At 45.0% G+C, this 72,089-nt stretch overlaps 2 protein-coding genes and 2 pseudogenes across 2 annotated transcripts; 2 read left to right on the forward strand and 2 right to left on the reverse strand.

Moving 5' to 3' along the window:
- The first annotated feature begins 40,322 nt into the window (after nt 1-40,322).
- On the forward strand, nt 40,323-45,853 carry LOC136527551 (uncharacterized). Its single transcript, XM_066520326.1, has 3 exons — nt 40,323-40,783; nt 40,958-41,044; nt 44,470-45,853. The coding sequence occupies exons 1-3, from the start codon at nt 40,388-40,390 to the stop codon at nt 44,611-44,613; spliced, it is 627 nt and encodes a 208-aa protein (XP_066376423.1). The 5' UTR covers nt 40,323-40,387; the 3' UTR covers nt 44,614-45,853.
- Nucleotides 45,854-45,977: 124 nt separating this feature from the next.
- LOC136527558 (uncharacterized) lies at nt 45,978-47,342 on the forward strand (annotated as a pseudogene).
- A 146-nt stretch (nt 47,343-47,488) lies between these two features.
- LOC136527544 (uncharacterized protein At2g38710-like) lies at nt 47,489-49,730 on the reverse strand. The gene is made up of 5 exons (XM_066520315.1): nt 49,464-49,730; nt 48,692-48,811; nt 48,414-48,528; nt 48,209-48,302; nt 47,489-47,961 (listed from the first exon to the last, which is right to left on the reverse strand). The coding sequence occupies exons 1-5, from the start codon at nt 49,565-49,567 to the stop codon at nt 47,753-47,755; spliced, it is 642 nt and encodes a 213-aa protein (XP_066376412.1). The 5' UTR covers nt 49,568-49,730; the 3' UTR covers nt 47,489-47,752.
- Nucleotides 49,731-50,755: 1,025 nt separating this feature from the next.
- On the reverse strand, nt 50,756-54,420 carry LOC136539300 (uncharacterized; annotated as a pseudogene).
- Between the last annotated feature and the right edge of the window lie 17,669 nt (nt 54,421-72,089).

Here is a 72,089-nt window from a genome sequence, read left to right on the forward strand (position 1 = left end):
TCATCATCTTCTTCTTCATCTCCACTTGAGGAGCTAGCTTGAGCTTGTCTCAACTTGCTTGTCCTTCATCTTATTTTTCTCACTACATGTGAGAGATTTGCCTTTGCTTGATGAAGAGGCTTCTTCTTGACCCATCTTGCGTGACATTTCAAATGCCACTATCTCGCCAATGACTATGGCCGAGGTCATGGTGCTCAAGTCCTCCATGTTGTGAAGGATGGTGATGATGCTTACATATTTCTTTTGTGGTAGCATGAAGATGATCTTCCTCATGATGTCTGCATCATCTAGCTTGGTTAATCCTATTGAATGGAGCTCATTGATAATTAGATTCAAACGAGAATACATATCATGAACAAGCTCATCATCATTCATTTTAAAGGAATCATAATTTTGTTTAGCTAGATAATGTTTTCACTCACAGACATTAGTTGTGCCATCATGGAGCTCTTGGAGTTTAACCAAATTTCATGTGTCATATTTAAAGTGAACACTTGGTTAAACACATCCATGCTAAAAGATTCAAACAAGCAATTTTTAGCTCTAGCATTGAAATGAATTTCTTTTTCTTCACTCTTTGTGGGTTTATCAGGATTCTTAATGGGTTTCATCCCATCATAAGTAACTTCTCCAAACACCTAAATCTACCGCCTCAAGGCTGACAAGCCATTCTAGCTTTATAGTAGGGGAAGTTAGTGCCATCAAAGTGTGGAGGCCTAGAGATATCTATCCCAACCTACTCTAAATAGCGTCGGCTCAACGGCGGTGAAGCCAAAGGTCCAAATTGAGCCTAACCGGCTCTGATACCACTTGTAGGGGACCGTGACACCTAAGAGGGGGGTGAATTAGGCAACTTAAAACTCTAACTCTATACTATGGCCTCTTCGTCTATTCTTAGCAAAACCTATGCAAGAGATAAACTATCTAAATGTGCAACTACGATTTTGCTAGTGTGTTGCTATCTCTACCACAAAAGGAGTTATGCAAACAATGTAAATACGAAAACTAAAGAGTAAGGTAGAGATATGTAAACTCCCATCGATGACTCTAATATTTTTACCGAGGTATCGAGAAGCACGCAAGCTTCCCCCTAGTCCTCGTTGGAGCCCCTCGCAAGGAATCCCTCGCAAGGGCCAAGCTCCCAGTCGGGTAACTCCATGGATAGCCCCGGGCCCTCCCCACGTGCAAGTAGGTCTCTGGTGTGCCTTCTGGCAAGCCTCTCTCAGATCGCTCCCCGCCATCTTCACTATCAAGCTTCCGGCCAAACTATCGCGGGCCTTGTTCCCTTCGGTACATGGTGGTGGCCACACCACAAACGTGGTTGGTGTGATCTCACAAGACTACAAGCCCCTTTGATGTACAACAATGGTGCGTGCAAGCACCGAGTGATAAGAGGTATGCGAACCTCACTAAACACTAGGCCTAAACCTAGAGCAAGCGCATAAGCGGTGGTCTAATCAACCTAAACACTTCGTAAAAGCATCTATGCTAATCACCTAATGAATCACTAAGCACTATGCAAGTGGAGATCACTAAAATGGTGTATCAACACCCTTGGTATGTTTCCTCACTTCTCCACTGCTCAAATGGCCGGTTGGGGGTCTATTTATAAGCTCCACCGAGAAAGTAGCCGTTGGGGGCGAAACCTAGCTTTCTGCTCCTAACCGAACGCTGCTGTCGTCTAGACTGGGCATGTTCGGTCGTCCCGACCATTAGAGCACGCGCGTTGATCGCACTCTAGACCGAGTCCGGTCTCACTTGATCGAACACGTCCGATCGTGCTGGTGCCGCTCTAGAACCTCTTTGGACTTGATTGGACACTGCACTTTGTGCGTCCGGACATCTAGTGCTGCTGCATCCGGTCACGCTGAAAACATTGCCATGACGAAGAATAGTGCCATTAGTGCATCCAATCACTGCTTCGCTCAATGTTCGGTCACAACTGCTGACGCCTGCTGTTGCCGAGCAACTGATTGGACGCGTCTGGTCCCTATAAGGGCCGCGTCCGGTTACCTCTGCCAAGCGTGTTTTTTCATGATCTTGCTTCCGGCTTGGTTCTCATCTTCGTGCTTGGACTATGCTTGATATCTTGGGTCTTCTCTTATGCTTCTAGGGTCTTACTTATGGTGTTGATCATGGGATCATCATGTCACCTTCATCCAAGTCATGTCTTGCACCCTATTGAACTACAAAACAATTACTTGCAAATTCGTTAGTCCATATTGGTTGTGTTGGTCATCAAACACCAAAATCCAAAGTAAATGGGTCTAGGGTCCATTTTCCTTACTAGTTGAATTGGAAATAGATGCATATGTTGCTTGCTACTGAGCTGATTGAATAGATAAATATCTTGTGAAAGTATTCAAACAAGTTAGTTTTCAAGTTTGATTCATATTTGATGAAGTATAGCTCAAGTGATTGAAATCTTGTGAAATCTTAGCCATGATTGAGTGATTAGGATTGGTAAGAAAATTGATGTACATGCTCTAGACTTATGGTATAAGATGCTGTGCAAATCTCATGATAATTGGATAAGAGATGTTTTAGTTTTAAAGTGGATCTTGTTAGCTATAGTGTTGTAGTTTTCAGCATGTAGCAGTGGTGGAAGAATTAAAATTTGATAGCAATCTAAAAGTCAAATGAAGCCTAAATTATTATATCTACTAGATGACTTAGTAAAGCACATCTCCACCAAATTTCAGTGGTAATTGGATCTGTACATTGGGAGTTATGGATATTTCTTTGAAGGGTACAGAATCTGCCAAAAAAGTGATAATTATTGGATTGATCAAGAGTCACTTTGATTGAAAGGTCCTCAAGTTAGAAACATGTTTATAAGTGGTTGAGGTACCTAAGTTTAGTTTTGAGATGATCTAGAAGCATGACAAGCAAAGAGTACAAGGCCATTTGATTAGTGGAGTGTACTTGGCACACAATTGGTACTCAAATAAAGATCAAGACCAAGCTCAAGATGAAGACGAAGTTTAAGTTCTAGTGCTTGTTGAAGATCATTTGGCATAAAGAAAAGGACTTAAATAAGTGGAAAGAAAAGTACATAAAGAAGGATTCAAGGTTGATCATCAAGTTAAGTCCATCACTTGGATCAATCAATCAAGATATTTCAAGAGTGTCAAGAATGGTTATTTGAAGAGATGTCACTTCTCCCTAGTGTAGGGGCTTGTCGCCTTGTAGGTAAACCAAGTGTGGTACTTGGAATGTTAACATGGAAGTGGTGATCCAAGGAACATTTGAGATGCTTAGTGGAAGCAATCAAAAGGGTCGATAAAAAAATAAGCAACACCCAAAAGAGAGCCTAGCCATGATATTTCAAGTGGTATTCTCACATTGATGCTCTCATAGCAAGTAAAGATGAAATGAAGAAGCAAGCAAATCACAACAAGAAAGTGCACTTGATCATTAGTGGTTCTTAAATCATATGGGTGAAGAATGGACTCTATCTATGATGATTGGTCTTCACCAAGCTGTATATTGGACTTCACATTGCTATTGCAGGAGGATCATTAGGAATCAAATGACTATCATCTACTCCAAGATAGCAAAGGTATCATTATAATGTGCATGGTCATTTCATCCCTTACTAGTATGCAGTTAGTGCATATATATAGTACATGCTTAATAGGATCATGCATGACAAATGAAAGTTTTAAATTTATAAGCTTACCATTATCACTTGAATGATTAATTGATCTAGTGGTTAGTATATGAGTTTGTTCATGAGCTAGTAAACGCAAGTACTTGATTTAATTTAGATTGCTAACAAGTGACAAGTACAACCTCTATAAGATAACCTCAAATAGAGTGTGAAGAAGCTTAGAGAGGGTTCAAACTGGACTTGGAAGCTTAAGCAAACCAACTTGGTTCAAGTCAACATTAGAAGCTCATGATAGTAACAAGAGTACAAGAACAAGACAACAATGCAAATGGATATCTAGTTTGGTTGTTTCAAGTGGTATCTAGACTCAATTGATTTATCAAGTGGTATTCACAAGTGGTGTCTAGATCAACATACAAGTGATATCTTACAAGTGGTACTCATGAAGATAGCAAATTCAAGAATTGGTCAAAATTGACAAATCCAACAAGTGGTTCCATGGTAGCAAATTCTTTCAAGTGGTATCACATTTCTACATGTGGTATCAATCATACAAGATGGTGGTTCCACAAGTGATCCTCAACTTTAAGTGATCATCAAATGAAGAATGCACCCCTCACTACAAGAGCTCAAGTTTATCAAATGGATGACCCATGCAATGACTTAGGGGGAGGTGTCCCACCAACTAGGTATCAAGGTCAAAGATCCTATATGTGATATCTCAAGAGCTATACAAGTGGTAGCCATTCCAACATATGTAGTGGTGTCCATTAAAAATACAAGATTCAAGTGTAACACCCTAAAATTTGCTTCTCTTGAAATAGAGCTAAAATAATTTAATTTTGTATTTTTATGCTCATTAAAACATGGGGAAATAATAAATTTTCATTAGATTAAAATTTATCTTAAGGTAGAAACATGTTTGTTGCATTCATGTCGGTCGCACCTTGTGTTTCTATGTGCAAAATGTGTTTTTTTAAAATACATTTAGGAGACGAATATCTATCTCTAGAAATTTTCTAGCTTCTTTCTGGAATTTAATTCCTACCTCCTTCACCTTAATCTTTATGTTCCAAGTTCCCAACAATCTTTTCATGATCTCCTAATACTTTATTTGGGTTCATCATGTTCCAAAGTGTCTCTGGGAATTTTGCCCAAATTTTCAGAGGTCTCGGAGTATTTTTCATGGCTTAAATATCAATCCTAGACTTTTCTAGAATTATTTTATTCACAAAATTAATTAATTCCAAAAATAAATAATATATCTCATTTTCTAACCAAATCTCAAAGCCCATGTACAATAATCCTAATAAATCTCAAAGGCCCGTGCATTTATTTATTAATGGGCTTTAATGATTATTTAGGTCCATTAGTAAATGTGGAGGGTGCAACATCAATTAGTACTATATTGCTAGTTGATGTAGATGTGTGGAGTTTTTCTCCCTATAAATATGTATCAACCCCTTGTGAAAAGCACACCAAAATGACCATAAGGGGAGCCCCTAGTTTGGGAAATCCCTCGTGTAGTAAATTAGATTTTTCTCCTTCACTCGCCGTCGCCACCGCGCTGCCCGACGCCATAGACCCGCCATTGACTACAAGAAGGCCCTAGGTGAGTTCATCATCTTCTCTTATTCCCTGTGCTCTCAGCTCATCAAACCGTGGCCTCTAGGGCCCAAACCAAGCGCTCCAGGGAGCTTCTCGCCATCGGTAATGGAGCTCCGCCGCGCCGGTTTTCTTCTCTAGCCGGTGACTCTCTCTCCCCCTCCTTTCTAATCTAGGCCATTCAGATTCAATCCAACGGTCCAAGATCACCCGTACCCCTTTATTGGGTTTATTTGCAAAAGAGCCCTTGTAGTTTCACGTAATATAACCCGTAGTCCACGGTCCAAGATCCAAGGAACATTTGAGAATACGTTTTCCTATTCCAAAAGCGTAGTTTCTTTCTAGTCGATTCAGAATACGTTTTCTCTTTCAGAAAGCGTAAAATCCCTCTGTTAGATTCAAAATACATTTTCTTCTTTTGAAAACGTAGTTTCTTCGGTTAGATCTAAAACATGCTTTCATCTATTTATAGTTTTGCCACTAGTCTTATTTAGGCCATAAAATCTTCATTTTAACTTCATTTTGATCCATTCAAGTTGCGTTAGATTCATAATTAAGTAATCTACATGGTCATCCTACTATTAAATATATTTTCAACTTTTGAAATTCGAGGTTAGATTTAATCTATTATTTTATTAAAGGAAATCTTGTTTAATTCATAACTTTTTCGTTATAGCTCCAATTAGAGTGCTTTTTGTGTCTGTGTGTTCATAGCGAGACATAGATTCATTTTACAAACTTTTTATCTTGATTTTATGTTTGGTGTATTGTTCTAATTTAGATCTATTATTTGCTTGGTGTATGATTGCATGGATGCTTGTGTGGTGCTCTATGATCATGTCCAGTCGGTGAGCTATATGTGGTGAATCAAGAAGCAGATCTTTGAAGGTTTGGACTAGAAGAAGGATCTAAGTTTAAGGCAAGTATAGCATGGGATCTTCCTTGTTGTCCTATTCACCTTAATATTATTTTAATCATATGCATGTGTCTACCTTGGCAACCATAGTAATTTTCCTAGCTATTTAATATCCTAGATTCCTTGTTACCTATGAGGTATTACATTGGGTAGTATGATGCTAGTGCTCAATTAAAGACCATGATCTTGTAACTTGACTAATGGTATATGCAATAAACATTAAAAGATGCTTTTTAGCAACATGGAACAAGGGGCTAGAGCATTGGACTATTTTTATGGTGCTTTAGATTCCTCTCCCTAAGGACTTATCTGTAAGCGAACATCTAAGACTTATAGTACAGCTGTGAGGGCTAGATGGCTCTGGCTTTAGCTCAGTATGAGGACCTTTTCTAACTTGTTAGTGGTTACCTTTATGGCACAAGAGGACTCCAATAGGTATGATCTCGGCCTACCAAGAGGGTGCACTTTGGTTTCTTGGTATTTTGTTAGTCACTCCTTGGAGGGGGGTTCATGCTTATTGATGGAGAAACCTTAGTGGCCCTAACTTGTTAGACAAACCTTTGAAAGGCTTCATAGTGAACCCTGCCGACCTTCCTTGGTAGTGGGTCAAGAGGTTGGTCGCCTTAGGCAAAAGGGTAAATCATGATTCATAGTGAAAGTGTACAACCTCTGTAGAGTGTAAAACTGGTATATCAGCCATGCTCATGGTCACAAGCGGCCTTGGACCCTTACAGAATAGATGATGAACACTGATGATACTGATGATAAAGATGCTCACTAATGATTACTGTTTATGCTATTCATTATTCATGTTTACCTGATCATGTATTTATATGGGCTTGTGAATAAACTTGTTGCCACCTAATTGCTAAAAGATGACTCATTAAAAGCTAATTACAGTTAAACCAGTGTTAGCCTTTTGAGCCTCATGAACCCCATGATATATTTGTTGAGTATGACATGTACTTACGCTTGCTTTATTTTTCAATTATTTGGATAAAAATCCCAGATGGGTACCAGATTGCTAGAGTTTGGAGAAGTTAGGCTTGTGATCAACTAGTCAGTTGTCCCTGTGGAATTGGAGTCTTCACCCAAAAATTAGAGTTGTCTTTCCACTGTTTGTTGTCTAAGGTTATATCTTTTATACTAAGTATGTTATATATTAAGCATTATCTATTGATATTACCTTTATTTGTAGCTATAAGTGAGATTTGACCTCCTAGGCTCACATATGGTGTGTGTGTCGGTGCAGAAAGTGACCAACACATAAATATTTGTAGTTTTGTTGTATATTATGACCGGATGTGGCCTAGCACTTAATGACACAAGGTTTATACTGGTTTAGGCAATGTGCCCTACGTCTAGTTTGAGTCCATTGGTGACTTTATTCCTAAGCCCAGGTGCTCGAAGTTTGCTATGGGGTTACAAACAAGAGGGAGAAAGATGGGGGTGCAAGAGGTCTGATCAGACTCTAGACCGAAGGGCCGAGAGTGACAAGAGCTCCTATGTGCGCTAAGTATTTGAGCATGTGCTTTGTGTAGCTTTAGAGTGTCTAAAGCTGGCAGAGGGTGAATTGATTGTTTGTTGTTTAGATCGTTGGAGAGTCGTTGGAGTTGTCATTGATCGGTCATCATTGGGAGAGCACATCCCCTTTTATAGATGAAGGGGACGGCCTTACAAGTGAGAGAGAGAGTGTGTACGTATGCTACTAAGTCTTGTTGCCCACACCATCGGGTACAAGATGATTGTAGGCACCCATAATACTGTTGATGCCCAGACGCATGTGGTAGGCTCCATCGTGTTTGCCATGTATGGCAAATGACGGTGCCCACAACACTATTGATGCCTAGAGGCATGTGGGGGGGGGTTATCATGTTCACCTGGTATGGGAGTTGAGGGCGCCCACAACACTATAAGGCAAATATCGGCGCCCACAACACTGCTTGGGATCTATCATGCCTAGAAGGTGGCAGGGCACCCTTCTGACATGCCCTGTCGGTACTGTGTTGCAGGTGTATAGGGTACGGTCCTTGGTATTGTGGCTTCGACTTGAGCGCCCTACCTTACCTGCCTGTTTCCTGGGTCCTCACTGAGTTGGCGTCCCCGATCGGTTGGTCCCAGTCAGCTCTGACTATGTCAGTCAAAGAAGAGCTATAAGCAGAAGTTTAGTGCATCGCTAGTCGAAGACATAGGTTAGAGTCAGAAGCGGTGCTAGCCAGGCCTTCTGGTCGGAGATGTGGGTTAGAGTCAGAAGCGGTGTTGACTAGGCCTTTCAGTCGAAGACGCGGGTCAAAGTTAGAAGTGGTGCTGGCCAGGCCTTCCGGTCGGAGAGGTGGGTGAGAGTCAGAAGCGAGGGTCATTCCTCCTTGGCCAGGCCTTCCAATCGGAGAGGCGGGCCAGAGTCAGAAGCAAGCATCGTCCTTTCCTTGGCCAGGCCTTCCAGTCGGAGAATGGATCGCCCTTCTGGGCTAGCCTAGGAGTTACGCGTCGTTCGCAACATCATCTGCTAGGCTAAGCTTTCACTAGGAAGCAGGTCCATGAGGGACTCTGGGTTTATGAACCTAACAGGTGCCCCTGAGCCCCTGGGTGATTCGGGTAGAATCGTCTGGGGGATTTTCTTGGTTTTGATGGTGGGGGAATTTTTTGTTTCGATAGCGGGTGCTCATGAGGGCACCCGCGGGTGTAGCCCCTGAGTCCCTAGGTGATTCAGGTAGAATCGCCCAAGGGGTTTTGTCAGCGGGCATGTGTGTGTGCACCTTGGTGGGCGTAGCCTCCTCTTTCCAGTTTCTGACCCATCATTTCTAGGAGCGTGGTCCTAGGTGTTTGGTCATGGTCGAGGGACTAGGTGAGATGGAGTCGTAGACCCAGGCATCGGGCGTAGCCGAGGGATCGAGCAAGATGGACTCGTGGACCTAGGCATTGGGCGTAGCCAGGGGATCGGGTGAGACGGAGTTGCAGACCCAGGCATTGGGCGCAGCCAAGGGACAGCCAAGGGATCGAGCAAGATAGACTCGCGGACCTAGGCTTCTTTGGGCGTAGCCAAGGGATCAGGTGAGATGGAGTCGCGGACATAGGCATCGAGCGCAGCCAAGGGATAGCCGAGGGATCAAGTGAGATGGACTCGTGGACCCAGGCATCGGGCATAGCTGAGGGATCGAGTGAGTCAGAGTCATGTATCCAAGCATCAGGCGTGCTGAGGGATCAACCGAGTTGGAGTCGTGGATCTAGACATCGGGCATGCCGAGGGATTGGGCGAGTCAGAGTTGTGGATCCAGGCACCGGGCATGTTGAGGGATCGAGCGAGTCGGAGTCACGGATATAGGCGCCAAGCGCGTCGAGGTCATGCTAAGGTGTTGGGTGTCCCAAGACCTTGAGCCCATTGGGCTCAGAAGGGGTTGGTTGACTTTCATGTGTTACCCCATCCATGACTTTTGCTATCAGAGGGGCTGAGCTAACGTCGCTTGCCTCGATGGCTCGAGTGACGCACTTGCTGAGCTCGCTAACAGGCATGTTTGAGTGAAATCTGGGTCCATCATTTGTGATGGGGTCAACATAGCCCTCATGTGGCATTCCACTGCTCCTTAACCCACATCACTATAGATGCCTGGGTCATTCAGGAGATCGACCTAGGTGGCCCGCTAGCCTCCCCTCAATGGAGATTCTATGGGCATGGCTCAAGGTTAGGATCGAATAAGAAGGTTGAGATGACCCTATTTGCTTTGGAGCATACTAGGTGAGGGCCACTAGGGCTCATCTATGTTTTCTCCCCTGGCTCTGTTTGACACGAGGCGACCTCGAGCCCTTCGTGGGCCGACCTTTGAACCCCGGTGGGTCATTGCTCATGTTGAATGAGGGAACTGCTGCTTTGTGATGCAACATGGAGCGTTGTGATGCATTTAACTGCATATGCGATGCTTCGGATGTATGGGATGAATGAATGACTTGTATGAATGAATGTGTGAATGCGTGTATGAATGTATGAATGACATTAGATGAATGAATGATCATATAAAGAAATAGTGGGGGTTCGTAATGTTACCTTTATGACTCGAGTGACAGGGTTTGAGGAGCTCCTATCGGATATGTTCGACAGGGATCCACACTCGTTGTTCATGATGAAGTTGGCATGGCCCACATGGGGCATCTGTCTGCTCCTTTCCTGTCTCTCGGCATTCACCTGAGCCATCCAATAGACTCAGGAAGCCTATTGGTCTCTCTAGGGCAGAGATCCCATCGTTGGGCCCTTCCAAGTCTTGCCTAGGAAGGCAGTGGGCCACCTGTAGGTGGTTGCGCCTTATTTCTCACACCCAGCATGTGGTAGTGGTGGGCCATGCTTAGGCCACGTCCTGCCTAACCAGGCGCTGTCTCATCAGGCAGGGCGCATCCCATCAGTCAGGACGCATCCCACTGCATTCCATCCATATTGAATGGTGGAAGGGAGAGGGTTTTTCACTACAATCCTTCGCCTTTCTCCAACTATTGCGTCTCCTCCTTAAATAGGGGAAGGGAGAGGGCTTTCGTCCCATTCCTTTGCCTATTCTCTAACTGTTGCCTCTCCTCCTTCCTTCTCACCAAGAGTGCTTGTGTGCCGTGGTGGTTCCTAAGTGACAGATAGGGTAAGTGAGGGGGAGAACTCATAGATCCGTTCGTGTATCTAGAGCGCAATGTCGAGCTAGAGGCCATCCAAAGTGGATAAGGCGGTGTTGGCCACCTTCACCGAGAATGGGCTGCTTTTGCCGAAGGAAGTGGCGCACTGGATCCTATGTGGCCTCATTAATTAGTGGGGCCTAGAGCTGTAGCACCTCAATTCAACTAGAGTGTTGCACATCACTGGCTTCATCACCATCTGTGAGGCCTTCCTCGGGATGGAGCCGCATGTGGATTTTTTTTGATAGAGCTTTGTCGGAGGGGAAGTCGCTCAGGACCACGCCAGTGGGGGGTTTTGCCCCTACAGCTGCTTAGGTCGGCCAATTCATAAAGTTTGATGAGATGTCAGAGACATCCTCCAGCCATGGCGGCCACACTTTAGTAGGCAGCATCCATGTCTAGGAGCTACCCCGTCTATATGGGAAAGTCCGGAGCTCGATGTTCTTCTGCTGAGCTTGCTGCATTGGCATTTGCCCGTGGCATGTGCCGTGGCCTTACTTTTGGTGGATGGTAGGGTCTGAACCCTAGTAGTAGTTATGTCTGGTGGTAGTAAATGCTCTTGAATGATGCCCATGAACTTATGAACTTGTTGCGGCACTTGGTGCCTACCTCTGGAAGACACCTGGACCGGGACTTTGCCACCATCTACAGAGGGTATGCCGATGATTGGAGCACGGACGCCATCCATGCGCTTGGGGAAAGCTTGCTGCCACATGCACAATGTGGTGGCCAAGCAAGTCTTTACGTAGTGGGTGGTGGAGGCTCGCCATGTGAGCGTGGCTGAAGGCATGCGTCAAGAAGACGTCACCTAGCCTGCGAATGGAGTTGAGGCTGGGTTGGAAGCTCCGTCCGAGTCGAGTGTCGCCCCGTCGAAGGGTGAGCAACCTTTATCTTCTCTGATCATGTCATCAGTCAATGCCACCAGGCGGCCACAGTAGAAGTAGCTAGCAGATGTAATAGTTTAAATTCATGGGGAAGCCCCCGTGTGAATAGTTGTATTGAAGAATACATCAATTTTCATTTTGTGATGAATTACTTCGTTCGGGGAAGCCTGCCCCATCCGTTCCTTATTTTTACCCTAGCATAACTTTGTTTTTATTCTTTCCTTTTTTGCACCTACCCATTTGTCCCATAGGATGCAACCTTAAGAGCCTGAGCATGGCCCACGAGGCTCAGCTGCTCGTAACCATAGGTAGAGGCGGGGTGCGATCGATCGGAATGTTGAAGCAAAGTTACGTAAGATAATTAAAGGAACGGACTACCCTTTCATTCGGGTAAAAAATGTATCTACCATGAGAAAGTAAAAAAGAGAGGTGGTATTGCACCCCTGTGGAGCCCCCGAGCGACCCGGGCCAAAAGTGTTCGGGCCGGGGTGCTTTGTAGGAGCAAACATTGAATGAAAGAAAATGGTAAGACCGAATTTTTAAGGGAAGAAACGACGTAACTGTTCGATGTTCCAAGTGTTGGTGAGAATGTCGTCGTTGTCGTCCTTCAGTCGGTAGGTGCCCGGTCGGATCACTTTGGTCACCGTATAGGGTCCTTCCCATGGCGGAGAGAGTTTGTGCTTCTCCTTGGTCGATTGAGTCCTTCGAAGCACAAAGTCTCCAGCCTTGAGGATCCTTCCTCTGATTTTCCTCTCGTGGTACCGGCGGAGAGTCTGTTGGTAGCAAGCAGAGCAGATGATAGTCATCTTGTGGGCCTCCTCGAGCAGGTCGACTATGTCTTGTTAAGCCTTAGTGGCTTGGTTGTGGTCGAAGGCCTTCACTCTTGGGGCACCGTGGTCGATGTCGGAGGGCAGCACTGCTTCAGCTCTGTAGGCCAAGAAGAAGGGTGTGAACCCTATGGATCGGTTTGGGGTCATTCTTAGGCTCCAGAGGATCGCTGGGACCTCTGCAACACATCACCCAACGTACTTGTTTAGTCGATCGAAGATGCATGGCTTAAGTCCTTGGAGGACCATGCTATTGGCACGCTCGACCTGACCATTAGTACGTGGATGTTCGACTAAGGTCCAGTCAATCCTAATGCCGTATCCATCACTGAAGTCTAGGAACTTCTTCCTAGTGAAGTTAGTTTCATGGTCAGTGATGATATAGTTAGGAATGCCGAACAGGTAGATGATGTCGAGGAAGAATTTGACCACCTCTTCTGAGCGGATGTTGGTGATGGGCTTCGCCTCTATCCACTTGGTGAATTTGTCAATTGCTACGAGAAGGTGAGTGAAGCCACCTAGGCCCTTTTTTAGGGGTCCTATCATATCGAGGCCCTAGACCATGAATGGTCAGGTGATGGGGATGGTTTGGAGCTCCTGTGCCAGCAAATGAGTTTGCCGAGCGTAGAACTGGCATCCCTCACACCTGCAGATGACCTCCTCTGCATCTCGTAGTGCGGTGGGCCAGTAAAAAACCTTGGTGAAAGGCTTTTTTGACCAGCAACCTCGAGGCCACGTGATGTCTGCAGATTCTAGCATGGACCTTGAGGAGGAGTTGTTTCCCTTGGTTGGTAGGGATGCACTTCATGAGTACCCCTGATGGACTTCGCTTGTAGAGTTCATCACCTATGGTGACGAATGTCTTGGCACATCGAGCGATCCATCGAGCTTTAGTCCTTTCGGGTGGGAGAACCTCCTCGAGGAGGTAGGTGAGTAGCGGTGCTGGCCAGTCGGTTTGATCGAGTGCCAACACGACGATGTCGGCGGGTGATGTCGTCATGGAGGCACTAGGGTCGGAGCCCCCGAGCACTGGTTTGACGTCGGGGTTAGAGCCCCCGAGCATCAGGTTGGCATCGAGGTGTGTTTGGATTGGATCTTCTAGGATGTGGGCGGATGGCTCATGGAGGTCGTTCATGAAGACCCCGCTCGGAGATGGATCCTATCTGGCGGCTAATTTTGCGAGAAAATCGGTGGCTTTGTTGTCCTTTTGGGGGACATGATGCAGCTCGATCCCTTGGAATTTGTCCTTGAGCTTGCGCACCTCTTGGTAGTATGCCGCCATGAGGGGGCTTTTGCAGGAGGACTCCTTCATGACTTGGTTGACAACCAGCTCTGAGTCACCGTGTACATAGAGTCGAGTAGCGCCAAGCTTGATGGTGATGCATAGTCCATTGATGAGGGCCTCGAATTCCACAGCATTGTTTGAGGCTGAAAAGTGGAGGCAAATGGTGTAGCGGAGCCTACTCCCATCTAGGGAGATCAGAACTACTCCAACCCCCAAGCCAGGTGTCATTACGGACCTATCAAAGTACATTGTCCAATACTCATACGCGATGTCTGGGGTCGAGAGCTAGACCTCCGTCCATTCAGCGACAAAATCCATGAGGGCCTAAGATTTGATAGTGGTACGGGGGATATACCTGATGTCATGGCCCATGAGTTCAAGTGCCCACTTGGAGATCCATCCCATGGCGTCACGATTACGGACGATGTCTTCAAGCGGGTACGAAGTGATGACCGAGACTTCATGGTCGGTGAAGTAGTGCGGGAGCTTCCAGGTCGCCATCAGCATGACATATAGGAGTTTTTGCACCTAGGGGTTCTAGACCTTGGGGTCAGTGAGTACCTTCTCGATGAAGTATACGGGTCATTGGACCTTAAGGTAGTGTCCTAGATCCTCCCTCACGATGACTAGGGCGGCACTCACTACGTGGTTGCTTGCCGTAACATAGAGGTGGAGGGGTTCTCCGTATTTGGGAGCGACGAGGATTGGGGCCAATGTTAGTGATGATTTGAGGCTCTCCAAAGCCTGATGTGCTTCCTCAGTCTAGATGAACATGTCTGTCCTTTTGAGTAGCTTGTAGAGAGGCATCCCTCACTCGCCGAGCCGGGAGATGAACCGGCTCAGGGTGGCCAGACAGCCGGTGAGCCTCTGTATGCCCTTAATGTTGTGTATAGGGCCCATGTTGGAGATGGTAGTGATTTTTTTGGGGTTGGCCTCGATACCATGTTCAGACATGATGTATCCAAGCATCTTCCCCTTTGGAACCCCAAAAACATATTTTTCAGGATTCAATTTGATGTTGAACCTTCGGAGGTTCATGAATGTCGTGGCCAAGTTTGCGATCAGTTCGCAAGCTTGAGCCATTTTGACCACTATGTCATCAACATAGATGGCTATTGTTGGTTTTGACCGCTCGGCTTGATCAGGCTGATTGAGTGGGTCGATTTGATCGGTGAAGCATCGTTGCATGCACCTTTGGTAGGTGGCGCTAGCATTCTTCTAACCAAAAGGCATGGCTACATAACAGTACGAACCATATGGGGTGATGAATGAGGTTGCGAGTTGATCAGACTCTTTCATCGCAATCTAGTGATAGCCTGAGTAGGCATCTAGAAAGGAGAGGATCTCGCATCTTGAGGTGGAGTCAACTATCTAGTCTATGCACGGCAAAGGAAAGTGATCCTTTGGACATGTTTTGTTGAGGCCAGTATAATCAACATATATTCTCCATTTCCCGGTCTTCTTTTTAACAAGAACAGGATTGGCAAGCCAGTCGGAGTGGAATACCTCTTTGATGAATCCAACTGCCAGGAGTTTGGTGACCTCCTCGCCTATGGCCCTACGCCTCTCGTTGTCAAAGCAATGTAGGCGTTGCTTGGCGGGCTTTGAGCCTGGGACCTCCTATAGTATGCCCTGCATGTCGGAAGGTTTCCATGCAAAGACATCGCGATTGGCGCGCAGAAAGTTGATGAGCTCGCATTCCTATTTGGTCGAGAGCTGGGTCCCAATCCGCACCATCATGGTAGGGTCAGTGGGGTTGATCCCCATCACCTTAGATTCCTCGAGTGGCAAAAGGTAGTCAAGGAGGTTGGCTTGTTGCAGTCCAGGACTGCTAGGGTCGATGACTCCCCGAGCCGCGGGAGCTCGGACGAGTTGATGACGATAGTGGTGAGCACAAAATGCTCGTGGTCGCACGTGAAAGCGTGTGAGAAGGTGCTACCCATAGTGATGACACCGTTCGGTCCTGGCATCTTTAGCTTCAGGTAGGTGTAGTTGGGGACCGCCATGAACTTGGCGTAGCATGGCTGCCCCAAGATGGCATGGTAAGACCCTAGGAAGTTCACCACCTCAAAGGTGTGCACCTCCAAGCGAAAGTTGGCTTGGTCACCAAACATGATAGGCAGGTTGATCTGCCCGAGCAGGTATGCCTACGCTTCTAGGATCACACCGTGGAAGGGAGAGCTCGCTGGGCAAAGCATCGATCGGGGGATGCGCATGACGTCAAGGGTGTCGATGTAGAGGATGTTGAGGCTGCTACCTTCGTCCAACAGCACCTTGGTGAGGCACTTCTTGTGGATTATGGGGTCAACGATGAGTGGGTAGCACCCCAGTCTAGTGACATGGGACGGATGGTCCCTCCAATCAAAAGTGATCAGAGAATCTGACCAGCGAAGGAAGGTGGGGATGGCCGTTTCGGTGATGCATGCCTCTCTGTAGCACAATTTGTGCTAGCACTTGGAGTAGACAACATCGTATCCCCTGAAGATTATGATGCATAACTCGAGGTCAGGGAAGTCATCCCCATCCTTGCCCACCATGCCTCCTTTCTTGGCTGCTGCCTCCTTGCCTTTTCTTTCTTTTGGCCCACCGGCCTATCACAGGAAACGCTTGAGGAGCTCGCAATCCTTGTAGAGGTGCTTGATAGGGTAGGCATGGTTGGTGCATGGGCTATCCATGAGCTTATCGAAGTGGTTAGGTAGGCCTTGTTGGGGCTGCTTACCCGCATGATCAGCCACGGTGACCAACATGGAGTTGGCCGGTCGGCGCCTGTAACACCCAAAGTTCTACTACCAATTAGCAATTAAATTCTTGTCCCTTTTATACATTTCCTAGGTATTTCTAACTTAGGCCAAATAATAAATATTGTATAAATAAAATAAACTATAAGATTAGAAACTTGTTTGTTGCATTCATGCCGGAGCATATGGTTTTGATTGAGTGTACGGTTAGATGAATTGAAGTTGAACTCAAATCACATTTGAATTTGACTTAAAACTGAAAATAAAGGAAATAGATTTGATTTTGAAAAAAATCCATTTTCTTTCTTCTTCCATTTCGGCCCAGCAACCTGCACCGGCCCACCCAACCTTCAGTGTCGAAGCGTCGTCTGCTCTCTCTCACTGTGCCCTATCCCCACCTATCAGCGTCTTCTCTCTTCTTTCCTTTCTTCTTCTTCCCCGAGCTTCCTTTCTCTTCCCCGGCTCTTTTCTTTCTTCGACCGTCGATGGCGCGGCCATGCGTGGAAAGCCACCACCAATGCCTATTTTCTGCAGGCAATCAACCCACCTATTCCCCTTCCCTATTTCCCCCACCGGCTGGCCTATATAACCCCAAGCAGAGCCCCGCCTCAATCTCCATCCCCTGCTCGCAGCCGTGAGCCACCGCCACCGTGGTACCCCTCACCTGCACCTCAATCGCTGACGCCGACGCGACCTAGAGCTTCGTTGTACTTCCTCGCAGCCAAAGGTACCTCCATCTCATCGATTTGATGACCCCATGTTCGGATTTGACCTCAACCGCTGGCTTTCTCTCTCTCTAGAGCTCCGCCGCCATCGACCAAGCTTCTAGACCTGCCCCGAACGCCGAGATCATCTCCAATGGACTCCTGGTGAGCTCCTGACCGTGCCCGTACCCTCCGTTCACGATTTCCCACCCTGGAAAGCCGTACTGGTAACTCCAGTTCACGCCGGCCATGGCGCCGTCGGCACACCCTTCTTCCCTAGTGACCCACTGCCCTGCTCTCACCCGGCGCTGTTGGATTCGCGTGGACAGTCCAGATTAGCTGGTACCCGTTCGGTCCACAGCGAACCGTGGACTCAGTCCACCGTGGCTTACGTCAGTGCACCCACGCCTGCGTGGTGCACCGCGCCTATCAGCAGCCGCCACGTGGCCGCCCAGTCAACAACCGCAGTCAAGCCGAGCACTTTTGCATTTTAGCCCCTCTGTTTTCTCAGAATCAACCCGCGGTACTCATCAGTTCAAATTAATTTCTATTCAGTCCTATTTTTATCCAATTTAGACCCTATACTTTTCAGATTTAATGCCCGCAGTCCTGTAACCATGGTAATTTATATTTTTAATTGTTTTAATTCAAAAATAGGTTCAGTTTATTTATAGAATTGCCATTACAACTTATTTCATGCATAACTTTCACGTTTTAAGTCCGATTTGAGTGATTCTTTCGCTCACGTGTTCATAGCAATGCGTAGAATAGATTTGTAAGCTTTACAACTTATGTTTTCACTGTTTGGTGTACTGTTCTAATGGAAGTCTATCTTGTGTGCATGTAATGATTGGTATGATGCTTGATTGATGATTGGATCACGATTAGAGGGTGAGCCATTTGAGGTGACTGAGGACCCCTAGCAGGATCAGCAGTACTCCTAGGATGACTTTGAGGAAGGCAAGTGTATCAAAGGCCCCTTGTTACCTATGAACTACTATCACCTATATTCATGCATGTGTTTAATTTGAATTGCCTTTAAGGACTTTACCTAGATGATTCCTTGTAGCACATATCCTTGATACCTAGGATTATTGGGTAGGCATTTTGGATAGATGCTGCAGCGCTTAACATGAAGTAATTAAACATGATTAAAGGCTATATGCAATGTGATAAAATAGAACTTTTTAGCAATAGATAGGGGACTGGAGTACGGGGTTGAGTACTCTAGTGCCTCTCCATAAGGACTTAATCCTGAAGCAGCAACCCAGGAGGGATCGTACAACCTTGAGTGTCACATGGCTCTGACTTTAACCTATTAACTAGATTGTACTAGCTCATCTGTAGCTCCAGTAAGGGGTAAGAGGGTATCTTTCCTTTTTCTATTAGGGTGTGCACCGTGCTGCGATGCCCACGCGTGCCATTCCTTTGTAGCTACGATCTGTTAGTGCAACTAGCTAAGGGTTTCATAGTGAAATTCTGCCACACTTCCTGGGAAGAGGTGTAGTGGGTCTCGCGAACCCTGGCATTGGGAACATGGCTCGGTGGGTAAAGATGTACAATTTCTGTAGAAATAATTAACCTGTTATAACAGCCGTGCTCACGGATATGAGCGGTCTGGATCCTTTGAGATTAGTGGTTACTATGGATGATGGATGGTTGGGAATTGAGATTAAAACTTGATGATACTTTAATACCACTTGGGATTATTGGGTCTGTCATTAAAGTAGTGATTCAGGATGCTAAAATTTGATTAACTAAAATTGCAAACCATAGTCAAACAGTGTCAAGCCTTTTTGAGCCTCATAGATCCTTTTGATATACTTGCTAAGCATGGTGAGCTTACACTTGCTTTACATCCAATGAAAATCCCGGATGGGTAACAGATAATGGATATGAAGAGTTTCTGGAGGATGTCCAGGACTACTAGGGAGACGTTCACTAGTTGGAGTCCCTATGGCAGTTGGGCTAGTTATTCCGCTGTGATTGTAATAATATTGCCTTTGAGCAGACTTTGTATTAACCTTATGATGAGATATGCGATGTAATAAGTACTTTACTTTGATACTATTGCAATTTGTGATATATGTGTGTGTTTGGACATCCTGGGCGCACATATATGAGTACTTGGTTTTGCTTTGCAAAATTGGGTGCGACAAATTAGTATCAGAGCTATAACTGACTGTAGGACGAACAACCTAGTTAGAAATTGACGTTTCTAGGATTTCATTACCTTTATTTTACTACTTTTAATTTGCTATAAAATTTATGCTTATATTTTGTTCTTTATCTGTTGCCAAAAATTATTTTGTTCTAATACTCAACCTTTTCATTCTTGTAGATGGCCCGTACCAAGCAGACCCCATGCAAGAGGACCATCCTGATGCCCACTAGGAGGACCAGGTTCACTTTGGGCAAGTGTGTCCCGACACATCTGGTGGAAGCTCTAAGGAACCAGGAGGAGGAACCACCTGTGGAGGTGCCCATGGGGGAACCTCTAGAGGACTTGCTGGAGGATCCAATGGATGAAGAAACAAAAGAGGGACCCATGTTTGAGGAACCCATTGAGATAGAGGAGTCTGAGGAGGATCCCGAGGAGGAGCAGGAACAAGGTGGCTAGGAGGGAGTAGGTGACCCCAACGATGGATATGAAGAGTTTCCGAAGGATGTCCAGGACTACTAGGGAGATGTTCACCAGTTGGAGTCCCTGTGGCAGTTGGGCTAGTTATTCCGCTGTGATTGTAATAATATTGCCTTTGAGCAGACTTTGTATTAACCTTATGATGAGATATGCGATGTAATAAGTACTTTACTTTGATACTATTGCAATTTGTGATATATGTGTGTGTTTGGACATCCTGGGCGCACATATATGAGTACTTGGTTTTGCTTTGCAAAATTGGGTGCGGCAGCACCGATCCTTCTTGTTCTTCTTGCCCCTCTACATGGAGGGGCCCTTGTCTTGGTCCTCATGCTTGGCCTTGCCCTTGTCCCAGCCTCCATTGAAGACTGCTCTGACCGCCTCCTCACCAGAGGCATGGTTTGTGGCGACGTTGAGCAAGTCGCGGGTGGTATGGGGCCTCAGGCAGCCAAGCTTGTGGATCAGGGACTCGTAGGTTGTCCCAGAGAGGAATGTGCTGATGACGTCTGTGTCGATGACATTAAGAAGGGAGTTGCACTGCTTTGAGAACCTATGGATGTAGTCCCATAGAGACTCATTAGGCTCCTACTGGTAGCTCTTGAGGTCCTAGGAGTTTCTAGGGCGGACATACATCCCCTAGAAATTCCTGACGAAGACCCTCTTGAGGTTTGCCCAGTTACGGATGCTATCGTGCGAGAGGAATTTGAGCCACACTCGAACATGTTCCCCCACTCATATGGGGAGGTACTAGATGATGAAGTGGTCATCATCCACTCCTTTGGCTCAGCAGACGAGTCAGAAGTCTTCGAGCCATATATCGGGGTTTGTCTCCTTAGTATACTTGGTGATGTTGGTGGATGACCGAAAGCACAGTGGGAACGGCGCTCTCTAGATGTGCCGACCAAAGGCCCATGGTCCTAGGCCATCTAGGCTAGGACTCTGGTCGTTGGGTCGGTGACCACGCCTAGGGTGTGTTTCACCGGTCCCCTTGATGGTCTGGTCGGAGCCCATGTCATCTGCTCTCATCGCCGCCTGATGGACGTCATCATCATGCTAGGCCCAATGCCAGTTGCTGATGATGCTGCGAGTGTCTCGGTTTGGTCCAAGGTGTCCACGCATAGGCGGTCGATGTTGAGCGGGTGCTAGGTCTGGCCATGGTGTAGCTATGGCCTCCTGTTCCACACCTAGTGACTACAGCAACGAGCGGATGGAGCAATTCATCTAGTGCGTCCCCACTCCCCTAGTGGGGAGAGAGGCCACGAGTTCATGGCGCAACGTGGAGCTCTCTACCTATTGAACGGTGATGGTTTCCAAGAGTGCTTGGAAGTTCTGATGGATTGCCTATTCCTAGGGGATGTCTGGCTTGGGAAGGCCACATAGGAGCATCACCGCCGCGACGATGTTCTGGCCAACCCAAGTGAAATATGGGGGAATGTTCCCCCATCGATGATGTTGCACTAGACCTAGCGGGTATGACCCTAGGCGCTGCTCTTTGGGTTACATGCATGGGGTGTAGCGTGTTGCACTGAGCACGCCGGCATAGGTGGTGGCTAGTTCTACTGCCATTGTCGTAGCTCCTCGCCGTGCTCCTGGGCACATGCGAGGGCATCCGCGTGAGGGTCCGGAGGGGTGTGGGTCTGTAGAGGCTCCGCTACCACCAGCGGCTGTCCTGGGGTGTCTGCCATAGCACACTCCTAAGATAGAGGGTGGCTAGGTGCCACGATGTCGCCAATGCTGGAGCCATCACTCTCAACATCATCATCCATGAGGTCATGAAAAGAGGCAGGAGCATAGCTCACCATCCCCACAAATTTGGATGTGAGAGGGGGCAGCGCCAGCATCCTTCAGAGCCCTCGGGTGTACGCGTCTATGGAGTACATGAGGCCATAGGGGAACCGATCACATGGTGATCACGGCAGGGACAACGGGGTCCCTCTAGAGAATCAGCAAAAAATAGTAAAAAGCGAGTAAAGAACAAAGCGTACGTTACTCACAGTTGGGTTTGAGCCCAGTGTGGGCTCGGTGCGAAGCATAGGTGCCTCATTGTTGAAGTCGCTGGGAGTCCTAGAGCCGATGGAGGATGTGCCTCCTCCAATGGGCGCCGGAACAAGTGCCTCCTCGTAGAGGTGCAGCATGCCGAGCCGGTCGGTGATGAAGTCTAGGCTTCCAAAGAGGAAGGCCTGGGATGGCTCGAAGATGGGAGGATCCCACATCCCAACAAGTGGGAGTACGGGAAACTCCAGTGAGCCAAAGTGAGTGGTATCGCTTGAGCCCACCATGGTGAAGCTGTAGAAAAGGTGGGCCATCCGATGACCAAAAAGCGTGAACGTATGGCATCTTCCCCATGGATGGCGCCAACTGTCGGTGCAGAAAGTGACCAACATGTAAATATTTATAGTTTTGTCGTACATTGTGATTGGATGTGGCCTAGCACTTAATGACACAGGGTTTATACTGGTTTAGTCAATGTGCCCTACGTCCAGTTTGAGTCGATTGGTGACTTTATTCCTGAGCTCAGGTGCTTGAAGTTTGCTGTGGGGTTACAAATGAGAGGGAGAAAGATGGGGGTGCAAGAGGTCCGGTCGGACTCTGGACCGAAGGGCTGAGAGTGACGAAACTCCTACATGCGCTAAGTATTCGAGCGTGTGCTCTGTGTAGCTTTAGAGTGTCTAAAGCTAGCAGAGGGTGAATCGATCGTTTGTTATTCGGATCATTGGAGAGTCGTTGGAGTTGTCGTTGATCGGTCATCACTAGGAGAGAGCTCATCCCCTTTTATAGATGAAGGGGATGGCCTTACAAGTGTATGAGAGAGAGTGTACATATGCTACTAAGTCTTGTTGCCCACGCCATTGGGTACAAGATGATTGTAGGCGCCCACAATACTGTTGATGCCTAGATGCATGTGGTAGGCTCGATCATGTTTGTCATGTATGGCAAATGATGGTGCCCATAACACTGTTGATGCCCAGAGGCATGTGGGGGGGGTTTATCGTGTTAGCCTAGTATGGGAGTTGAGGGTGCCCACAACACTGTAGGGCAAACATCGGTGCCCACAACACTGCTTAGGTTATATCATGCCTGGAAGGTGGCAGGGCACCCTTCTAACATGCCATGTAAGTACTGTGCTGCAGGTATACAGGGTACGGTCCTTGATATTGTGGTTTTGACTTGAGCACCCTGCCTTACTTGCTCCGTCGGTTTCCTAGGTCCTCACCAAGTGGGTGTCCTCGATCAGTTGGTCCCAGTCGACTCCGACTGCGTTAGTCAAAGAAGAGCTATAAGCAAAGGTTCGGTGCATCCCCGGTCGAAGACGTGGGTCAGAGTTAGAAGCGGTGCTGGCTAGGCCTTTCGGTCAGAGACGCGGGTCAGAGTCAGAAGTGGTGTTGGCCAGGCCTTCCGATCGGAGATGCGGGTCAGAGTTAAAAGCGGTGCTGGCCAAGCCTTCCGGTCAAAGAGCACCGTTCCTCCTTGGCCAGGCTTTCTAGTCTAAGAGGCGGGCTGGAGTTGGAAGCGAGCGTCATCCTTTCCTTGGCTAGGCCTTCTAGTCGGAGATTGGATCGCCCTTCTAGGCCAGCCTAGGAGTTGCGTGTCGTTCGCAACATTATCTACTAGGCCAAGCTTTTGCTGGAAAGTAGGTCCATAAGGGACCTCAGGTTTATGAACACGACAGTGTGTAACTGGTTTTGTCCTTAAAACCGGGTACTACATCAATTGTCAACCATATAGAGCCACCCTTTGCATCAAGTGATGCACACCTTTTATGAAATTGATGACAAAGGGGGAGAGATTAGTACAAAGATATTGAGGGAAGTTGGATTTGGACATGGACAAAGAGGGAGCAACATTGAAGAATGGAGAAGGATCAAAATTCTTGGACAAGAGAAGCACACAAGTAGGGGGAGCAAGCTCATGAACTTTGATTGGTTGCATTTGATATGTGCATATTCATATGTTTGCTTGCATTGCATAAGTTTTTAAATTTGATATGCATGCTTGTGCGGTGTATGCTAGTTGTAGAACTTGAATGATGATTTGAAAACTAGCATACAAAAGATGATAGCTAGACACTTGGTATGTTTTTCAAGTAATACTAGTACCTTGATTCTAATGTTGATCTCATGAGGTATCTAGTGTTTTGTTTTCAAGTGGTATCTAGCTAACCATGGTACTAAGGATGAACTTAAAGGTGCAACTCCAATTGGTATCATGCTTCAAAGGTTAATTCTTTACACCTTAGCATCATTGGTAGTAGTTACTCTCCCACAATTTCAATCTATGCATATGTGCAAGCTTCAAACCAAACACTCTAGCACATATATAGGGGAAGCTAATACTACCAATTTGGATTTGTGGTACTTGTCCAAAATCATTTACACATGGTAAAATTGCTTGGGCAAGCAACATGAATCCAAAAGAGCTTAATTTCCATATCTTTGTAGAGTTGTCATCAATTACCAAGAAGGGGGAGATTGAAAGATCCTTATTTGGTTTTAGTAATTGAGTGACAACCTAGGTGGACTAATATGTGTTTAAGTGTAATACATAGGTGAATTAGTCCACAGGTACATGTGTGTGAGCAACTCATGCCATGATAGTGAAGATGGCTTGGATTTGTTACAAGGCTCACACATGTGATGAAGGATCTCATTGCATATGAGACATGACATGGAGTCATGAGATTAAGGTGGAGAAGATCAAGACAAGACTTGGCTCGATGGACCGGTTGCAAGTGTGAAGGGCAAGTTGAGTGATGATTTGGCACTGATGGACCAAGGCAACGGTGGAGAGCAAGTGAAGTCAAGATCGATGAACCAATATGGTCACATGATGATATGAAGTGAATCATATCATTTGGGATTGGTTGATGCATGTGTTGCATTGACATCGAAGAAGATAGAATGGAATGCACAAGGCAAAGATATAACCTGGGGCATTTCATTTCACTGATCATAGGTGAATAGAGAAGTTGATAATTGGGTTTAGGATAGATGGCCATACTATTAAGAGAGGCAAACTTGTTTGCATATCGGTCATCTAGTTCCACTTGAGCGATCTAACTTTGCATATGTGTTAGGATCGAGTGGCGTGGTGATTTGAGTGACTAATCCTTTGAAAATGTTTGTGAAAATGCTAACACACTTGCACTTGGTGGTGTTGGCACATTTGCAAAGGAGTTGAAGTTGGTGAAGAAAAGGAGTTGGTCGTGCTGGTCACAGGATGACCGAACGCGTCCGACACTGAGACCAGACACGTCAGGTGTGTCCGACTCAGGCAGGTGACATAGACATGACCGGACACGTCCGGAATTGCAACCAAACGCATCTGGTATTTAGCATTGTCATAATCAGCTAAGGTGTGTGACCGGACTTAGGTTCAAGAAGGTGACCGGACGTAGGTAGAACACTATTCATGCATCAGGTCATGGTGATGTGGCGCGCGTGAGTTGATCCAGAGAGGATCAGACGCGTCCAGTCATAAAAGTTGCTCTCTGAACCCTTACTAGAGTCGATTGGACTCTGGCGGGCCCAGCATTAGGTTGCGTAGTGGTGCGTTCGGTCTCGGTGCTTAGCAAGGTGGCGCGCAGGCGATCAGACTCCACATGGGTGCGTCCGATCATGGACTTGTGCATCCGGTCAAGTTCGTGTTTAGCGCGTGAGCGAGTTAGCCATTGGCGGTAATGGCTATTTCAAATGGCTAGTGCCATGTGGAGGCGGTACAGCGACCGAACGCTGTGACTGGACGCGTCTAGTCACCCTATCGGACGCATCTAGTCAGTGCGCAGTGAGCATAGTGAGGGGGTAACGGCTCTATTTATTCATGGGGTTTTAAATGAGAACCTTAGCCAGCCTTAGGCTGGTTGCTGAGCACCCTTGAGCCTTGGTGGCTTATGTAGGTGTGCTTGGAAGCCCTCTATCTCACATATGCTTCATAGTGTTCATCCGATTGTGTGAGAGAGCAATTGTAGTGCGATTGCATCATAAGGTTGCATCAAGTGGCATTAGGTGATCGTGTTGCAAGCCAGTGGTACTTGTTACTCTTAGAGGTTGCCACCTCCTAGATGGCTTGGTGGTGGTCTCCGTCGAAGCATGCAAAGAAGATTGTGCAGTGCTCCGGAGAAGTGATTATGAGGGGGATTGCGCTCACCCTGTGGGAGCCGCAAAGAGCAACACTAGTAGAGCGTGTCATTGAACTTGTAATTACTTTCATATACATTGTGCTTGTGTAGTTGCTCTTCTAATTAGTTAGCTTGTGTAGCTTGCTAGTTACCATCTTGCTTGTGTAGCATAGAAGTAGCTCCCTTGCGTGGCTAATTTGTTTTTAGTAACCTTATTAGTCACATTGCTTAGTTTGTGTAGCTAAGTGTTTTGTGCTCTCTAATTTAGCTTGTGTAGCCTTGTTATTGAGCATTGATAGTGAACTTAGGTGCTTTGTGCTTTTGCGTCACTAGTTGTGTAGGAGCTCCTCCTGTAGCTTGAGTACTAGCGCATAGGTTTATGTGACCTTGCTTTAGAATTGATTAGGTGAGCTCTAGCAAGCCCGACACCTTTGTTGCCTAATTAGGATCTTTATAAGGTGCTAGTGAACTTAGATATAGGGGTGTAGTCTTGGCTAGACCAGTAGTTTTAATTTCGTATTTATATCGGTTAGCCGATGCGATTAATTTTAGAAAGGACTATTAACCCCCCTCTAGTCTGCCATTTCGACCCTACAACAGTCTCCGTTGACACTCTGGTATATCAAAAGAACAGTGAATTGAAGATTATTTAACATGTGTCCTAAAATTTGATGGGGATTGTTAGATTTAATGTGGGCTAGGCCTATATATTATCTAATTAAATCAAATTAATTCTAAGGCCCATATTAAATAATGTGCGCAATGTTATTTAGTCCCATACGGAATTTTGACTGAATGTTGACTCGACTTAAATGTGTGGACTGTGTCTATCCACATTGAGAAGGTTAAGAAAGGGTGAGGCGAGACACACATGCGCGCGCCGCTACTGGCCCTGACGCGACGCGGTGCGGGACATGAAAGGTTTTGCCACTCAAATCAATTATGGGCAAGAGTTATGGGAGTTTCTGAGTTATGGGAGTTTTTGCTCGTGATGACGGGAGTTTCTGCCTCTAATAAGGAAAGTAATGAGAAGAGTGAAGTGAGTTTTAGGTGTTTCTACCCCTAATGAGGAAAGTTATGAGGGTTGCTCGTGATGACAGGAGTTTCTACCGCTAATAAGGAAAATAATGAGAAATAAGGAAAATAATGAGAAGAGTGACAGGAGTTTCATGAGTTTCTGCCTCTAATGAGGAAAGTTATGAGGGGAGTTCAGGAGTGATGATGAGAGTTTCTGCCCCTAATAAGGAAAATAATGAGAAGAGTGACGCGAGTTTCAGGAGTTTCTGCCCCTAATGAGGAAAGTTATGAGAAGAGTGACGGGAGTTTCAGGAGTTTCTGCCCCTAATGAGGAAAGTTATGAGGGGAGTTATGGGAGTTATGACGGGAGTTTCTGCCCTCTAATAAAGAAAATAATGAGAAGGGTTGTTTTAGAAGTTTCTACCCCTAATGAGGAAAGTTATGAGGGGAGTTACGGGAGTTTACCGTAACTGCGTCTCCTCTTCTCCCCTCCCGTGGTGTCTCCTTCCCTTCTGAGGCTGGCTCATGCGCCCTTTGGCTTGCCTGGCTGTGAGATAAATAGAAAGGCTCGTTTCAACATTCGTCTCTATCGATCCAATGCACAAACACATCCATCCAACGCACAAACACATCCACTCCTTTTGCTACATCCAAGCCTTCCCTATCCTGGTTCCTACGAGCATGGGAATAGGGAGAGTAGGTCTCTAAAACTGAGTCGTCTACAAGTTCATCTGCTTGGGTGAAGGGCAGCCATCAGGTTTTTGGGGAGTGATCACGTGACTGCTCGATCGATCCATGACCTATGACTTCATCTTCTTCCTGGTGTTTGTGACAACGAAGGGAGTTTGGCACTACAACCTCTCTACACTGCATCGAGCGGGACGACTACACCAACAGGCACTATGTTGACTAGCGCAACTGGCTCTGGGGCCGCTGGGTATGTTCTAATTCATCCCAAATCATGATTATTAGTATCATCTACATGTCCATGTCACTTAGATCACACATGCACATATATGAGCCCACAAACATGTTCTTAATCTTTTTTCTAGATTAAATTAATACTAAAATTGCCTAAATTTCTAATACGCTCTAGGCGAGGATAGGCTCTAATCCAATGGGAGGAGAGCACGAGTTGCCGCCAGCATGTCGAACGATCCACCGAACCCAGCGACGCGGAAGTGCAGCGCCGCGTGGTGATAGCTTCACCAAGGTTGACACCAGGCGGCGAGGGGAAAAGAAGGGCGATTGAAAGGTCCTAAGATGGCTAGAGGGGGGTGAATAGCCTATTTAAAAATCTACAAATCAACTAGAGCAATTTGATTAGTATGACAAATAGCGTAATGCAAACTTGCTCTAGCTCTGCAAGGGTTGCAAGCCACCTATCCAACAATTCTAGTTGCAATGATTACTTAGGCATACAACTTTCAATGTAATTACTCACTAAGAGCTCTCAATCTTGCTACTCTAAAGAGCTCAACTAGATGAATGTAAATAATAAAGCAAGCTCTCAATTCTAATTATACTAAAGAGCTTGTATCAACTAGTTTGCAAGAATGTAAATAAGTGAGTAGGGTGATTATACCGACGTGTAGGGATGAACCAATCACAAGATGAATATATAGCCAATCACCGGGAGAATGCCAAAGACAAGAGACAATCGATTTTCTCCCGAGGTTCACGTGCTTGCCAACACGCTACGTCCACGTTGTGTCAACCAACACTTAGTGGTTCGGCGGCTAAGAGGTGTTTCATAAACCTCGTCCACACGATTGGACACCGCAAGAACCGACCCACAAGTGAGGCAACTCAATGACATGAGCAATTTACTAGAGTTACCTTTCGGCGCTCCGCCAAGGAAGGTACAACTCCCCTCACAATCACCGGAGATGGCCACGAACAATCACCAACTTGTGCCAATCCTCCACCGCTACTCCAACCGTCTTGGTGGTGGCAACCACCAAGAGTAACAAGCGAAATCCACAGCACAACACGAATACCAAGTGCCTCTAGATGCAATCACTCAAGCAATGCACTTGGATTCTCTCCCAATCTCATAAAGATGATGAATCAATGATGGAGATGAGTGGGAGGACTTTGGCTAAGCTCACAAGGTTGCTATGTCAATGAAAATGTGCAAGAGAGTGAGCTTGAGCCGGCCATGGGGCTTAAATAGAAGCCCCCACGAAATAGAGCTGTTGTACCCCTTCACTGGGCACACTGTGGGCTGACCGGACGCTCCAGTCAGACTGACCGGACTCTAGACCTAGCGTCCAGTCAACCGAAGTAAGCCATGTGTCATCCTACGTTCAACAGGAGTCGTCTAATCTCAACGGTCAAGACATGACCGGACGCGTCAATTACAAAGTGATCGGATGCTAGATCTCAGCGTCCGGTCGTTTCCAGTAAGGTACCAAACGAGAGATTTCATGACCGGACATGTCCGGTCATGCTCAACCGGACTCACCCAGTGTCCGGTCACTCAACTTCTCTTCTGGACGCCCTACGTCAGCGTACGTCAGCACTGACCGGAAGCACCCTGCCAGCGTTCGGTCGCTTTTAGCACCAGCGTCCGGTCGAAGACCAAAACACGCGCCCTCTGCTGCCACTGACCGGACGCTTCGGTCCAACCAAGGACAGCGTCCGGTCACTTATAGTGACCTCCAATTTTTCTATCTAGGGCGCCGGTGGCACCGTCGGACTGTCCGCACTCTACGGGCGGACACTTCACCGGTGGAGTTCCTTACTCTTGCTCCCAAACTTCACCACCCTTGATCAAATGTGCCAACCACCAAGTGTATCACCTTGTGCATATGTGTTAGCGTATTTTCACAAACATTTTCAAGGGTGTTAGCACTCCACTAGATCCTAAATGCATATGCAATGAGTTAGAGCATCTAGTGGCACTTTGATAACCGCATTCCGATACGAGTTTCACCCCTCTTAATAGTACGGCTATCAATCCTAAATGTGATCACACTCGCTAAGTGTCTTGATCACCAAAACAAAATGGTTCCTACATTTTATACCTTTGCCTTGAGGCTTTTGTTTTTCTCTTTCTTCTTTTCCAAGTTTAAGCATTTGATCATCACCATGCCAGCACCATCATCATGATCTTTGCCATTGCTTCATCACTTGGAGTAGTGCTACCTATCTCATAATCACTTGATAAACTAGGTTAGCACTTAGGGTTTCATCAATTAACCAAAACCAAACTAGAGCTTTCAATCTCCCCCTTTTTGGTAATTGATGACAACCCTTATACAAAGATATGAATTAAAGTTCATTTGAATCCATGTTGCTTGCCCAAGCATATTTACCATGTGTAAAGGATATGGGCAAGTTTCATGAACTCCATATGATAGCAATTGCTCCCCCTACATATGTGCTAAGAGTTTGGATTGAAGCTTTGCACATATGATTAGATAGGAAATATAGGAGTCAATTTCTACCAAATGATGCTAAGGTATAAGAGATGGACCTTTGAAGCGTGATACCAATCGGAGTGCACCAATATACCATCCTTAGCACATTAGTAACTAGACATATACAAGAACTAGAATACCCCATGAGATCAACATTACATGCAAGGGTCTTGTTTCCATAAAATGAACATAAGTCTAGTTACTTAGCCTATACATGCTAGTTTTTCATTTCAACATTCAAACCTACAACTAGCATACACCACGCAAGCATGGATATTTGAAATTAAAACTTATGCCATGCAAGCAAACATATGTAATGCTCATTCAAATGCACCATACAAGTTTATGAGCTTGCTCCCCCTATTTGTATGCTCAAAATTTTAATTGATCCCCTTCTTTTGTCATATATTATCTTTCCCTTTTGTTGCACTATCTTTGTACACTATTTCTCCCCCTTTGTCATCAATGACCACAAAGGCTTAAAGTATAGATAGGGTAGGATTATTAATGTCAACAATTTGCACAAAAAGTGGCCTCAAATTATAGATATGTTGGGGTGAGACCATGTGAAATGAGGATCATTTTCCCAATTTGGTTCAATCTAGATTACTTGCAAAAGATATTTAACTCGGTTTGATCCAAGGACAAGCTTCTTCACACCTCCAAATAAGGGTTATCTTGTACCATGTTGAGTTAAACACTTATAGCTCATTTTCTAAATCAAACACTAGGTTTACAAGCCCACAAACATGTCATATACTACCACTAGATCATTTCAAAACATACAAGCAATAGTGGTACCATACAAGCATCAAATTCATTTAATCTTCATGAATGAGCCTATCAAATGGGAAATATGTCTAGATGCACTAAACAAGTCCTTAGCAATGTATGGATGACATGTCAATCAACTTTACCTTGCTTGGCTCAAAGGAGAGGCATGTCATATAAATTGGGGTGCATCAACACATATTGGAGAAGTCAAGTATGTTTAATTCATTCCTTAGCTTGCAAAACCTCTTCTCATCAAGTGGCTTGGTGAATATGTCAGCAAGTTGATCTTCGGTGCCCACACTCTCTATGCAAATGTCCCCTTTTTGTTGGTGATCTCTTATGAAATGATGGTGGACATCAATATGCTTTGTTCTTGAGTGTTGAACCGGGTTGTTGGTGAGCTTTATGGCACTTTCATTGTCACATAGCAATGGCACTTGCTTGAACTTGATTCCAAAGTCACTCAAAGTAGCCTTCATCCAAAGTAATTGAGCACAACAACTACTGGCCGAAATGTACTCCACTTCGACGGTTGAAAGTGCTACACTATTTTGCTTCTTTGATGACCAATATACAAGTGATCTTCCCAATAGTTGACATGTGCCCGATGTGCTCTTTCTCTCAACTTTGCATCCCGCATAATCGGAATCCGAATATCCAATCAACTCAAATCTTGCTCCTTTGGGATACCATAATCCAACATGTTGTGTATGCTTCAAGTACCTCAATATTCTCTTTGTAGCCTTCAAATGACTTTCTCTTGGTGAGGCTTGAAATCTAGCACACATGCATACACTAAACATCACATCCGGCCTTGATGCGGTCACATAGAGTAGACTTCCAATCATAGACCGATATATCTTTTGATCCACCATGTTGCCACTAGCATCACTATCTAAGCTTCCATTTGTCCCCATTGGTGTACTCATCGCTTTACTCTCATCCATTTCAAACTTCTTGAGCATGTCCTTGATATACTTGCCTTGACTCACAAATGTGCCATTCTTCATTTGCTTGATTTGAAGACCAAGGAAGTAACTAAGCTCTTCAGTCATGGACATCTCAAACTCACTTGCCATCATCTTGCCAAACTCCTCAGAAAATTCTTGATTTGTTGACCGAAAGATGATATCATCAACATAGATTTGCATTACAAACAAGTCATTCCCAAGCTTCTTGGTGAAGAGAGTGGTGTCAACCTTTCCCATCTTAAATCCCTTAGAGAGTAGGAAATCCCTCAATCTCTCATACCATGCTCTAGGTGCTTGTTTCAATCCATACAAAGCTTTTCTCAACTTGTAAACATGGTTGGGTTTCTTTTCATCTTCAAAACCGGGAGGTTGCTCAACATACACAAGCTCATTGATGTACCCATTGAGAAATGCACTCTTCACATCCATTTAATACAACTTGATGTTGTGGGCACAAGCATAAGCTAGCAAGATCCTAATTGCTTCCAATCTTGCAACCGGGGCATATGTTTCTCCAAAGTCAAGACCTTCAACTTGAGTATAACCTTGAGCTACTAATCTTGCTTTGTTCCTTATCACTATCCCATCTTGATCTTGCTTGTTCCGAAAGACTCACTTGGTTCCAATCACATTATGATCCTTAGGCATCTCAACTAAATCCCATACTTGGTTTCTTGTGAAGTTGTTTAGCTCTTCATGCATAGCATTGATCCAATCAACATCCCTCAAAGCTTCATCTATCTTCTTAGGTTCAATGGATGACACAAATGAGAAATGCTCACAAAATGAAGCCAATCTTGATCTTGTTTGCACACCTCTTGAAATATCACCAATGATAGTGTCCAATGGATGATCTCTTGCAACATTGGTTGGTTGAAGCACTTGCACTTGATTACTAGCATTTGATTGATCACTTGGTTGAGATGATGAACTAGCCATTTGTTGATTTTGCACATTGCCATTACTAGTGCTTGCTTGGATTTGATCATGAGAACCGCTAGCTTGCACATTTGAGTTAGAGAGCACTTGATTCTTGTCATCTTCAACATCAATCACCACTCTAGGCCTTAACTCACCAATGTCCATGTTCTTCATTGCATTGACCAATTGAGTGCCTCTTACATCATCTAGATTCTCATCTTCCTCTTGGGAACCATTTGTTTCATCAAACTCCACATCATGAACCTCCTCAAGAGTACCGTTAGCCAAATTCTAAACTTTATAAGCCTTGCTAGTAGTGGAGTAACCAAGCAAGAAACCTTCATCACATTTCTTTTTCAAACTTGCTCAATCTAGCGCCTTTCTTCAATATATAGCATTTACAACCAAAAACCCGAAAGTATGCTATGTTAGGCTTTCTTCCATTCAAAAGCTCATAGGGTGTCTTCTCCATCATAGGGTGACAATAGAGTCGGTTGTTATAATAGCAAGCCATGTTGATTGCTTCAGCCCAAAATGAATGATTCATATTGTACTTACTCAACATTGATCTTGCCATGTCAATCAAAGTTCTATTCTTCCTTTCAACTAAGCTATTTGATTGAGGAGTGTACTTAGCCGAGAATTGATGTCTAATTCCAAATTCATCACACAACTCATCAATTCTAGTGTTCTTGAATTCACTACCATTGTCACTTCTAACTTTCTTGATGGTTGTTTCAAACTCATTGTGAATGCCCTTGACAAATGATTTGAATATTTCAAACACATCACTCTTGTCACCAAGAAAGAACACCCATGTGTATCTAGTGAAATCATCCACAATCACAAATCCATATTTGTTTTCACCAATGCTAGTGTATGTGGTTGGTCCAAACAAGTCCATATGCATTAACTCAAATGCCTTAGATGTGCTCATCATGCTCTTCTTAGAATGTGTGTTACCAACTTGCTTTTCCGGCTTGACATGCACTACATAGCTTATCTTTCTCAAAAGTGACATCTTTCAAGCCTCTAACTAAGTCATGCTTAATCAATTTGTTCAATTATTTCATTCCAACATGACCAAGCCTTCTATGCCATAACCAACCCATGCTTGACTTAGTGATCAAACATGTTGACAATTGAGCTTCTCTAGCATTGAAATCAACTAAGTATAGATTCTCATATTTAAATCCTTTGAATATCAAGTTAGAGCCATCTATACTTATGATCTCTACATCATCCACACCAAATATGCATTTGAAACTAAGATCACACAATTGAGCTACCGACAATAAGTTGAAGTTCAAGCTCTACTAGTAGCACATTGGAAATGCTCAAATCATTGGATATTGCAATCTTACCAAGCCCTTTGACCTTGGCTTTGCCATTGTCACCAAATGTGATACTATCAATCCCATTGCTCTTGTTTTCATTGATTGAATTGAACATTCTTGGATCACCGGTCATGTGTTGTGTGCACCCACTATCAAGCACCCAATGCCTTCCTCTGGCTTTATAATTTACCTATAAAAGAAGATCAATTCCTTTTAGGTACCCAAACTTGCTTGGGTCCTTGTAGGTTAGTCACCAAGGTCTTTGATACCCAAATGGCCTTCTTCTTTGGGCCCATAATTGGTGTACCAATGAACTTAGCCTTCACACCATTGGCACCCTTATAAAGCATGTAACAAGAATCAAATTTGATTGAGGATACATTAGGTAGCTTGTTCTTGTTAGTCTTGCAATTTTGCTCTATATGCCCAACTTGCTTGCATCTATTGTAAAACCGACCATTGCACTTCACAAAGCTAGCTTTGGGAGTGACAAAGGCCACCTTGCCCTTCTTGGGGGTATAGCCTAGTCCCTCTTTGTTGAGAGAAAATCTTTGGCTACTCAAGCACTTTAGCAAGTGGGCTTCTCCACCATAGGCATTGCCTAAGGCATGAGTGAGCTCATTTACCTCCTTCTTGAGGTTCTCATTTTCCACCATTAGTGATGTATCATTCATAGGTGGAGTAGTAATGATTTTGCTACAAGAAGTATTAGTGGGAGCAACAAAAATAGATTCATCAATAAGATCACATGTTAGTCCCACATCACATGTTATGATCACTTGCCCCTTCTTGGCTTCCTCCACTTTGACTTGCTCAATAAGAGAGGAGTGAGCCTTTTCAAGCTTAGAGTGAGCTTTGCCAAGCTTCTCATGGGCTTCCATTAGCCTCTCATGAGTTGCATTGAGCTCATCAAGGGATTGCTCAAGAAATTTGACTTTCTTGTTCAATTCCTTGCACTCCTTTCTCTTCATCTCAAAGCAAGTATGCACTTGCTCACACATGTCCATGAGCTCCTCCTTGGAGTACTCCTCATCATTATCATCACTCCTACAAGCATCACTTTCACATTCATCATCATCACTCACATCATATTTTACCTTGGTAGGTTTTGCCATGAGGCACGTCGATGGAGTGTCGAAGATGGAGGGCTTGTTGTTGATGGCAATGCTTGCTAGTGCTCTCTTGATAGATTTCTTGTCATCATCACTAAAGCTATCACTATCCGAAGAGCCATCACTATCCCATGTGACCACATATCCTCCACCCTTCTTCTTCTTTTAGAAGGTCATTCTCTTCTCCTTCTTCTCCTTCTTTTCTTTCTTATCCTCCTTGTGCTTCTTCTTCTCATCCTCATCATTGTCACTATTGTATGGACAATTTGCTACTACATGATCGGGGCTTTTGCAATTGTAGCATCTTCTCACATACTCTTTCTTCTTGGTGTGATCTCTTCTCTTTTTTGCACCATAGCCCTTCTTCTTCATGAACTTGCCCATCTTGCGCACAAAGAGAGCCATAGCTTCATCATCAATATCACTAAGATCATCATCACTTGATTCTTTCTTGGACTTGCCCTTGTTCTTTGATGATGATGAGCTAGCCTTGAATGCTATGCTTTTCTTCTTCTTGTCTTCTTCTTCCTTCTTGTCATCCTTGTCATCCCCCTCCCTTTCCACATGGTATGTCTCTTGTGTCATGACATCACCTAGTACTTGGTTGGGGGTAATATCCTTCAATCCTCCTCTTATGATGAGCAATCTCAACATCTCAAATCTTGGAGGTAGGCACATTAAGAACCGATCAAAGACATCATCATCCTTGATCTTTTCTCCCAAAGCCTTCAAGTCATTGACAATTACTTGCAATCGATGGAACATCTCCAGAATGCTCTCATCTTCCTTCATCTTGAAGCTTGTCAATTTGTCCTTGAGGATATACAACTTGGCACTCTTCACCGCCGGTGTGCCCTCATATGTTTCCTCCAATCTTGTCCACACCTCATTTGCTCTTTCACAATCCTTGATTTGCTCAAACACTTTGGAATCAATGGCATTGTATATGGTGTTGAGGGCCATTGTGATGCATTGCTTGTTGGTCTTATCTTGGTTGGTGGGATTGTTGGGATCAATGATAGCATAATCATTTTTGGTCACTTCCCATACTTGATCATTGATTGAACCAAGATACATCCTCACCTTTCTCTTCCAATAATCATAGCATGTGCCATCAAAGAACGGTGGTTTACCCCCCCACATGGTTGAACACAACTTGAGCCATAATTTGACACCGAGGTTGTTAAGCCTTCAATCAAACGGTGACCACGGCTCCGATACCACTTGAAAGGTCCTAATATGGCTAGAGGGGGGTGAATAGCCTATTTAAAAATCTACAAATCAACTAGAGCAATTTGATTAGTATGACAAATAGCGTAATGCAAACTTGCTCTAGCTCTACAAGGGTTGCAAGCCACCTATCCAACAATTCTAGTTGCAATGATTACTTAGGCATACAACTTTCAATGTAATTACTCACTAAGAGCTCTCAATCTTGCTACTCTAAAGAGCTCAACTAGATGAATGTAAATAATAAAGCAAGCTCTTAATTCTAATTACACTAAAGAGTTGTATCAACTAGTTTGCAAGAATGTAAATAAGTGAGTAGGGTGATTATACCGATGTGTAGGGGATGAACCAATCACAAGATGAATATATAGCCAATCATCGGGAGAATGTCAAAGACAAGAGACAATTGATTTTCTCCCGAGGTTCACGTGCTTGCCAACACGCTATGTCCCCGTTGTGTCGACCAACACTTGGTGGTTCGGCGGCTAAGAGGTGTTTCACAAACCTCGTCCACACGATTGGACACCGCAAGAACCGACCCACAAGTGAGGTAACTCAATGACACGAGCAATTTACTAGAGTTACCTTTTGGCGCTCCGCCGGGGAAGGTACAACTCCCCTCACAATCACCGGAGATGGCCATGAATAATCACCAACTCGTGCCAATCCTCCACCACTGCTCCAACCGTCTAGGTGGTGGCAACCACCAAGAGTAACAAGCGAAATTCACAGCGCAACACGAATACCAAGTGCCTCTAGATGCAATCACTCAAGAAATGCACTTGGATTCTCTCCCAATCTCACAAAGATGATGAATCAATGATGGAGATGAGTGGGAGGACTTTGGCTAAGCTCACAAGGTTGCTATGTCAATGAAAATGTGCAAGAGAGTGAGCTTAAGCTGGCCATAGGGCTTAAATAGAAGCCCCCATGAAATAGAGCCGTTGTACCCCTTCATTGGGCACACTGCGGGCTGACCAGACACTCTGGTCAGACTAACCAGACTCTAGACCCAGCGTCCGGTCAACCGATGTAAGCCACGTGTCATCCTGCATTCAACAGGAGTCGTCTGATCTCAACGGTCATGACATGACCGAACGCGTCAATTACAAAGTGACCGGACACTGGATCTCAGCGTCTGGTCGCTTCCAGTAAGGTTCCAAATGAGAGATTTCAGGACCGGACACGTCCAGTCATGCTCGACCGGACTCACCCAGCGTCCGGTCACTCAACTTCTCTTCTGGACGCCCTACGTCAGCGTACGTCAGCACTGACCGGACGCACCCTGCCAGCGTCCGGTCGCTTTTAGCACCAGCGTCCGGTCGAAGACCAAAACACGCGCCCTCTGTTGCCACTGACCGGACGCTCCGGTCCAACCAAGGCCAACGTCCGGTCACTTACAGTGACCTCCAATTTTTCTGTCTAGGGCTCCGGTGGCACCGTCGGACTGTCCGCACTCTACGGGTGGACACTCCGCCAGTGGAGTTCCTTACTCTTGCTCCCAAACTTCATCACCCTTGATCAAATGTGCCAACCACCAAGTGTATCACCTTGTGCACATGTGTTAGCGTATTTTCACAAACATTTTCAAGGGTGTTAGCACTCCACTAGATCCTAAATGCATATGCAATGAGTTAGAGCATCTAGTGGCACTTTGATAACCGCATTCCGATATGAGTTTCACCCCTCTTAATAGTACGGCTATTAATCCTAAATGTGATCACACTCGCTAAGTGTCTTGATCACCAAAATAAAATGGCTCCTACATTTTATACCTTTGCCTTGAGCCTTTTATTTTTCTCTTTCTTCTTTTCCAAGTTTAAGCATTTGATCATCACCATGCCATCACCATCGTCATGATCTTTGCCATTGCTTCATCACTTGGAGTAGTGCTACCTATCTCATAATCACTTGATAAACTAGGTTAGCACTTAGGGTTTCATCAATTAACCAAAACCAAACTAGAGCTTTCAGCGATGCGATAGATGAAAGAGTGTTATATGAGTCGTCGCTGCCGTGTACTCGCTGAGGCTTCCATCATCGCCGCCGCCACCTCCTCTAGGAGATGGGATTGTGGTTTGTTCATCTGAATCTTGGGTGCATAGGGCGAGCGGGTATTCTTGGTAGGTGTACAGGAGCAAGCCGGCACCTAGGGCCTGGGTATGCGCGGGCGTGTAGGTAAATCACCGGTGAAAAAAGTGGCTTGAAGCATCCACCACGCATAAACACACGTAAACAATAAAGAGTTTTTCAGTTGGGCCTGTTTGTCAAATTAGGATGTGAGATTTATATGTGTTGGATCTGATTTTAATATAGATTTAAGGGACAAGACTTTAGGTGGGTAGAAAATATCAGGGTGAGAGGTTATTTTCAATTCCTTTGCTCTTTTATAGTATAGATAGATAGATTTATCTTTTGATGATACATCAACTTCATAATCTAATGATTGGAACATGGATTTACTATATAAACAAGGCATTAATTATTGCTTGCCAATAATTTATATTATTATTTTCATTCATATGCACTCAAATCTAAACCCATATGCAAACATACACTTCAATTATTTTGCTACAAGTCATATAGCCACTAGCCAGGGATATCTTGGACATGTTTCCTCTCTTGACCATTGATGATAAGATAAAATTTGTTCAGACAACATGTTTTTTTCAAAACACTTCAGTTCCACTAGATAATCTACTTCACCAAAAAAGTATAAAATGTTTTAAAACTTATTCCAATAGAAAACATAATAAGCAACTAACACAAATTCATATCATGGTTTAAAAACACAAACACATATCATGAATGCATTCACCATTAATGTATGTTGCATTCGCATCTCACATTTTTTTATCGTGTAAATTTTTTAAAAAATATTTATACACTGATTATAATATTTTTGTTACATTATTGATTTTTGGATGCTTTTTCATGTTCCTAGAGCTAAATATATATTTTTAAAGCATCTAGAGATATTTTCATGATCGAGCTCTAAATATTTTACTTGAATTTGACGTATCTCAATCCATCTCTAGAATTATTTATGAAATTTTTAAAAGCATATAGACATTTTCCACGGTTTAAAACCTTTATCAAGTGTTTATTGATTTTTTAACTAAAAGAGACAAAACCACCTTCAAAACAATTCCAAACCAAGACATGAAGGTAATTTAAACGGTTTTGAGGATTCAGGAGGGGTAAGAAATTTGACTTTTAGAGTTAGAGGGTAAGATATTTGATTTTATAGTTATATAAGGGGTAACATTTGATTTTAGAATTCGAGAAAAAATCAGACTACGATAACAGTTGAGGAATGTGTACAATATACGTTTTCGTTTCTGAATTGTCTCATCAAAGCTATTGACAAGAGACAGCTGGGCCTGCAGGCCCATCTTCCCAACATTCATGCACCTCTTCGGAAAGGCCCAACGACAACATGAGTCCACATGTCAGAAACCACCGGTGGGCGGTGGTTTGAGCCGCATTTCGAATCGAAACTCAAAACCCTGCCTTTTCCTCATCTTCACTCACCCGCCGAACCCAACGTTCCCCGAATCCGATCGGTTGCAACATTCCCCCGCCGTCTAGGGTTTCGGTCCGAGGCTCCGAGCCCTTCCTCCCAATGGCCAAGGTCAAGCGGTCGACTCCCGTGACCGCGCCCGCGCCCTTGGACCCGGGGGCTACAGCCGCCAAGGCCAAGAAGTCGGCGTCCGCGGGGGCAGCGATTACGGCCGGGAAGAGCCCCGCGGCGGCGTCGCCGCTGATTGTGATCGAAATCCCCTCGTCGCCTGACTGCTCCACGGGCGGCAGCCACTCGACGAAGAAGGCGCGGAAGAGGCCCGCGCCGCGGACGCTCGACCTCGACGACGAGATCGAGATGTGGACCCCAAGGCAGAAGCAGCGCCTCGACGAGGACTGCCAGATCCTCACTGGAGACCCCCTCTCCTCCACCACCGAGGTGGCCCCCTCCCCCGCCGCCGCCAATGACGAAATCGCGGTTGTTGCAGAGCGAGGAAAGGTACGCTTGCGATTGCGACAAGACTCCAGAGGATGGGCTTTGCTCTTTTCGGCTCCTGTGAGGGCGCGGATGAAATGCCTAACCGTCAATCTGAAATGTGCGATCTTTCTGATGTGGTGTTCAATGGGCGAGCCGTCAATCTTTAATTTCGATCTTTCTAATGTGGTATTGCAGATTGCGTGCAGAGATTTCCCACATCCGAGGTCTGCTTGTGCAAAGCACCCATTTAGTAGAACCCCTCATGAACGCTATTGTGACAAGGTAACGTTGCGCCAAGCCTCGCACTCCTTGCTCGTGCTATTTTACATGGAGTTAGTACTGCATTGTTCTCAAACTTAACAGTACTGTGTGCATTATTCATTAAGTCAGAGGAGAATAGAAATGAAACTTTTTGTAAATATTATATTATAAACGATTGCTCTGTATATTGTGACTTGAAAATTTGTTGCTAAAGCTGCAAAGGATAACACCCATTTGTTGGTCATCATGTCGATAACAGTTGGTTGCCAATGATGTTGAGGCTGGAGCGAAACTCGGTGAAGGTCGATGACGGGAGGCCCTTGGTGAAGATGTCGGCAAACTGGGAGGTGGTCGGGACGTGGAGGACCCGAACATCGCCGATGGCAACCCGATCACGAACAAAGTGTAGGTCGATCTCCACATGCTTGGTCCGTTGGTGCTGCACGGGGTTGGTGGAGAGGTACACCGCACTGACGTTGTCGCAGTAGACCAGCGTGCTCCGGGAGAGAGGGCTGTGGAGCTCGGCAAGGAGCTGTCGGAGCCAGGAGGCCTCAGCCACGCCGTTAGCGACAGCTCGGTACTCCGCCTTGGCACTGGATCGGGAGACCACCGGCTGGCGCTTGGACGACCAGGACACCAGGTTGCCACCCAGAAAGACAGCGTAGCCGGAGGTAGAGCGTCGAGTGTCCGGACACCCGGCCCAGTCGGCGTCAGTGTAGACGACGAGCTCGGTGGAGGAAGACCGCTGAAGGAGTAAGCCGTAGTCGACAGTGCCGCGGAGGTAACGGAGGAGGTGCTTGAGCGCAGTGAGGTGAGGCTCTCGGGGATCATGCATGTGAAGGCATATCTGCTGCACTGCATAGGTGATGTCTGGCCTGGTGAAGGTGAGGTACTGAAGGGCACCTGCAAGACTCCGGTAAGCAGTGGGGTCTGCCACGGTGGTGCCCACGGCCTCTGACAGCTTGCCCTGTGTGTCAACTGGAGTAGAGCAGGGCTTGCAGTTAGTCATCCCAGCACGCTCCAGGATATCAAGAGTGTACTGCCGCTGGTGAAGGAGAAGGCCGGTGGGGCGAGGCTCAACAGTGACCCCGAGGAAGTGGTGGAGCACACCAAGATCCTTCATAGCAAACTCCTGCTGAAGAGAGGCGATGACACGGCTGAGTAAGGACGGGCTGGAGGCTGTGAGGACAATATCATCAACGTAGAGCAGCAGATAGGCAGTCTCAGCTCCATGGTGATAGATAAACAGGGACGTATCCGACTTGGCCTCCACAAACCCCAGTGTCAGCAGGAAAGCAGCAAACCGAGAGTACCACGCCCGGGGGGCCTGCTTGAGGCCGTAGAGAGACTTGTTGAGCCGGCAGACCATGTCCGGACGAGAAGAGTCAACAAACCCTGCTGGCTGGCTGCAGTAGACTGTCTCGGTGAGAGTCCCGTGGAGAAAAGCATTCTTGACGTCCAGCTGATGCACAGGCCAAGAGCGACTAAGAGCCAGGGAGAGCACTGTGCGTACGGTGGCCGGCTTCACCACGGGGCTGAAAGTCTCATCATAATCGACTCCAGGGCGCTGAGTGAAACCCCGAAGAACCCAGCGAGCCTTGTACCTCTCAAGGGTACCATCAGTCCACCGCTTGTGTGTCCAGATCCACTTGCCGGTGACGACGTTGGATCCGGGTGGACGGGGCACCAGATCCCATGTCTGGTTGACGAGGAGAGCCGCGTACTCCTCTTCCATCGCGCGGCGCCAATGAGGGTCCGACAAGGCGTCGCGAATGGAAGAGGGTACAGGAGAGATCTGCGGGTCGTCGGGCATCGTCGCGAGAGCCCGGGGCCGCAGGGTACCAGCCACGTGACGCGTCACCATAGGGTGAACATGCCGCGGGTGTCGGTGAAGGAGTTGCGGGTGGTACACCGGCGACGCGACACGGGCAGCCTGAGGCGGCGGCGGCGGTGTAGGGGTCGCCGGCGGAGAAGGAGCCACCGGTGGTGTAGGCGTCACCAGTGGAGAGGTGGACCCCGGTGGTGCCGGAGGCAGCGTTGCCGCCGGCACACGGCGCTGGTAGACGTGCACCGGCTGGGCGAAACGCGCAGGAGGTGAGGCCCATGAGGCCCATGTATGACTAATATACATTGCTACCCTTCTAGGGTTAGCCCAATGACGAATCCACACAATTCTAGCATGGTATCAGAGCGGAACGGTGTGCGTGTTACCCTAACACCACTGCCACCGTTCCGCTCTGATACCATGCTAGAATTGTGTGGATTCGTCATTGGGCTAACCCTAGAAGGGTAGCAATGTATATTAGTCATACATGGGCCTCATGGGCCTAATACACTCATACTCTCATACTCCAACAGCAAGGACTGTCTATTGAGCGCCGAACAGCATGTTTAAAAGCCTTAAAATATTGTGTTGCCTTATCTCAATGCAGTCTAATTTGCTTTGTTTAGCTGTTGGGATTTCGAATTGATGTCCTGTTTGACACTTTCAACTTAAATGCTGTCATGGTAAATTACAACACCATTTAAACCTATCACATGGTAAAAAAAATATTTGCTTGCTACTAGAAACCTCCACAATTTTCCCTAAAGTTTATCAGATGGCCACCAAATAGTTTTTACCTTGTGTGGCAGTGTTTCTACTTTATATGCAACATCAGTGTCCCATGTGTGCCTTGGTAGGCCTGTTGGGCACTGCTGTGCTTCGAAATGTGGAATAATGATGAGGTCATGAAGGGTCTCATTATTATTACAGCAGTATGATCAAACTTATCAGAAACTTCTGACAGCATAGCAACTATGCATGATTGAATTGTTCATTTTAAGTTTGAGTATAAAAACAAAGCCATTTGCAAATCCTTGCTTGTCACATGGTAAATGGATCATGTTAACAGTAGCAAGCACCGTGTTCTGACATTTCAGCCCAGTTCTTTCCTAGATGAATTAATGAGATTCATTTAAGCTGAAGGAATGAAATGGAAGCTTTTGTAAATATCATATCATAACCAGCTATTCGGTAATATGACGATCAGTAAATTACTTTCCTAAGTTGCAATGTGTAGCACTGTAGCTCATACATGTTGGTTGCCATGCCAATATTGTCTTCTAGAACTTTGATTCTTGGAGTGGTATGCTTGAATGGGCTCGATTACCATGTTGCCTTAGCTCAGTATGATCTTGTTTATTTTGGTTAGCAATATGGATGAAAATATAGGTGAATTAGTGTTTTGTTAACACTTCAACTTGATGCACTATTGTGGCAAAGAAAATTGGCCGTGTTTCCATGTCTTTAAAAGAAAAAAAGGAAAGAAAATAATATACTACTTCCAGAACTCAAAAGCACAATAATTTTGTTGACTACTATTTGAATCTGTACAATGTTAGAGTTGCATTGCTGATATCACCTATCAGATTTGGCTGCTGAACTGTGTTCATCTTGTTTGCAGTGTTTCTGCTATGTCTGTGACATTGCTGCCCCATGTGTGTCCTGGAAGGGGCATGGAGGGCACTGCCACGCTTCGGACAGGGACAAAAAGTGGAAGTCTATGAGGTTCTTGATGCAAAAGTCAAAGAAAGCAAAGCCTAGTTGATTTTGTCCCCGATGCTAGATCGGGCAAACTGCATTTTGCAGTCTCAGCTTGTTCTGATGGGAAGGTTATTTTGGAGTAACTCGTAAATATGGTTAGTGCTGGTGATAGATCTCATCCCAAGATTTGGTGCATGCATCTGTGTATTGCCTATCACAAACTGAATGATGCTCCTATATAATATAACCTTCTATGGAGTACTAGTATAAGTCTTTTACTCTTGTGTTCCACTTAATTCTAGCACATGTATGCGTCTCGTTGTCTCTGAAATCTTATGGTGTGTTTGGTTCTCTGGCTTAGGGCCTAGCCAGGCTTCCATAATGCACTATCTGTTTGGATGCTTGGGTAGGCCCTAAGCCAGGCTTGTGGAAGCCAAAAAGGGTGGCCAAGGCTGCATTGCTGGAGACGCTCGGACCTTGCGTTTTAGCTAAGCCTGGCTAGTACAAGCAGGTAGCCCACCTGTCGGTACCGATCACCATCGGCAAGAATTGGAAGGGGAGAGAAGGCAACGGGTGAGGGAGCTTTGGCCATCTTCATCAACTCTGGCCATCCCCGCTGTGGCTCCGGCCAAGATCTGCGTCCTCCGTTGCGGTGTAGGGGCACAGACGCGGCCAAGATCCCATGCGGGCATGGTGGAAGGAAAGGGGCACAACAGAGGGGAAGGGATGCGACCAAGATCCGGTGCGGACGTGGTGGAGGGCAAGGGGTGGACGAGTGCAAGTGGACGGGCAGGTGACCATGGGCGCGGCGGAGAGGGAGCATCTCCCTAAGATCCAGGTGGGCACGAACGCGTCGGAGAGAAGAGACGCGTCGGTGGAGGTGGAGGGGGAGGTGGCCATAGGCGCGGTGGCCATCCATCTCTATGGGCGCGACGGAGAGGAGGGTGCGCCGGCGAAGGGGAAGGGAAAGTGCGCCCGCGCCGGCGAAGGGGGAGGGGAAGTGCACGTGTACAAGTGCTAACCCAGGCAACAAAAAAAAAACAATCCTAATACAGGCTAGGCTAGCTAATGCAGCTGGTTGCATTGCTCAAGGCAGGCTCCGGCTAGCTTCTTAAAACTTTAGCCAGGCTAGGCAAGCCCATGTAACCAAACACACCTTTAATGGTCCTCTCCAATTCCAAATTCGTTTACCCATTGGTATCTGCAAATTCGTTTACCCATTTTGCAAGGCCACTAATCGTATTAAATGGCTTGCATTTATGAAAATCCGTGTCCCCCTTGGATTCTCACGTGAGGCTCCTCGTTACCTTGTATGCCATTTCGAATTCTGCAACAAGTTTTATAGTGGAGAAATAAATGGGTTTTGTGCTGCCGTCTGCTTATATAAACGGGCATGCTCTGTGGTGATTTTCCATCCAATAGTAGTGGAGAGAAAGGGCCTGCCAGGGGAAAATGGTGAAGATCGTGGAGGTCAAAGAACAACATGATGCAGGCCCCGACGATGATTGCTGCGAGATAAGTCTTGAGGAATTCGGTAAGAAAGTGAGCCTCAAGGAAGATGACGATGTTATTCTCATCGCAGCAAAAGGAAAGGTTAGTCCTATCTAATCCTTTGCTCCTTTCCTTTTCTATTAATAACTTCACGGTAGGTTAAATCTGTACAACTATTTTTACAAGTTGTAAGTCGTGGTCATCTCTTTGTGATTTTTATAGCTTTATTGTTCTGTTAGCTTTCTTGCTGCATATTATCAACTAATGGCACTTGGGAAAATTCAGAACCCGTACCCAAGGATTTTTGCACTCTGAAATTCATCTGTGATCCAACAACCCATAAACAAACTACCACAATATCTTTCCTGTCATGATCTGTAGATCGTTAAAGTGGAAGCAGATCAACTGGAGGACTCGGCAAAAGCATATGATGACTGTGACACTGAGGCCGAGAGCTCATGCATTCGTGGCTCTGGTGGTAGAGGGCAACAAGCTGCTGGTGGTGGTGATTGCGTGGACAACCCATATAAGATCGACGAAGATGAGACGAGTCTCCTTAAGGTTAAGGTTGAGGACATGTTTGTGATTGGGAAGCCTTCTCGTGGCGGCGACAAAAATGAGCGCAGCTGCAACGCGGCCAACGTCATTCCTGGCGTGCTGGTGCCTGTAGTGAAGTGCGAACCTGTTGGTGACAATGGCGTGGAAGCTGCCGAAGACGCTTCATATGACCGCTGCCTTGAGATGGCCCATGAGAAGCGGATATTTGACGAGGACGATGACGATGACGTCGTTGTAGTCTGAGATCGTCGGCGCCTGAGATGGCCTCTGATGATGTCTTGCAAAACTCTACCAGATCAGCACCACTGTGTATTCAGAACTAAGCATGATGCTCCAAATGTGATTTTTTTATGTTTAAAAGTATCTTATGTTCTTCGAATTAATATCCGATGAAAGAGATCATTTAGTTTCTTGTGAATTGAATAGTCTCATCTTCGATGATTGTGGCTGAATAAATACATACGGCATACATAAATCTCTAACATCTGGCTGGATTAAATAGGTGGCACTGAGAGACTTCCCTCACCCAAGGCATTTGTGTGGTAATTTTCCCTTCGATACGACACATCACGAGAGCCATTGCAGCAAGGTAATTTCAACAGTCATTCGCTGCATCTCTTTGTTCATGTCTTTGGTCTTGGCGGGCATATATACGACATTCATGCGAACAAACAATTGCCCTGCATGATGCAGTGCTACTGTTCCTTGTGCGAGGTGCCTGCTTCCAATTGCTTGAATTGGGAAGGAACAGGAGGGCATTGCCATGCTACACACAGGAATAAATGGCCGTGTAAGTTGCAACCGTATTTTATTCTCAATTCTATTATATATATATCTCTTTGGTATAGATGCAATATATCAAATAAAATTTATGAATTGAGACAAATCACTGGAACTAGGAATGGCCATCTCAAATCAATTAATTCCACCACATAATTTGAACTTCTTGAAGCACATGTTTTTTCAAGATACATAGGCATCACCCATCCCAGGATGACATTATTCTGGGTGCTTGTCATGACACCCCTATTTGGCCTTTTCCTTGGAAAGAAATGATGCTAGATCAATGAACTGTGAGGGGTGGTTACACGCCCCAAATTGTTCCCAGATAAATTATAATAATATGTTCTTTGAGCTTTTTCGATACTGATAAATCAATGGCCATTAACTGCAGGCACCCCACTAATTGACGGGGCTGCACCTCTATTCTTCTTGAGGTATGCAACATATTCACCATAGTGCATGGTGTACAGGGTGCTCTGGTAGCGGGTGACTTTGATTTTCTTCCTCAAGGACTCAGTGATGGTACCTTGGTAACCTGCCTTCCTCATGAGTGAATCAATAGTTTCTGCATGTGTCCATCCTGCCAAAGATGAAGCCAAAGTTACAAATTATTCAATACAGATGTGGAATGTACTGATCAGTTGACTCTTTATTTTACCGTTATTGCTAATTATAATGTATTTGGTCCACGAGGACTTGAAAAATGATGAAAATACAGACTTGCTTAACTGATTTCTACTTATTATCCCTTGTAAAATTCTAGAAACTAAAGAACTCTGTAAAAATGAAAAAGTGTGCATCAGATAGATGAAAAAGAAAATGTTCACCTTCATGGCCCGCAACTTCAGGCAAATAGGTTGCACTGCGTCTTATGTTGTAGTCTGGATCTGTAAAGTCAATAATTAAACCATGCTTTCCAACCTGGTTCACAAGAAAGAAAGGCTTTGATGTAAAAATTGCTGAAACAATAAACATAACAGGTGAGTGAGAAGAGCATCTGAACATGTACATTTAAAGTGCGTGCAAGTATACCTCCCAATCAAGGTAGTCCTCTGCAATTTCATAATCAGTGAGTACAGATACTGTGCACTCCAAGGTTGGGAGTTCCTTTGATTGTATTGGGGGAAAGCGTCGGTCCCTCAGGGCACTGCAAGAGGATATCAAGCTTACCGTGTATCTAAACATTATCCAATACGAAGTGCACAATTGCTTTTCTACTTATTACAGCATAAGTCCATCAATGTTTTGAGTACCGAGCAGAAATTTCAGCATTAAATCAGACAGAATTTCAATACTGAAACGATAGTCACCTAGTTAGGGCGTAGTCCTTAAAGCCACTGATGATCTGACGGGGCTCCAGGGTTCCTATGCATCCCCGGAGGCGTGGTTCTGAACCATTGGCAACCTTCTTCCAGGTCACAAACAATGGGCTGAAGTTACAAAAAAATTGACCCAATGAGTTCAAACATGTATGCTAGAACAAGAATGCCTTATATAAGACAAAGATATTAAAAGCCATACAGCTTAATGTGCACTACATGGTTGCAAAAGAACTCAATTAACAATCTGAATCCTGGAGTACGAATAAGAAACATTAGTGCGTCATAGTCAGAACACGCAAACTCAGCGTGTTTAAGCTCCCAACTTCATAAGGAATAAGAATGCCTTGTGATTAAACTGACTGTCCTACTTAAATTATAATCTCAGCTGTGCAGCAGTGAGATTCCTTGTCCTCCCCCGAGTCAGACAATCGCAAGAGGCAGGAAGCTTGCACCCTACTGAAAGGCGAGGCACGTAGCCATAAGTGTGGCTACTTCGCTTCTCCTCTACCTTGCAACGGAAACTAAGGGCATGCGATATGATCAGATACCGCAATCGCCAGGACCAACAAGCGTCAATCAAATCGGATAGCGAATCAGATGCAACAGGAGCCGAGCCGAAACCAAATCTACCAAGGCGCGCCGCCTTTTGCCCAAACCTAATACGAATTGGCCGAACCCCATATCGAAATCGCTGCAAAACCACCTCCTCGGGATGGGGGCAACGCGGCCCGGGTTCGATCGCTGCGGGGGGGAGCCTTACTGGTTTCCATCCTCGAAGGCGGGAGGCTGCGGCTGCTCGCCGGTGTAGTGGGCGACGAGGGTGTCAAAGCAGTAGACCGCCATTTCCTCCGTGGCCACCACCATCCTGCCGATCGCCGGGGGATCCTACGCGGGGGTGCTGCGTCGTCTCCCGCGCGGGCGAGGGCACGGCGAGGGCGGCGACCGCCTCGGGAGTCGGGCGATGGGGGGGAGAGGAGGTTGGAGGGACAAGGAAGCGAGCGATGCGTCTGTTTCTTCTCCCAATATCCCTCGGCGTGGGGCTTTTCAATGGACGGAGTTGTCCTTTTGAATGGACGGTTTTGCCCTCTGCAGAGTTCGTCTCCAACTCGGCAACTCGTCTTCAAAAGCTTTTGCACCGTATCAGCTTCATCGTCAGGATAAATTCATCGTAGCTGCTTTTAGTGAAACTTTGGAGTTATAAACTTTCAATTGCAGGATAGCACAATCCCCACATTGTTTTTACATTTGAAATAAATCATTGTTTTTACATTTGAAATAAATCAGTACTCTAATAATCTTGGTTCACATGGTAAACAAAGGTGCCATTCGGCTGATCTTAAAATACGGTTTATTCGGCTTCTTTTTTCAGCCGGAACAGTGTTTTTCTCTCGTACCAATTCAGCCGGAACAATGTTTTTCAGCCAAATTCAGCCAAGCCAACGAGGCCTTAAAAAAAAGAAGGCTAGCATGGTTTCTTTCGTGGAAAAAATGACTTCTTTTTTGAGATAGTAGACAACAGCATCTGATCTGATTCCGATTCATCGCCAAAGGTACATGACCCCGACACGTCAACGATTCTGGCAGTACGTCTAACTTTTCGTTTTTCCTCTAGGATAATTGTTGATCGTAGCATGTTGCGTAGCCTTGCTAGCTCTCTTGATTCTTTACTCTCCACCCTGACTCTTCAGTGTCAAAGAGTGCGTATGTTGCAAGCAGCATCTCAATTTTTTTAAGTATATAGTACTCAGTATATTACGAATGAAAGGCTTGATAGGAACAAAGTTCATCAACTAAAGACAGCCACGGAATGTCAACAGGATTTGCTGCTTTAGGTGAACCAATCAGTGCCAAAGATATTATATATAGCAACCTTTCCCGTGTGATAGTGATGTTTGACCCAACCAGATCGAATACGATCTAACAAAGCATGATTGCATTACAGCAAATTTCAGTCTCTGCGCGGTTTCAGTGGGCCGCAAAGTTGCTTTTGTTTCCTTCACATAAAGGGCCAACATGGCATCATTCATCCATTCCCAATGAGAACAGGAAACAAGAGCTATACCATTGTACTTTCCATGCCCAATGAAATATATGTACTTCCAATTATGGCAATAATTAAGGATGGAAAGGGACATCAAATGGGCGAACAAGCTTTATCCAGCTCGGCTGAATGCCCTGAACAAATGTACTAGACCTACTAAGAAGGTAAGAGATGTATGTACATATTACATAGATTTCTAGGGCTTGGATTAAACCAGATACAATCAGACGTGTTTGCAAAGTGATCTATTCAAACATCTGAACAGAACTCCAAGCTATCCAGGTGATGCGCAAACGATTCAGCCAGTCCGTTGGCGTCCTGAACCCGCAGGCGTGTGCCTTGCTGCCCGACGACGACAGCAGCTACCCGCTGAGGCCAGTAGTCCTATGCCTTTCAGGTCGGAAGCACCCCGGAGGATGCCATACAGAATCCCAGAAGCGTATGCGTCGCCAGCGCCACAAGTGTCCACTGGTATGCAGGATGGTGGAGGGATGTATATTGCTTCACCTTTCACCCCAATGTAGGAGCCATGCATGCCGTCAGTCACAGATACTAGGGGAACCGAGTGGCTTAAGTATCTTGTGGCTGACATGGGGCTGTCTGTTGAGGGTAGCTCGCAGATGGCCCTTGCTTCATTGGCGTTGGCAAACAGTATATCTGCATAGTTTCCTACAATATCCCTGAAAATGTTTGGTCCGTGGTCATTAGTGTCATAAGATGAGGACCACAATACAGCTGCGTTAACTAAAAAATGATGGGTTCTGGAAACATAAAAAACACTTTAATGGTACTAATTGATGAACAATTATGCCCTAAGACTCTTTTGCTAGTTTCAGTGATAAAACCAGATATAGAATAAGGTGGCCTTTGTGTAGCACACAAAGAGACTTTAGATGCTTAGACCTCCTCTTTTTAGAGTCAATATGCACTATCAATGGAAGCAAGTAAAAGATTGGTCATTTAGGTCTGGGAATGTGTGTAGCTGGGCCCAGATGGTCCCAAGCTGTGAATCTGACAGGAAATCCTTTGAAAGAAGGCTAGCCTCACCGAAAGTCATTGTAGCAACGCTTGATGCAAGATACATCTGATGCAGTAACAGTAATGAGTGCACCATTCTTGTGAGCATCTTCACACGCTTGCTTGATAGCTTCAATTGTGTGAGGCAGCTCAAATAGATAACCTTCCACAATTAGTACATTTGATTTAGACACTAAACTGGCCAAGTCTGAATCGTAACTCAGAGTTGACGAAGTTACCCTGCAAAGACAGAAAGTGCATACCACCATTAGAGCATATATTGGTTGCAGGTGCATCACAATTCTAGATGATTGGCCAATGAATTATACTTGTTCAAAATACAGGGTCATGAATCAAGGATGTATCATTAAGGGCAGTCCCAATGCTAGAAACTACATGTAGTTTCTATACCTATTAATTTTTATAGACACTGCAGATAGAAACCATCGGTCCCAATGAATAGTTTCTATACAATAATTTTTTATCCAATCACATACATTCTCTCTCCATTCTCTACCAATCACATCCCTTCATGTCTTTGTTTTCGTGTAGACATGGTTTCTAACTTAGACCCAGTTTCTATGATTTTTGCTCTCTCTCTTTAATAACTACCTTACCATATCAACAAAACGCTTAGGTGGCAGTACAATTAATGTCCATAGAAACTATGGTGGTTTCTACATTGGGAGTGCTCTAAGATCTCATGATAGTTCTTGCTTCCATATTCATACACTACTACAAACAATACCATGACCAAAAAAACCTGGAAATTTCACTTCATCCTTTGCACATTGATATTCATATGGTTTAGATATGATATAGACTCTTAAGAGGCCAGATAGTGAACTGCTTAATGTCCAGACACAGGTTGGTATCCTGAGGTGTCTAAAGAGTGTAAAGAGGGCTGAGAAGGCATAGCAAGCAAATGTAACTGGAATAATATCTAACAAGTTCAGATATAGAAGAGTTGTCAGCAAAGGAAGTAAAGGAACTGACCTGATACGCAAGCATAGTTCGCTGTGCGTCCGGCGTTGTTAGAACAATAACGGTTCCAGTTGTTCCATCTTTGACCGGCTTAGACAAGAAGTGCACATTAGCACGGCGCAACTTTGCCCTAAAAGCGTGATTGAACAAAATGCATGATATCAGCCAATACTTAAAGGCTTTGTGCAGAAATAGGATATCAGGATCAGCTGCAAACCTGCAACAGAAATAGTGACAAATTAGTGAATTACCTGTAGAAACTACCTAGTGGGTCACTGCCCACACTGCCGGCCATCGCAATTTTAAGCTCAGGGTAGCCAGCAGACTGGCTACTACCAAGCCTTGCCAGCGCCACAAGCGAGTTGGACAGGGAGCCTCCAGCTGCAGCCTTGTAGCTGCACCCATCCATGGCACGCAAGACCCGTCCCCTCTCCTCATGGTTTATGACCTTTCTCGTGCCCTTCTCTATGCTCAATCTCTCAAGGAACTCGTCATCCACCATCCCTGAGAAGTCAACCTATTTGCCCCACAAAACAGTCACAAGTCAGCATTGATCTCAACAACACATCCATACAGGCACAAGTTTGAACTACAGTTCACAAGTTGTATCTTAGATATTTGGCAGATAAAGCACAGATCAAGAACCACTATCATTAGTCATGTTATAATGTTGCACAAGTCCCTACTGTCATCAAGCATGTTCCTGTTATATAATTGAGAGGCAAGTACAGTAATAAACTCAACAGTTTATTTAGGGCATCTAATTATAATTCTAGCCCAATATGGAGTCAAAGCATCTCGAGTTTGTTCAAGTTTTATATAAAAAAATATCAATACTTATGATACCAATAAGTACCATTAGATTCTCCATTCTTCATTGAAAATATTTCCGTATTATATCTATTTGATGTCATAAATATTTTTTTTCTACAAATTTGGTCAAACATTAGATTAGATAATTAACTAAGGACAGAATTGTAATTGCATTCTTGCCGGGACTAGAAGCTAGTACTGCATTCAGTTTCTTTGGGTGCGGGCGTGCAGCCAGCTGCGTCTTGCAACTGGAGAGCAACATCGCAAGGAATCGACTCTGGCTATCGCTTATTCCGCAATCGATCCAATAACTGAAAACAATTTTACAGGACTCGCGGAGGGGGAAAGGGGGAGAAGACAAGGGTTGCACGCACCATCGCCTGGCCGAGGCCCAGCACGTCCCATCTCTCTGGCCCGACGGCCGCCGCGGAGAGCTCCACGGCGTCGTCGACCTCGCCCTCCCGCTGCCCCCCTCGCAGGGCGTGCTCCTCCTCCTCGTCGTCGCTCTCACTGGCGCCGGCGTCCGAGAATCCGCCGAGGAGCGCTCGCGCCCTGCCCATCCGGCGCACCGCGAGCCGGTGCCAGCTACAGCCGAGCGGGGAATTCCCGCCGGCTCCTCGGCGCGGGGCGAGATGGAGGAGCGAGGAAGGGGGGCGAGAGTCTGGAGAAGAAGAGAAGCGGCGGATGATTCGGGAGGGAGAGGAGACCGTGGCGGCGGTGGTGGCGGAGGTGAGTGCCATTGTGGGTAGCGCGCCGCGCCGCGCCCGTGGCGTGGCGTGGGCGTGGTGTATTTGATGAGGAAACGGATTGGGGTAGTCAGGCCCCGACTCCCGAAATGAGATGGCGGCGCGCGGGCGGCTGCAGCTGCTGCCGCGCTGCCTCGCTCCCTGTCACGAAAAAAGAGTGGGGAAACCTTTATAACTGAAAATAAATAAATAAATAAACAGAAAAAGGGTCGGGCCATCAGCCCATCGCTATAGAAGGCACTTCTAAAAGAAAAAAAATGTGGGGCTCACCCTACCGTGTCTGCATTCTGCAACGGGTTGCTAGCAGAGAACGGGTGATTCCGTCTCTGGACTTCATCGGCTATGGGCCAGAACTTGTATCTTTTCGTTGGGCCAATCTCACCTCTAACGACGGGCCATCACGTGCTATCCTCTAAAACTTCCTTCTTTCTTTTTTCCGAAACACAAACGTACATCATATCGCGCGTATACACTCATCTATGATCTATGTTTTCCTAAAAAAATCTATATGATCTATGTAAACACACATCCTATCTATATTAGCTGCAAAGCCGCTGGATCTTGAAAACTGAATAGACAATAACACCTTTTTCTATAGAAAAATACGAACACCAATAACAAATCTATAGGACTTGACTTCAAATACAAGAAAGCTAACAAAACTGAGCCATTCATAGCTTGGTTCTCAATCCTCTCTCCACTCTCAACTATAGAGTAAGAGAACTAAGCATAGCTCGGTCAATTGGTTTCTTTGGTGTGGAATCTATATAACTGGGTTTAAGTCATTGAATTGACGTTGTTAGGTTCAAGTTCTCGACTTTTATGTGGGTGCTCGTATTTTTCTAAATTTATTATTATATGGTTTAATAACATTGTTCTTTTAGTGGTAGGACATATGTCCGGTCGGTAGTTAAGTGGTGTTGTTCTTTTCGGTGGTAGACGACTTGCTTGTCGATAGCAAGGTGTCTATAATGATTTCTTCAATCTCAGAGATGCTCATAAGAGTATGTAATATGGTTCAAAAAAATATTCAAAAAACTATAGAGCACATGCACAAAAAAAGAGATTTTAGGTGCTTTGTCTGCCTCCACCTTCTCCTCCATGATATTTCTAATGCAAGAAGAAGATTGCACATGATTTTTCTTTCAACATGGACTTGATCCCAACCTTTAGTTTCCCATAAAAATTATTGAGAGTGTGAAATGTCCTAATGGCTAGAGGGGGTGAATAGCCTATAAAAATTTCTACAACAACACTTAGCAAACCTGTTAGACAAATATGAGGCAAAGCGAGTGTTGCGCTAGCCTACTAAAAATGTAAGCCACCTACCACAATTCTAGTTTGTATAATCTTTATCCACACAATGGCTATGTCACTACACTAAGTTAGTGTGCTCTCAAAGGTTAACTAAAGAGCCACACTAACCAAACTAATAAGCTCTCACGACTAGTTATACTAAAGAGCTTGACAATTAGTTTATGGTAATGTAAAGAGAGAGAGAGCAAGATGGTTATACCGCCGAGTCAAGGAATGAACCAATCAATCACAAGAATGAAGACCAATCACCTCAGAATCAAATAATGACACAATGAATTTTTACCGAGGTTCACTTGCTTGCCGGCAAGCTAGTCCTCGTTGTGGCGATTCGCTCAATTGAAGGTTCACGCGCTAATTGGCATCACACGCCAAACCCTCAATAGGGTGCCGCACAACCAACACAAGATGGGGATCACACAAGCCACGAGCAATTTACTAGAGTACCTTTTAGATCTCCGCCGGAGAAAGGTCAAGAACCCCTCACAATCACCGCGATCGGAGCCGTAGACAATCACCAACCTCCGCTCGACGATCCTCGTTGCTCCAAGCCATCTAGGTGGCGGCAACCACCAAGAGTAACAAGTGAATCCCATAGCGAAACACGAACACTAAGTGCCTCTAGATACAAACACTCAAGCAATGCACTTGGATTCTCTCCTAATCTCACAAAGATGATGAATCAATGATGGAGATGAGTGGGAGGGCTTTGGCTAAGCTCACAAGGTTGCTATGTCAATGCAAATGGCCAAGAGATTGAGCTTGAGCCAACCATGGGGCTTAAATAGAAGCCTTTTAGGAAATAGAGCCGTTGGCTCCTCAGTCCACTAAAAATTGAGCCGACTGGACACGCCGATTCGATCGACCAGACGCAGGACCCCAGCGTCCAGCCACGCCATGCACGCCACCTGGCCCTTGCTTCAAATGCTGACCATCTGATCTCAATGGTCATTAGTGCACATAAGTTATGACCGGATGCTCTATGGTGTAGGACCGAACATAGGACCCTAGCGTCTGGTCACTTCCAGTAAGGTTCTAGTCATGACCGGACGCATCCGATCATGCCCGGCCGGACTCACCTAGCGTCCAATCACTTACCCTCTTCTCTGTGCACCGCAACATTAGCAGGACCGGACGCTAAACAGTGTTCAGCCAGAGTCCGATCACCTGCGTCCGGTCATAGACAGAGAGTACCACTTTCTTTTATAATTGACCAGGCGCTGCTCTCCAGAGTCTGATCACACATGACCAGACTCACTCAGAGTCTGGTCAGTTTCTGGTGACTGACTGACGCTTAGGTTTAGCGACCAGATGCATCCGATCCTATGAGGACAGCATCTGGTGCACTCTATGAAACCCTGTCTTTTCTGTATAGGGCACCGGTGGCACCGTCGGGCTGTCCGCACTCTATGAGAAGTTTCAAACCCTTGCTCACAAGTGCTAAACACAATGTGTATCACTTTTGTGCATGTGTGTTAGCTTATTTTCACAAACATTTCCAGGGGTGTTAGCACTCCACTAGATCCTAAATGCATATGCAATGAGTTAGAGCATCTAGTGGCACTTTGATAACCATATTTTGATACAAGTTTTGCCCCTCTTAATAGTATGGCTATCGAACCTAAATGTGATCACACTCGCTAAGTGTCTTGATCACCAAAATGAAATAGCTCCTACCACTTATATCTTTGCCTTGAGCCTTTTGTTTTCTCTTTCTTCTTTTCAAGTCCAAGCACTTGATCATCACCATGGCATCACCATCATCATGTCATGATCTTCATTTGCTTCACCACTTGGAATGTGCTACCTATCTCATGATCACTTTGATAAACTAGGTTAGCACTTAGGGTTTCATCAATTTACCAAAACCAAACTAGAGCTTTCAGAGTGATAACTACACAATGCAGGAAAAAATATATCTAGATTTTTTTATCATAAGACCTTTTTTAGTTTTAATATATGGTATCTTTGATGATGTTATTTGTTTAAAAACTATTTACCTTTACCCTAACCGTCATGCAATTAAAAATAGAGGAGTACTAATGTGTAACACCCTCGGTGTTACACCCTAAATCACTTGCTAAAACATGTCATGAGCATCATGTTTATGTGTTAATGCATGCGAATAGAATGTGTAGATAAATTTCTTGTAACTTAAAATGATCAATAAAAATGCTAAATGAAAGTTGATTCAATAGCTCATATATATCAAGTAGGGTTGAAAACCAATTTTTATTAAGCAATAATACTATAGAATATGTGTGTGGTACTTAAATAAAGTTTGAAGTACAAACTTTGTAGATGACAGTGAAATACTTGCTGTTGAAAAAGTGATATTATTAGTTAATATTTCTACTAGCCTAGAAATTGCAAATTGAAATCAAGTTCAGCTCAAAACTTAGAAAATTTCCAAGTTGTCAACAGCTAGACATTGCTATGTTTAGCAAATTATTTTGAGAGATTGGGTTAAGGGGTGGTGTAGTGTTATATCTTGATTTGGTAGTCTCATATGCACTCTTGAGCATAGTGAAGATGGTTTGGCTCCTGAAGCAATTGTTTAGTTTTTATATGCGCTTTAAAATTTGTTCACGACTCGGTCTCGGGATGGTTGGCTATGTGGGCGCGATCACCACGCTTGAGCGCTCGGCGGCATCGCATTGGTCCCGCATGCACGCGCTACCGCACATGGCCGCATGGCTGCTGTGGCCTAGCTGTGTGTCGCTGGCCCGCTGCGCTATTGTTGCCCGCTGTGCTAGATGCTGCGCGCAGCCCATCAGCATGCTGTTGCCCTCTGTGCCGTGAAGCTAGTTCAGCCACCACTACGCTAATGGCTGAGCTCGTCGTCGCCTGGTCATGCCCGCCGCACGCATCCGATCGAAGCGCGCGCCTATCTGCTAGCGCCTACGCGTGGCTTGTCTCCTGACTACTCCACAGGCGAGACGAGCCAGCCACTGCGCCCCTCTCTTCTTTCTTTTTTCCTTGTTCCCACGAGCGCGCCATCATTTACCAGCGACGATCACCTCCTTCATTTAGCGTATCCACGCTCCCTATGTCCTTGTCTCGACCGACACAGCTTTGAAGCGAGCAGGCAAGCTCCATTTTGGAGTTTCCGCCCATGCATAGGCGTTTCCCATAGATGTGGGTAGCCCTCCCACCGTCCCTCCCGAGACAATTCACCTACACCACTAGCATTGCCTTGACTCCCTCTTCACCCTATGCGCCTTAGCCGAACCGCTGCTGCCTCCCCTTCATCACTGACGTGATTGTGTGGAAGGTCCTTGTTTGGTTTTGGTAATTGAGTGACAACCTAAGTAGACTAATTGTGTTTATGTAAGATACACCGGTGATTAGCCCACAGGTACATGTATGTGAGCAACATATGCCATGGAGGTGGAAATGGCTCAGAGATGTTGCAAAGCTCACACATGTAATGATGAAGGAGCTCATTGCACATGAGACATGACATTGAGTCATGTGATCAAGGTGGAGAAGATCAAGACATGACTTGGCTTGATGGACCAGTTGCAAGCATGAAGGGCAAGTTGGAGGCTTTGGAGCGATGGACCGTGTGGCAGTAAAGCTTAAACAAGACTTGGCGCCGATGGATGAAGGCAATGGTGGAAAGCAAGTGAAGTCAAGATCAATGAACCAATATGATCATGTGATGATATGAAGTGGATCATATCATTGTTGATCGTGTTGGTGCATGTGTTACATCGACATTGGAGGAGATGGAATGGAATGCACAAGGCAAAGGTATAACCTAGGGCATTTCATTTCACTAGTCATAGGTGTGTAGAAAAGTTGATGACCAAGTTTAGGATAGATGGCCGTACTATCAAGAGGGGCAAACTTGTTTGCATATCGATCATCTAGTGCCACTCGAGTGATTTAACTTTGCATCATCGCTAGGATCGAGTGACGTGGCAAGTTGAGTGGCAAATCCTTTGGAAAATGTTTATGAAAAGCTAACACACATACACATGGTGGTGTACACTTGGTGGTGTTGGCACATTTACAAAAGTTAAGAAGTTAGTGAAGAAAAGGAGTTAGTCGCGCTGGTCACAGAGTGACCGGACACGTTCGGTATGACGACCAGACGTGTCTGGTGTTGATGATCGGACTCTGACTTGTAGTAGTGACTGGATGCTGAGTAATCACTATGTTGGATCCAGTCATGGTGACATGGAGCGCTGGTGTTGGTCTAGAGTGGACTGGACATAGGGGCGCATCTGGTCAGCCATACCGGACACGTCTGGTCAGTGTTGAGTAGCTCTAGGAGGTCTCTAGGACTCGACTGGACGCTGCCTGTCCTACGTCTAGTTGGTCACACCGAACATGTTCCGATCATGGTTGAGCAGCTCTAGGAGCTCTCTGGACTCGACCAGATGCTAGCCCTCCTGCATCCGGTCAGAACAACTGGACGCATCCGATCCTGACATGTCAGAGAGAGCTGTTGGCGGCAACTGGCTAGTTTGAATGAGACACATGGTGGTTAGTGAAGGGGTAACAGCTATTTTATCCCATGGGGCTATAAATAGAAGTGGTGGTCGGCCTTTGGCCAAAAGCTTGGTAGAGCTAAGCACACTAGAGCCTTGGTGCCTTATGTGGTGGTGCTTGGGAGCTCTCTAACTCACTCTAGCTTGATAGTGATCATTCGATTGAGTGAGTGAACGATTCTAGTGCGATTGCATCATGAGGTTGCATTGAGTGGCTCTAGGTGGTTATCTTGCAAGCCTGGTGGTGCTTGTTACTCTTGGAGGTTGCCACCTCCTAGATGGACTTGGTGGTGGTCTCCGTCGAAGTCCAGCAAGAAGCTTGTGCAGGTGCTCCGGAAGAAGAGCTTTGTGAGGGGCATTGTGCTCGCCCCAGCGGAAGCCATGAAGAGCAACTCTAGTTGAGCAGTGTCATTGAGCTACCCTCACTTTTGGGGTAGGTTCTTGTGGTGCCCGATGTGTAGGCTTGGCGGGTGATGCCAATTAGCCGCCAAACCACCAAGTGAGCAGTCAACACAATGGGGGCTAGCATGTTGGTAAGCACGTGAACCTTGGAAAAAATCATCGTGTCATCCTTGTATTCTCGTTGGTTTGCATCCTTGTTACACAAGCTTGTAATTACTTTCATATACATTATGCTTGTGTAGTTGCTTTTGTAGTTAGTTAGCTTGTGTAGCTTGCTAGTTATCTTCTTGCTTGTGTAGCATAGAAGTAGCTCCCTTGTGTGGCTAATTTGGTTTGTGTAACCTTGTTAGTCATATTGCTTAGTTTATGTAGCTAAGAATTTGCGCTCTCTAATTTGGCATTGGTTGCCTTGTTATTGAGCATTGCAGTGAGCTTAGGTGGCTTTGTGCTTTTGCTTACTAGCATGTGTAGGAGCTCCCTTGTTGCTTGAAGTACTAGCGGCATAGCTTTGTGTGACCTTGCTTCTAGAATTGGTTAGGTGAGCTCTAGCTAGCCCGACACCTTTATTGTTCCAATTAGGATCTTTATAAGGTGTTTGTAAACTTAGATAGAGGGGCGTAGTCTTAGCTAGACCGATAGTTTTAATTCCGCACTTATTTCGGATAAGCCGGCGCGATTAATTTTAGAAACACCTATTCATCCCCCCTCTAGTCGCCATCTTGACCTTACAAGTGGTATCAGAGCTAGGTCTCTCATTTGTGGTCTTTACCGACTCGAGAGGATGGCAAACTTTGGGCTAGAAGTTGTTTATGACTCACACATTTTTAATGGCACGCATTATGCATGATGGAAATGTCATATGCTTGATCATTTTCGTGAATTGGGTCCCAAGGCATGGTGGATCATTGTTGTTGGTTTTCTCATGATGCTTTGGATAAGGACAACCTAACCCAAGCACAAGAGGATTGCTTACAACTTGATCATCGTGCTCTTTATTATCTTACATGTGCTTTACATGATGATGTTTTAAGACGTGTGTGGGACTTGGAGGGTGCTCATGATATGTGGATGGCACTTCAAGCCTTCTACGGTGACTCCTCCACAAGTGATGATGACAAATTCAAGAAGGAGGATGATCGCAAGGTGGAGGCACATGAATATGTTGAGCATAACCATAATTTGGTCAGTGTGGAAGATTGCTCCACCTCATGGTCAAGTGATGTTGATGATGATCAATCCACTACAAGTTCACTTGACAAGGTTAATGATGATGCCACAAGTGTTGCACATGAAGATTCTACCTCAAGCACACTTGGTGGTGATCTTGACGATGTTGGTTCATGCTCAAGCCATGATGATGATGCTACTACAAGCTCTCCAACTACACCATATTGTTTCATGTCACAAGGTGACACTAAGGTATCAAATAATAATGTGGTTGATCATGTTGATTCATATGATGAGCTTGTTAGTAGACTTGCTAGCATGACCGTGTCTTTAGAAAATGAGAAAGCTAAAACAATGAAATTAGAAAAATGAAAACTCATTTCTAAAGAACTCTTGTGAAGAACATAAGAAATTACTTGATGCTTTTAAATATTCACCTGATGAGCTAAAATTGAATCATGAGACACTACTTGCATCTCATGATGAATTATTAGAACAACATGCTTATCTCATTAAAGTGTTTACAAAGAAACTTAAAAATAATGAGAGCTTATCACATGGATCAAATGATAAGTTGCAAAATGTTGCTAACCCTTGTAATGTAGGCAAGAAGCATGTATCCACCTCTTGTGATGATTTATTAGAAATGCCATGTTCTTCACAAATAGATGCTTGTTCTACTTCTATGTCTTGTGAGACTAACCTTTTGAAGGAGAACAATGAGCTCAATGAACAAGTGAAGAAATTGAGCAACAAGTTAGAGAGGTGCTATAACTCTCAAGTCACCTTTGAGCATATGTTGAAGACTCAAAGAAACTTTGGTGACAAGAGTGGCATCGGCTTCAAGACTAGCAAAGTCAATAATCAAGAAAGCTAGAATGACATGAGTGGCATTGGCTTCAATAAGAGCAAGATCAAGGGCAAAAGATGGGGCAAGACAAGATATGAAAGAGAGATGAAGAAAGAACAAGAGAAGCTCTCTCATTTTATGTGCTTCAAGTGCCATGAAGTGGGACATCTTGCAAATGGTTGCCCCAATGAAGAAAAGCTCAAGTTGAAGAAAGAAGAAGAGAGGCTAAGGCATGTCAAGTGCTTCAAGTGCCGCACATGGGGTCATCTCACCTCTATGTGCCCAACCAAGCAATTAGTGAAGCAACAAGTGAAGCCTCAACCAAAGCCACAAGTTGGGCAAGAAAAGACACCCCAAGAGCAAATCAAGATCAACCATGATGGTAGTGATTTGATGATAAAGAAGAAGAAAACTAGAAGGGGTGGAAAAGTAAGAGAAAGAGCAATGCGTCCAAGGATAAATCAAGATACAAAGCAAATGAGCAAGAACAAAGAAGAGAAAATGGAGAAGATTGCTCACATGAGATGTTACAGTTGTGACACATTGGGCCACCTAGCTTCGGGTTGTCCAAACAAGCTTGAGAAGAAGGCTCAAGCAAACAAGGAGAAGCAAGGCAATGAGAAGCACAACATGAGCAAGGAGGAAAAGGTTCAAGCAAAGAGAAAGTGCTACTCATGCCGGGAAAGGGGACACATGGCACATTCATGTCCCCTAGGTAAAAATTCTAAGCCCATTTCAATTGATGATCATGATGTGCTTAGAAAGGATGGCAATAGTATCTCATTGGTTGCAATTGCAAAACATCTCACTACTCATACTAAGGCTATGCCTAAGTATGTTGCTCCTAACTTGAGAGGACCCAAACTTGTTTGGGTACCATCAAAGAGTGGATGATTGAATGTAGGTACCATCAGCATTGGAGACTTAATTCAATTGATTTTATATTGATCATCATATGTTGAGTCAAGATATGAAGCCTAGTGCACATCCAAACCCAATGCCATGATAATTTAGTGAAGTCCAAATGCGCTACATCATACAAGTGCTATAATTCAAGTTGTTGGTGATTCAATGGATATATTTGATGGCTTGCAAATATTTGAAGTTGAAGCTTACTAATTGGATGATTATGAGCTAACCAAGACTTATGGTATAAGATGCTGTACAATTTTCATGAGAATTGGATAAGAAATGCTTTGGTTTTGGAGTGGATCTTGTCAGCTATAGTGCAACAGTTTTTAGCATATAGCAATGGTGGAAGAATTAAATCTGGTAGCAATCTAGAAGTCAAATGAAGTTCAAATTTTTACAGCTGCTAGAAAACCTAGTGATACACATCTCCACCAAATTTTGTGGTATTTGGATTTGTACTTTGGGAGATATCAATTTTCATTGAAGAGTATAAAATCTGCCAGAAAAGTGACAAATGTTGGATTGATCTAGAGTCACTTTGATTGAAAGGTCCTCAAGTTGGAAACATGTTTATAAATAATTAAGGCACCTAAGTTTGTTCTTGAGATGATCTAGAAGCATGATAAGCAAAGAGTACAAGGGCTTTTGTTTGTGGAGTGTACTTTGCACACATTTGGTACTCAAATTGGAAGATCAAGATCAAACTTAAGATGAAGATGAAGTTTAAGTTCAAGTGATGATTGGAGATCATTTGGTAGAAATAAAAGAACTTGAAAAAGTAGAAAGAAGAGGACTTAAATAAGGAATCAAGGTTACTTATCAAGATTAAGTCCATCACTTGGATCAATCAATCAAGATATTTCAAGTGAGTGTCAAGAATGGTTCTTGGAGAGAGGCCACTTCTCTCTCATGTAGGGGCTTGCCACCTATGTGTAGGTAAACTAAGTGTGGTACTTGGAAGGCTAACATGGAAGTGGTGATCTGATGGACATTTGAGATGCTTAGTTGAAGCAATCAAAATGGTTGATCAAGAAAAGCAAGCGGCATCCAAAAGAGAGCTAGTCATGATATTTCAAGTGGTATTCCAAATAGTTCTCTCATGCAAGCAAAGATCAAAAGATGAAGCAAGCTAACCACAATAAGATAGTGCACTTGATCATAAGTGGTATTCATTTCATATGGGTGAAGAATTGAATTCAAAATGGTATTTATTGGTCTTCACCATGGTTATAATTAGACTTTACATTGCTATTGGAGTAATGAATTGGAATCTATGTGACTATCCTCTACTCCAACATAGCAAAGGTATCATTATAATGTGCATGATCATTACATCCCTTACTAGTATGCAGTTAGTGCATATAGTACATGCTTCATAGGATCATGCATAACAAATGAAATATTTGAATTCATAGCCTACCACTATTGCTTGAATGATTAGTTGATCTAGTGGTTAGCATATGAATTTGTTCATGAGCTAGTGAACCCAAGTACTTGATTTAAATTTGTATTGCCAACAAGTGACAAGTACAACATTGGCAAGATAACCCTTGCAAGAGGTGTGAAGAAGCTTGTCATTAGTTCAAACCGGACTTGGAAGCTTAGGCAAATCAATTTAGTTCAAGTCAACCATAGAAGCTCATGATAGTAATAAGAGTACAAGCATAAGACAACAATGCAAATGGATATCTAGGTTGTTTGTTTCAAGTGGTATCTAGACTCAAGTATTTCATCAAGAATTCACAAGTGATGTCTAGATCAACTCACAAGTGATATCCTATAAGTGGTACTCATGAAGATAACAAATGTTCAAGAAATGATCAAAATTGACAAATCCAACAAGTGGTTCCATACTAACAAATTCTTTCAAGTGGTATCACATCTATATGTGGTATCAATCATGCAAGATGATGGTTCCACAAGTGATCCTCAACTTTAAGTGATCATCAAATAAAGAATGCATCCCTCACCTACAAGAGCTCAAGTGTACCAAATGGATGACCCATACTATCACATAGGGGGAGGTGTCCCACAAATTGGTATCAATATCAAAGATCCTATGTGTGTTATCTCAAGAAGCCCTACAAGATACAAGTGGTATCTACAAGTGGTGTCATTCCAATAATCAAGTGATGTCCATCAAAAATGCAAGATTCAAGCTTCAAACATCTACCCCAAATGTAAAGCTTTGCATCAATAAGAAGCACATCTTTTATGGAAATTGATGACAAAGGGGGAGAGATTGTACAAAGATATGAAAGCTTTGGGAGAGATTGGAAATGGACATGGACAATGAGGGAGCAACATTGAGGAATTAAGAAGGATCAAAATTCTTGGACAAGAGAAGCGCACAAGTAGGGGGAGCAAGCACATGCTCATGAACTTTGATTGGTTGCATTTGATATGTGCATATTCATGTGCTTGCTTGCATTGCATAAGTTCTTAAATTCAATATGCATGCTTGTGTGATGTATGCTAGTTGTAGAATTTGATTGATGAAATAAAAATTAGCATGCATAGGACGATAGCTAGACACTTGGTATGCTTTTCAAGTAATACTAGTACCTTGCTTTTAATGTTGATCTCACGAGGTATCTAGTGCTTTGATTTTCAAGTGATATCTAGATAAACATGGTGATAAGGATGAACTTATAGGTGCAACTCCGATTGGTATCACACTTCAAAGGTTTACTCTATACACCTTAGCATCATTTGGTAGTAATTACTCTCCCACAATTCCAATCTATGCATATGTGCGAACTTCAAACCAAACACTATAGCACATATGTAGGGAGAGCTAATACTACCATTTTGGGTTTGTCGTACTTGTACAAAATCATTTATACATGGTAAATTGCTTGGGCAAGCAACATAAATCCAAAAGAGCTTAATTTCCATATCTTGGTAGAGTTATCATCAATTACCAAAAAGGGGGAGATTGAAAGGTTCTTGTTTGGTTTTGGTAATTGAGTGACAACCTAGGTGGACTAATTGTGTTTATGTGAGATACATAGGTGGTTAGCCCACAGGTACATGTGTGTGAGAAACATATGCCATGGAGGTGGAAATGGCTCGAAGATGTTGCAAAGCTCACACATGTGATGATGAAGGAGCTCATTGCACATGAGACATGACATTGAGTCATGTGATCAAGGTGGAGAAGATCAAGACATGACTTGGCTTGATGGACCGGTTGCAAGTGTGAAGGGCAAGTTAGAGGCTTTGGAGCGATGGACCGCATGGCGGTGAAGCTTGAGCAAGACTTGGTGCCAATGGATGAAGGCAGTGGTGAAAAGCAAGTGAAGTCAAGATCAATGAACCAATATAATCATGTGATGATATGAAGTGGATCATATCATTGTTGATCATGTTGGTGCATGTGTTGCATCGACATTGGAGGAGATGGAATGGAATGCACAAGGCAAAGGTGTAACCTAGGGCATTTCATTTCACCGGTCATAGGTGTGTAGAAAAGTTGATGACCGAGTTTAGGATAGATGGTTGTACTATCAAGAGGGGCAAACTTGTTTGCATATCGGTCATCTAGTGCCACTCGAGTGATCTAACTTTGCATCATCGCTAGGATCAAGTGGCATGGCAAGTTGAGTGGCAAATCCTTTGGAAAATGTTTATGAAAAGCTAACAAACATACACATGGTGGTGTACACTTGGTGGTGTTGGCACATTTGCAAAAGTGAAGAAGTTGGTGAAGAAAAGGAGTTAGTCGCGCTAGTCATAGAGTGACCAGACACGTTCGGTATGGCGACCGAACTCTGACTCATAGCAGTGACCGAACGCTGAGCAATCACTGTGTTGCATCCGGTCATGGTGATGTGGAGCGCTGGTGTTGGTCTAGAGTTGTCCGGACGCTGGGGCGCGTCCGGTTGGCCACACCGGACGCATCCGGTCGATGTTGAACAGCTCTAGGAGGTCTCTAGACTCGACCAGACGCTACTTGTCCTACATCCAGTTGGTCACACCAGACACATCCGATCACGGTTGAGCAGCTCTAGGAGCTCTCTAGACTCAACCGAATGCTAGCTCTCCTACGTCTGGTCGGAACACTAGATGTGTCTGATCTAACATGTCAGAGAGAGCCATTGGTAGCAATGGCTAGTTTGAATGGGACATGGGGTGGTCAGGCAGCGACTGGACGTAGGCGACCGGACATGTCCGGTCCCCACCAAACGCGTCCGGTACACACGACCTGCGTGTCCGGTCATCCCGAAAAACACCCAATGAAGGGGTAACGACTATTTTAGCCCTTGGGGATATAAATAGAAGTGGTGATCGGCCTTTGGCCAAAATCTTGGCAGAGCTAAGCATACTAGAGCCTTGGTGGCTTTATGTGGTGGTGCTTCGGAGCTCTCTAACTCACTCTAGCTTGATAGTGATCATCCGATTGAGTGAGTGAGCAATTCTAGTGTGATTGCATCGTGAGGTTGCATCGAGTGGCACTAGGTGGTCATCTTGCAAGCCGGTGGAGGTTGTTACTCTTGGAGGTTGCCACCTCCTAGATGGCTTGGTGGTGGTCTGTGTCGAAGCCCGCAAGAAGCTTGTGCGGTGCTCCATAGAAGAGCTTTGTGAGGGGCATTGTGCTCACCCCGTGGGAGCCGGGAAGAGCAACTCTAGTTGAGTGTTTCATTGAGCTACCCTCACTTTTTGGGGTAGGTTCTTGCGGTGCCCAACATGTAGGCTTGGTGGCTGATGCCAGTTAGCCACCGAACCACCAAGTGAGCGGTCGACACAACGGGGACTAGCGTGTTGGCAAGCACGTGAACCTCGGGAAAAAAAATCATTGTGTCATCCTTGTATTCCTTTTGGTTTGCATCCTCGTTACACAAGCTTGTAATTGCTTTCATATACATTGTGCTTGTGTAGTTGCTTTTGTAATTAGTTAGCTTGTGTAGCTTGCTAGTTATCTTCTTGCTTGTGTAGTAAAGAAGTAGCTCCCTTGCGTGACTAATTTGGTTTGTGTAACCTTGTTAGTCATATTGCTTAGTTTGTATAGCTAAGTATTTGCACTCTCTAATTTGGCATTGGTTGCCTTGTTATTGAGCATTACTAGTGAGCTTAGGTGGCTTTGTGCTTTTGCTTACTAGCATGTGTAGGAGCTCCCTTATTGCTTGAAGTACTAGCGGCATAGGTTTGTGTGACCTTGCTTCTAGAATTGGTTAGGTGAGCTCTAGCTAGCCCGGTGAAAGCATTTTGGCTCCTAGTTGGGTTTCGGTGATTAATGACAATACCAGATTACTGTGACTAACATGTGTTTTGCAAATGCAATTAAGTTAGGTCATGGTAATGGCAATTGATTGGGCAATCATGGTTGTCATACCCCTATGATGGAAATCATTTTGGTTTTCAAAGGATGGACGACAAGGTTAAGGATGGACTAGTTCTAAGTGTCGTTTGGTGTTGAAGAGACACTTAGAGTAGTTTAGGACTTTGTTTTTCCTTTAGCCATACTATTAAGGGGGTATGGATGGACTAGATCAATTGGAGCAAACTTCATTAACATATGATTTTGAGTTGGAAGTGAATGGAGGGTCAAATGTTGACCGGACGCTGGTTCTGGTGTGATCGAACGCTGGCGCAGAGTCCAATTAGTTCATTTGATCAAGGTGAAGTCATCTAGATGAGACCGAACACTGAGTGGAATGTGACTGAACGCTAGGTGCTAGAGTCTGGTGAACTCTAGTAAGGTCCCAAAGAGGGAGAATCCTGATCGGACACATCCGGTCAGTGCTGACCGAACGCTGGACAGGTTCCGGCTACTGATCGGACGCTGAGCATCAAAGTGACCGGATGCTGGGTTCTAGAGTTCAGTCAACATCATTAAGGTTCCAGAAGGCAGTTTTCATGACCGAACACAACTTAACTGCTCAGTGGTGGGGAGAATTGACCAGAGCGTCTGGTCACCTTGACCGGAGCGTCCGGTCACCCTGCAGTGGCACATAACGATTTGTTTTGAATGAGGGGTTATAAATACTTCCTCTATTCACTCAAGGGATCACTTTTGCTCATTTCAACAGCTATGAAACACCCTTGAGAGTGCCAAGAAGAGCAAGGTCCTAGTGAGGTGATTGAGATTTGAGAATCCAAGAGAGAGGCCTCATTAGTGAAAGCAAGAGTAGCAAAGTGTGCATCCACCCTTCTCAATAGGCTTGTCATGGTCAAGTGAGAGTTTGTGCTTGTTACTCTTGGTGATCGCCATCACCTAGATGGCTTGGTGGTGATTGGGAGTTTGGTGATCATCCGGTGGAGCTTGTGGATGACCCAACTCAAGTTGTGAGCGGTTGTGGGTGATACATCATGACGGAGTGTCGAAGAATCAACCCATAGAGAGCACTTGATCCTTGCGTGGATCAAGGGGGAGCTACACCCTTGTGCGAGTGCTCCAACGAGGACTAGTGGGGAGTGGCGACTCTCTGATACCTCGGCAAAACATCGCCGCATTCCTCCTTCTCTCTTTACTTTAAGCATTTACTTTGAGCAATTTAATTCTTGTCTTTACATTCATAGAATTACCATGCTAGAGTAGGATTGGAACTTAGGTTGCAAAACTTTTATGCGGTAGAACATTAGAAATACTTTTTAGGCACAAGGGGTGAAGTGGGCTAAGTGTAGGTTTTAATTATTGCAAAGAATTTTAGAATTAGCCCAATTCACCCCCCTCTTGGGCATCTTGATCCTTTCAATTGGTATTAGAGCCTCATGCTCATGTATTTAGGCTTAACTGCCTAGAGAAAGATGTCTCATGGGGATGGTCCTCCTTCTATCTTTGAGGGAGATGATTTTCCTCCACATGGAGGCGTATTTAGAAGCTCTAGATGTTGGAATACTTAGAGCCGCCTCACAAGGATTTCCAAAACCTCGGGATCCCACGCACCTTCAAGGCAATGAAGTGAACTATGAAAAATGGAATGCAAAGGCTAGAAACACCATCTTTAGAGGCCTTTGCAAAGATGTGTTTAACCAGGTGAGGAACCATAAGGACGCCCATGCACTATGGTTGGACATTTGTGCTCTCCATGAGGGAACTAAGAGCGAGCATGAGGAACGCTATCATCTCATAATGAAAAAGCATAATTCTTTTGAGATGCTTCCTAAAGAGAGTGCTAATTAAATATACTCATGCTTGAATGTTCTTGTAGAGGAAGTCAATGGACTTGGACTTACTCAAATGCAACCATCCGACATTATAAGAAAAATCTTGAGTGTCCTCCCCATTGACAAATATGGGCATATTGTGACCGTACTTCATCAAGGTGATCTTTCCACCGCTACACCAACACAAATCTTGGGAAAGATCAATGCTCATGAGATGTACATGCACATCACACCACAATGGCTCATCCTCTACCAAGAAGAAAGACAAAGACTTAGCATTCAAGGCTAGTCAAGACAAGGGCAAAGCAAGAATTGAGTATGAGAGCTCAAGTGATGATGAAGTCGATGATGCAAGTCTTGCTCTCATGGTGAGAAAAACAGCCAAGATGCTAAAGAAGCTCAATAAGAATGGCGTCAAGTTTGATGACAAGAAAAAGAAGTTCTTCACTAGCACTAGAAGGAAGCCAATCTCTGAGATGGATTGCTACAATTGTGGAGAACTTGGTCATCTAGCTCATCAATGCACCAAGCCCAAGAAAGACAAGTACAAGAAGAAGTACAAGGGCAGGAAAGATGGCTCAAGTGATGAAGATGAAGATAAGAAGAATGAAAACAAGCCATACAAGAAGAAGGATGGCAAGAAGAAGGACTTCCACAAGAAGAAGAAAAATGGCAAGGCATACTGTCGGGTTCATAAGCCTAGGGTCCCTCACGGACTGACTTCCCTACAAAGGCTCAGCCCAAACAGACAACACGCAACTCATGGGCTATCCCAAGAGTCTAAACAACAGGCCAGAAGGGCGATCCAATCACCGACCGGAAGGTCTGGCCGAGGAGGAGCGGCACCCATTTTCTAACTCTAACCCACATCTCTGACCAGAGCGCTCGCTCCGACTCCAGCCGCCTCTAGACAGCCTCTCCGATCGGAAGGCCTAGCCAAAGCACTACTTCTGACTCTGACCCCACGTCTCTGATTGGGGTACGTAGAAGCCCTGCTCATCGCTCTTCTCCAACTGGCACAACCAGAGCCGACTAGGACTAACCGACCAGGGACGCCCACCTAGAAAGTACCAAGGAACGAACAGGGAAAGCAAGGCAAAGCGCACAAGTCAAACCACGATACTAGGGACCATACCCTATACACCTATAGGAACAGTACTCTGCAACTGCCCTGACATAAACAGTGTTGTTGGCGCTGACTTTTTACCTACAGTATTGTGGGCGCCATCGACTCCCATATGGTAAGCCCCCCACATGCCTCTGGGCATCGACAGTGTTGTGGGCGCCAGAATTTACCGTACCAAGTGAACATGGTGAAACTCCTCACATGCCTCTGGGCATCAATAGTATATGCAGGTACCGACTTCTGTCACACCCGAAACAAGACGACGTAACCTCCCATGTGCATCTGACATCCAACTGTGTTGTGGGCGCCTACCATCGTCCTATACCCGCTGGCGTGGGCAACAAGGCTTAGAAGCAAACATACTCCTTCTCTCTCACTTGTAAGGCCATCCCCTTCATCTATAAA

Source organism: Miscanthus floridulus, chromosome 2 (assembly GCF_019320115.1).
Source record: "Miscanthus floridulus cultivar M001 chromosome 2, ASM1932011v1, whole genome shotgun sequence".
Classification (NCBI taxonomy): Eukaryota; Viridiplantae; Streptophyta; class Magnoliopsida; order Poales; family Poaceae; genus Miscanthus; species Miscanthus floridulus.

Coding starts and splice junctions, on each gene's coding strand:
- LOC136527551 (XM_066520326.1), top strand. CDS start 40,388: ATGGCCAAGGTCAAGCGGTCGACTCCCGTGACCGCGCCCGCGCCCTTG. Junction 40,784..40,957: donor TTGTTGCAGAGCGAGGAAAG/GTACGCTTGCGA, acceptor GTGGTATTGCAG/ATTGCGTGCAGAGATTTCCC. Junction 41,045..44,469: donor ATGAACGCTATTGTGACAAG/GTAACGTTGCGC, acceptor TCTTGTTTGCAG/TGTTTCTGCTATGTCTGTGA.
- LOC136527544 (XM_066520315.1), bottom strand. CDS start 49,567: ATGGTGGTGGCCACGGAGGAAATGGCGGTCTACTGCTTTGACACCCTC. Junction 48,529..48,691: donor AAGGACTACGCCCTAACTAG/GTGACTATCGTT, acceptor ATCCTCTTGCAG/TGCCCTGAGGGACCGACGCT. Junction 48,303..48,413: donor AGGACTACCTTGATTGGGAG/GTATACTTGCAC, acceptor CTTGTGAACCAG/GTTGGAAAGCATGGTTTAAT.